This window comes from Lissotriton helveticus, chromosome 7, assembly GCF_964261635.1.
Source record: "Lissotriton helveticus chromosome 7, aLisHel1.1, whole genome shotgun sequence".
Taxonomy (NCBI): domain Eukaryota; kingdom Metazoa; phylum Chordata; class Amphibia; order Caudata; family Salamandridae; genus Lissotriton; species Lissotriton helveticus.
The window spans coordinates 633,390,323-633,462,411 of NC_136068.1; the positions used below are offsets into that span (position 1 = coordinate 633,390,323).

Below are 72,089 nucleotides of genomic sequence, written 5' to 3' on the forward strand. Positions count from 1 at the left end.
GGAGGGTGTCTCACTGCGCACCTAGCGAAAGCAGGCAGGAATGGTCACGTGGAAGTGTGGGGAGTAGGGGGGCGTCCCACCACACCTCTGGCGACAGTAGACAGGAGTGGGACCAAGAAGGCTGGGACAGCAGAAGGGTTCCCCCTAACACACCCGAAGAAAATAGAAGAGAGAGTCAGGACTGTGGCGGGAAGGACTTTAATGGGACTTCTAGCCAAGGTACATTGAGGGCTGCAATTAAGGCAAGAAGGATAGATGTGCTGAGACTAAAACCAGAGGTGGAGGAAATAGTGGCAGGTACATTGCCACTAGAAAGGATTGAACTCTATGAACCAGACGAGCTGTTGTTTGTGGCGAAGGATGTTACACGGAGGGCTAGGACAGCTCATGAGAAACTCTCTGAATTGGCGAATAAGTATACTGTAGATGTGACGAAAACGAAAGCACTGCAGGGTGGCCACCGGTTACAGTACTCGGATCAAGATCTAGAAGAAAAGAGGGTGATCGGATTAAAAACCCATATCAGGGAACTGATTGTGGGAATCCGAACCTGGTCCCAGTTGGAGAAATGGGAGGAAAGGTGGTCAAAGAAAAAAAGAGTGTTAGACGGAGTACTATTGAGACATCCCCGGGAGGAGGGTTGATGCATACAGAAGCGTACCCCTTGCGGGAGGTGGCTCATGGGGGTTATGTACACGTGCCCTGGAGTAGGGGAGATTTGGCCGCCTTTACGAACACATTTCCAAAGTTGCGTGAGAGTCCAGTGGAATGGTACAAACAGGTAGAGAGGTTCGTTAAAATCTCAAAGGTGCTGTGGATTGATTTAAACACGCTGTTTGACATTGTGGTTCCAGGTGATTTGTGGATAGCATGTAAGGTCAGTGTCGAATGGCCCACAGCGGAGCCAGAGCGAGATACTGCCACAAATGGACCGTCGCCTAGGGTGATGGCAAAGTATGAGCAGGCGATCACGTGGTTAAAGACTAAGGTACCCCCACAGGACATTGACTGGGTGAAAATAGACCGGACTAGGCAGGAACCAAAGGAGACAGTGCATGAATATTATGAGAGGCTATTGCAGATTTTCAAACAGTATAGTGGGTTAGATGTGATGGAACCAAAGGACATGGGACAGTTTGTGTCCAAGTTTGTTCTGGGACTGAGGCCCGATATCTGTCTCATGATACAGCAACATTTAATTTGTTGGCAAAACAAGCCTCTGGATGAGATCTTGAGGTATGCGAGGTATTGCAGTGACGAGATAGACTCGTAGACAAGAAAACTTAAGGATAAATTGATGTTAGTACAGATGCAATCAGGAGGACAGGGTCAGTCAGGTCAAGGCACGTTGGGGAGGAAATCAGGGGGACAGAAAAGGGACAACGAGGAAGGTCCGAGACCAAGGATAGATATAGCGACCCTGAAAAAGACGACCAAGTGTCATCAATGTCAGGAGGTCGGGCATTGGAGACGCGAGTGTCCCCATAACCCTGACAATCAGGTACAGGAAGAAGAGGAGGAGGAGGTTCAAGCCCCTCTGGTACGGAAAGTAACAGTGACAAAGTTCCAGACGACAAAAGGGGGGACTTCAGCCCCTAGGGCTCCGGTTCCCCAGCCGCTGAAGATTTCAGCAGGGAACAAGGTATACAAGCAGATGCCTTTCATAGTCGAAGGGGACGAGTGCTATTACTTTGACCCAGAGACAGAACGGTACCTGGATGGGGAGGAGGGCTGTACTCTTGGAGCAGTGCTGGAGGTAGATCAGAGGGGACCATTTGTGGAGGCAGATGTGGATGGACATCCCACCACCTTTTTGGTTGATACCGGTGCTTCTCGCATTACTGTGCGGTCTGCGGTAGTCCCCAACTTACCCCTTTCAGGACAGACCATACAAGTTGTAGGAGTCGCAAACAGAAGAATGACAAACCCCCTGACTGAGCCAGTCCCGGTGAAGATCGGAAGTTTCAGGGACAGACATCAGTTTGTAGTGTGTGATTCCAGTCCCGTGTGCCTGTTAGGAAGAGATCTTTTGTGTAAACTCAATTGCACCATCTATTGTACCCCCAAGGGAGTAGAGTTACAGACAAACGATGACAATGCTGACTTTAAGGTTGCAAATACGCATGTGTGCATTGAATTGTACCCTGCTTTAACTGTGGAGGAACTCCCTTGGGATTTGAGGGACTCGGTCTCACCGCAGGTGTGGGACTTTACAGGGGAGGAGATCGGATTGATCAAAGGAGTAGAGCCCGTCAGAATTCAAGTAAGACCGAATGCTGAATTCCCGAGAACACCTCAGTACAAGTTGACCCCAGAAACTCATGCAGGCATAAAGCCTGTGATTGAGTCCATGATTAGACAGGGAATTCTGAAGGAAGTAATGGGCAGTCCCCGTAACTCTCCGATCATGGGTTTGCAGAAGCCAAGTGGGAAGTTTAGGATTGTGCAGGATTTGCGAAAAGTGAACAACATAGTTGTTCCATGCTGTCCAGTGGTACCGAATCCATCAGTGATACTGTTTCAGATACCGTTCCGAGCTGAATGGTTTTCTGTGATTGATTTGTGTCAGGCTTGCTTTTTCATCCCATTGCACGAGGAGAGCCAATTTCTTTTTGCGTTCAAAATAGAGAACCGCATCCTAACATGGTGTCGTATCCCTCAAGGGTATACGGAGAGCCCATCGATCTTTAATCAGCTGCTGAAAAGGAATCTTGAGAGTCTGATACTGCCGCAGAACTCCGTTCTCGTGCAGTAGATAGACGACCTCCTTGTTGCGTCAGACACCGAAGATGCTTGTAGGATTGACACCATTGCCTTGCTGAACCATTTGGCAGAAAATGGACACAAGGTATCCCCCAACAAGTTACAGTACTGCCTATCTGAAGTGCAGTATCTGGGTCACAGAATAGAGAAGGGAAAGAGAAAAGTGTCGCCTGACAGGATTGAGGCGATCATGAGAATGACGGTGCCCTCGACTCAAAGAGAGGTTAGGATGTTCCTAGGCATGGTTGGCTATTGCCGACAGTGGATTGCTAACTTTTCTCTGAAGGCGAAACCATTGCAGAAACTGACGCACAAGGACGTGAGTGATCCGGTACCATGGGACACAGATTGTATGATGGCTTTTCTCGAGCTGAGAGAGGACTTGTGTCGCGCTCCGGCTCTGGGAATGCCCGATTACACCAAATCATTTGCATTGTTCTGCTGTGAGAGAGAGGGGTGTGCTTTGGCAGTCCTAGTGCAGGATCATTGAGGAGTCCGTAGACCAGTTGCCTACTTCTCGGCTACCTTAGACCCAGTAGCCGCAGCGTTGCCCGGATGTCTTAAATCCGTTGCTGCAACAGGTGTCAGCATTGAAAGATGTGAAAGTATTGTAATGGGATATCCACTGACAGTGCATGTACCTCACTCTGTGGAATTGTTGATGACCAGGACCAAGACGCAGCACTTGACTAACAACAGGCTCACACGCTACAAGCAGGTTATACTTGCCGCGGAGAATGTGACTCTCAGGAGGTGCTCTGTCTTGAATCCTGCTACCTTGTTGCCATTACCAAATGATTTAGAAGATGATTGGGAAGACCATGATTGCCTTGATGTGACTGAACTATGTACCAAACCTAGACCGGATATTGTTGATGAGCCATTGGCGGACCCTGATGAAATCTACTTTGTGGATGGCTCATGTGTAAGAGACAATACTGGTCAGTTGAGAGCAGCGTTTGCTGTCTGTACTATTTCTGGAATAATTGAAGCAGCCTGCCTGGAAGGAGTACACTCCGCGCAGGTGGCTGAGATAATTGCGTTGACGCGTGCTTGTTTGGCAGCCAACGGGATTCGGATCACCATATTCACTGACAGTCAATATGGATTTGGGGTGGTTCACGACTTCGGGCAATTGTGGTCTCAAAGGGGTTACATGACATCATCGGGTTCCCCAATCAGGAATGGAGAATTTATCAGGTTACTGCTGGAGGCTTTGCAAGGTCCAGCAGAGATAGCCGTGGTAAAATGCACGGCCCACACCAAAGGTACTGATTTTGTGTCCATAGGGAATCGTTATGCTGATGAAGTCGCACGTTACTGTGCAGAGCAGGGATACTCCTTTACCGAGCAAACAATTGAAGGGCCAAAGGAAAGAACCGAATTAAGCATGATGCTTGAGGTGGCTGAAACATGAGAAGAGTTGAAGGACTTGCAGGGACAGGCGTCAGATTATGAGAAAAGGGTGTGGGAATTGGCTGGTTGTGTCAAAGGAGACTTGGACATGTGGGTTTCTGCAGATGGAAGAGCTGTGTTGCCGAATGAGCTGGTGAGTTCGATGGCACGACAGATACATGGTCCTGTTCATCTGGGAAGAGATGCGATGATGCGTGTGTTCAGACAAACATGGTACAATCCGAAATTTAGACAGGCTGCAGAAGCAGTATGTCAGAGATGTGTAACATGTCAACAGATGAATGTTGGGAAAAGAACACCAGTTACATTGAGTCACATTGGGAGGTCCGGTGGACCTTTCTATAGGATGCAGCAGGATTTCATCGAGATGCCGAGGTGCAATCGCCTCAGGTATGTCTTGGTGATTGTGTGTGTGTTCTCTAGATGGGTTGAGGCATATCCCACTCGTAGGTGTGATACACTCACAGTAGCAAAACTATTGTTGAGGGAATTGGTGCCACGATTCGGGGTTCCGACCTCTTTGGAATCATACAGAGGGAAGCATTTCAACAGCGAAGTTGTGAAGATGCTCTGCTCTGCCCTGAACATTGACCAGAGACTGCATTGTAGCTACCGTCCAGAGGCTTCTGGCATAGTGGAGCAAATAAACGGAACTCTCAAGGCCCGAATGGCAAAAGTGTGCTCATCCACATCCCTGAAGTGGCCTGATGCATTGCCGTTGGTACTGATGAGTATGCGTAGTACACCAGACAGGAGGACAGGACTCTCACCTCATGAAGTACTGATGGGGAAGCTATGAGGCTGCCATCTATCCCTACAACTGCCTTGCTAAATATCACAGTTGATCTGATTCTTGATTATTGCAGGGGACTTTCTGATATCATCCGTTCTGTGTCTCTTCAGGTGCAGGCTGCTGAAATCCCAGCTTCTAGCGACCTTTGTCACGACCTATGCCTGGGTGACTGGGTCCTGGTGCGAAAGCACGTCCGAAAAAGCTGACTGGATGTGCGCTGGAGAGGACCTTTTCAAGTTATATTGGTGACAACCACTGCTGTGAAGTGTGATGGATTGCCAAACTGGGTCCATGCTTCTCATACCCGACGAGTCCCAGCACCCTTGGAAGGAACAACTCCTCTGGTAGAGAGAAATCCTGACGAGGAAGAAGATCCAAGAGGGGAGACGAGTCAAGCTGAGGGGGTGCCGGTGGAAGTTGGTGACTCTCCGGATCGAGCTGAAAGTAACCACGACAACAGTGACACTGAGTCTGCCTCAGAAAGGGGAAGTGGCGAAGAAGGTGATCTGAGCGCAGAAGAGGCTGACAGTGGGGACGAACAGGGTGTGCAAACGAGAAGCAGAAGAGCAAGAAGTGCGGAGGCTCATTTGCCCAAGAGACGGAGGCGAATGAATGTGAGATTGGCTTCCGAAAGAGATCTTGCCCCTGTGTCCGAAGAATCAGATCCAGAAGAGGGAGAACAAGAATCAGAGCAAAGGGGTCCGAGAAGATCAAGGAGGGTGAGAGTACCTTGTCGAAGATACGCCACTCCTGAGTGGACCTACCCTTTTACAAATGCCAGCTGTACTGAGGACCGGGAGGGTGAGGTCAGTGGCTGTGACCAGTACGATCCCAAACGTTAAGTTGGAAGTGATACTGTTGGTACCTGGACTAGAAATCGAAGGCGTACTGACACTCACGATTCCTAATCCCCCTCTCCTAAGCAAGATACGTGATTTACTCCTGGATAGACTGATTTTTCCTACATTTGGTCCAATATACCATCCTATGACGCGGTTGTGCTCCGCATGGAACTTTTAGACTATGTGTTGCAGGCAATCGGAGCAAGTGTGATCATAGATTATTAAAGACTTGTAAAGACTTTGAAAAGACTTTGTAAATAGCTGTTAAACTAACCTAGAGCCGCGTGGAAGAAGAAGAAATTTAGGGACTTTCCACAGAGGACGGAGAAGGGTTAGGGTTGTCTGTTGTTGAAGCAAAAGAAGAACTGAAACGGATTTCTGCTTCCCGATGTGATTCGAGAGACTCAAATAACACAGAAAGAGACTTTGGGGGATTTCCGAGACGAGCTACTTTGAGCCGAGACCATGGCGGCTGGAGACCCGAATCGTAGAGCTAAGTGCATAGTAGGCACCCTTTTAGGAGGAGTGATACTCCTTATAGTTGTAGTAGTTCTAGTTTCCTACTTTGCACCACACGAGCAGGTCATGAAAGCTGAGGGGACATCGACACCTAACACCCCTAGCCAGAAAGAAGACAGAGCAAGAGCAGAAAAGGCTTTGCTGGCTGCCGAAAGTCGAAGGTTACATACAGATTTGTCTAAAGGAAATTTTGGACAGAATGCGTATGCAAAGTTGTTATATGAGTACATTGATGCAATGGATGCGAAAGACTGTTATGTGTGCATGCAATTGCCAGCTTCAGTAGATGAAGGTATCAGATACCATCACCTTCCATTGACATATGGAATTTCATGTAGTTTGCTGCTTAGCATCTTTTATGGGCGTAACCATTTTGAAAATTCCTTTTCGAATTATGATGCTGTGTTACCAGAAGTCCCTGCTTATAAGCACTTGAACAAGTGGGATTATTATAAATCAGAGGACAGACTTGGATATTTTTTCATCCCCACACAAGAGTTAGACACCCCGTATGCACACCGACACAATTTGACATGCTTATTATCTGAGACAGAAAAGAAGTTCATTGAGCAGGTGGAAGATAGGTACACGAAGCAAAAACGGTTGCGAGATTCAGGGCAAGGCAAGGTAGACTGGACCGAGGAAGAGAAGCAGCACAGGTCAAGAGGGAGTTATGGTCCAATAGCTCTAGATGAAGTGCAGAAGGGGAAGTTGTGCATTCACCGACCACAGACGTATTATGAAAATGTGTATGTGGGTCATACTACATGTGAACACACCTTCACATTGGAATATTACACGAAAGATTTCTTGAAGAGCGTGGTACAGGTGATCCCTACTGTGTATTTTGTCTGCGGAAAGAATGCGTATGTGAGACTGCCAGAGAAGTGGTATGGAACATGCTATCTAGCAATTATTTTTCCCAAGATTTATCATACTGAGGATTTTGCTCTTTTGGAGGGAGGGCAGCCGAAGAAGGTAAAGAGAGGGGACAGTGCTGGAGCAATTGTTGGAGATGTGTTTGGAGCAGCGATACCTATGCTGGGACACATTTTGAATGATGTGAAAATACGGCGGTTGGCAACAGTGGTGGACGAATTGTCAATGAATACGGCTAAGTCATTAGTGTTAGTTGAGGGGGAGATGTTGTCGATCAGGACAATGGTTTTACAGAACCGTCTTGCGCTAGACATCATCCTAGCGAAAGAGGGAGGAGTCTGTAAACGTTTGAAGGTTCAAGAATGCTGTACTTACATTCCAGACAACTCTAAGGATCTGGAGAAATATATAAGCAACATTACTGCAATCCATTATGAAATGGAGGATTTGACTCAAGAGAATGTGTGGGAGACGGTTGGCAAGGGATTTGGAAAAGTTGGAAACTGGTTTGCAAACTTAGGGAAGAGTTTCCCAAAAAATTAAATTCCACACAACATAATTACACTCCACATACCACTCAACATTACATAATTCACCCCTCATAGTTACACTCCACTCAATAAAACATTCCATCTCCACATAATTCCACTTCATGCCACATAGCAACACTCCACATAAATACACTCCACACCATGCTACATAATTCCACTCAACTCCACACATGTTCATTCCACACCACATAATTCCACACCAAACCATTCAACTTCACAAGACAAAATTCCACTACACACCACACACATCCAATCCACACCACAGAATTCCACACCCTGCCACATAATCCAACACCGTACCACATAATTCCACTCCAGTTCATGCCACTCCATGTCACGCAATGCCACTTCACATAATTACACCCAATGACACACAATCCCACACCACATAGTTCTGTGACACTCAATACCAAATAATTACTATCCACATAATTGTCTAGGCACCATGCTACATACTTTCACTACACATAATTCTTCTCAACGCCACACAATTCCATACGTTTATTTTTATAGCTCTGTTGGCTGGGTTGTTTGCTCAACATACTTGCTTGTTGATTGAATTATAATTTAACCCCTACCGGGGAGGGGGGCCGCGCGCCGCCATGCTTGTGACGGAACCACTCCGTCACGAGACACGGGTGCGTTGTGCTTGTGACGGAGTGGTTCCGTCACGGCCCCGCTTGCTCAATAAAATGGCCACGCAGGCGCAGAATTTATGCTGCGTAGGCGGGGCGTCCGTGCTGTGGTGAAGGAACCACTCCTTCACCTGCACAAGCAATATAGTGCTTTGCAATCTTCCCTTTGCCTTTTTCTCTGGCAATAGAACCGCTAGTGCTTGTCTAACACTCGCAGGGAGAGGTCTGAGGGAATACCATTGGGGACACTGAGGGATGAACTTCACACAATCTCCCTATACGCTGATGACGTACTACTGTATTTCAAGGATGTAACCACAAGCCACACATCAGTGGCCCTAACACTTAATAGGTGCACTGACCTCTCAGGCCTTAAGTTGAACTGGATGAAGACTTGTCTTTTTCTGTTCAGTTTCATGACAAAGGACTCTACTCTCAACCTTAACGGAGTCAGGCTAACCTGGCACCCTCCTATGTGCCAGTACTTAGGCATTCGATTATATAATTCAGCTGGAGACCTGTTTGATGTCAACCTCTCTCGTGCAGTGACATTGCTAAGATCAGAAGTAACCTTTTGAAAAAGACTGCCATTATCAGTCGCTGCCCATGTAGCTCTCCTCAAAATAGTCATGCTCCCTCGCCTCACATTATTTCGCCAACCTTCCCCTCTAAATCCCATGGCCATTTTCCGTTCTCTTGAATCATTGACGAGGGAGGGGCCTAGTGATTCCGGACTTTGAACATTACTATCAGACATACCTGCTCCAATGGATGGCCAGATGGCTGGTGGGCCTGGTCCCTAACCACCATCCTTCACCTGTTTTATCCTTGCTCTAAAGTACCAATGCCTGCACCCACACTCCTACGGGTCACATAACAATATCGACAAAGCATTTTTATCATGAGGTCAATCACTCTATATGGTCCAATGATGACCTTGTTGGGCACTCCCAGGGGAAATCAGCTTAACTCAGCAGCAGAGTTGGCCTCCTGGAATAAGGTGGGTCTTCACACCCTGGGGGAGTTGTACCGTGACAGGACTCTTATCCCATTTAACTCTCTGATTGAGGTGTATGGACTCCCCTCTGGTCATTTCCTTCGATATAACTCATTAATTGGTAGACTGGGAAGTAAGTGGGGCACTTGACACAGGAACAACAAATGCACCTAACACTGCAATATCTACATGTGATGAGGATGGGCAGACACCTAATCTGCTGGCTTGCTGACTCACTGCACATGCATGTGTTGCTACAACTCACACCCTGGCGCCGACGCTGGGAAAAAGAGGACTTTTCCTTGCACGGACAAGAAGAGTCTGCCATACTAGAAAACCCTGTTCGTGTCCCACAGAAGGCTCGTTTCCGGCTTATCCAATTCTGCATTATCCACAGAGCCTACCTTACCCTCGATAAGACGCCACCTGTCCCCATTGTAACTTAGTGGATGCAATCTACTACACACGTTATTGGACTATTTGTCTCTACACCAGAATTGGCTAGGGGACACCACACATCTATCCACCTGCAAGGGATGCCCCTCGTTGCACACTTGGGAAGCATGCCTCCTGGGCCAACAACACAGGGACAAAAAGTATAGGGCTACCGCCTACTTCATAGATCTGGGGTTGTTACTGGCCAAACACTAATCACCAGGAAATGGAAATCACCTACACCCCAGGTACCTACAGCCTGGGTTCCATCCACTACCACATGAATGCAAGCGGAGCGTATAACACTGCACGAAGAAGAAACAAAGTGCCTACATAATTATTCCATCGCCACCAATTGGGACACCATATTTATGGGCTTTAAGTCTGCCACACAGCCCACCCATGACGCCCCGGGCCACTCACCTGATCCTATTGCAGTGGAAAAGGACACAGAGGAGGCAGCCCTGCATTTTCACTCCAGCTTGGTGGACAGACCACCCCCGCCCCCCTCAACCAGCCCCACGAACGAACCATTGCCCCACTTTAATTGAACAGTAGTCATACACATCAGCATGTGTCTGGGCTGATGGGTAGCGGATAGGGGCTTCACAAGTTAAGGTTAAAATTGTTAATGACTGAACTCTTTTCTCTTAATTAAGTACTGTTTGAATCCTACCTCTGTGATGTGCACTGCATCCAAACCTAGGTTCAAATATTTTGTTTATGGCATGGAGAGAAGCGACGGAGTACGTGTTCTACTGTACGTTTTTTGTTGCTCCAACCCGTTTATTCAACACGGATAATCATATTCGACAGACAACACTGTCAATATCATACGATATGTAAATATCAAATGTGCTGTCAATCATACAACCTGCGATGTATTGCCACACTTGATACTGTATTAACAAAAAGAAAACCACAATAAAGAGATTTTTTTTTTTAATTGGAATGCTTTGCAAATTAGCATAACTATTGGTAAAGAAAACCATTAGAAGTCTTAGGTAAAGGAAAAGAATATAGAGTTCTAAGTCTCAAAGTTTCTTTGGAATAGGAAGATTTAATTTTTTCTTTTAGAAGTTGCAAGCTAGGGAGTGGAACACTGGGTTGGTGGTAGTGAATTGCAGATTTTTCTTGCACTCCTGTGGGAAGGATTGTTTCATTATTCGCTCTCGTTTCAATGTGGGTGGTTTGACATAAGAGGGATTTAGTATTTCTTAAACTCAGTTACCCTCTAGAAATATTTACTTTGTAGGCCAAGCACGATGGAGTGGGCATGTGTAGGGCTTTGTGGGTGATGCCGGCCGCCTTGAATCGTTCAATTTAACTGGCATTCGACTAAGACGCATTTCAAGTATTTAAGCCAGTCTAAAGGCCTGGCTCCCATTTCACTTCTGTCCTTGATATAGTGTAGTACTCACTAGCATATAGTCTCAGAGTACTGGATTCACAAAGGTCCTCCGCACTCGCGGATGAGGCCATGCACTCATGGAGGAAGCCCTGCACTTGTGGAAGAGGCCCGCACTCGTGGAGGAGGCCCTGCACTCATGGAGGAGGCCTTGCACTCGTGGAGGAGGCCCTGCACTCGCAGAGGAGGCCTCCCACTCGTGGAGGAGGCCCCGCACTCGTGGAGGAGGCCCAGCACTCGTGGAGGAGGCCCAGCACTCGTGGAGGAGGCCCAGCACTCGTGGAGGAGGCCCCGTACTCATGGAGGAGGCCCCGCACTCGTGGAGGAGGCCCAGCACACGTGGAGGAGGCCCAGCACTCGTGGAGAAGGCACAGCACTCGTGGAGGAGGCCCAGCACTCGTGGAGGAGGCCCAGCACTCGTGGAGGAGGTCCAGCACTCGTGGAGGAGGTCCAGCACTCGTGGAGGAGGCCCTGCACTCGTGGAGGAGGCCCTGAACTCGTGGAGGAGGCCCTGAACTCGTGGAGGAGGCCCAGCACTCGTGGAGGAGGCCCAGCACTCGTGGAGGAGGCCCCGCACTCGTGGAGGAGGCCCCGCACTCGTGGAGGAGGCCCCGCACTCCTGGAGGAGGCCCCGCACTCGTGGAGGAGGCCCTGCACTCGTGAAGGAGTCCCAGCGCTCGTGGAGGAGGCCCAGCGCTCGTTGAGGAGGCCCCACACACGTGGAGGAGGCCCCGCACTCCTGGAGGAGGCCCCGCACTCCTGGGGGAGGCCCCGCACTCGTGGAGGAGGCCCGCACTCGCGGAGGAGGCCCTGCACTCGTGAAGGAGTCCCCACACTCGTGGAGGAGGCCCCGCACTCGTGGAGGAGGCCCCGCACTTGCGGAGGAGGCCCCGCACTCGTGGAGGAGGACCTGCACTCGTGGAGGAGGCCCTAAACTCGTGGAGGAGGCCCAGCACTCGTGGAGGAGGCCCAGCACTCGTGGAGGAGGCCTCGCACTCGTGGAGGAGGCCCCGGAGTTGTGGGGGAGTCTCCCTACTTAGGCCGGAATCTCCGCCATGATCTAATTACGGAGATGTCGGCCGAGATCTGATTCTGAGACTCCCCGATGACTACCGGACCGCCGCTACGAGTGCAGAGACCCTTTGTGAATCAGTCCCAATGTGCTTCCTTTTACACTACTTATGGCACTGACGGGTTCTAACAGAAGACAATGTCTTCCTCTCTTGTTTTCATAAGACATATCACATGGGAATGTTTTACAATACAAATGAAAGCAAGGGAATTACTTAACAAAAAACAACTCAGCCGCTCTTTCAGAATACGATCAATAGTCCGGTTAGTGCATCCACTCTATCAAGTTAATAGTAGCTACAGATATTTAACAGATGGCGATATAACCAACAGCCTTTTAATGACACGTCCATAGACAGTTATAAGACAATCTTTCATTTCAAGTTTTTAGTGTGTAACATTCTATTTAATCTATAACTAGAAGAATGCACACATAAACGGCTCTTGTGTAGTAGAGATTTCTCCCAAAATCTAATATGTGAGTACAATCCTAGACTGGAGTCTTTCACAAAAAAAAGTATTTCATAAATGTCATTCAGTTTCTTACTCATTACATTACAGTAGTAACTGGGGAGATTAGTAACAGTGGCATTTGTATTCATTTCTGCAGAAATGGCGTCTCACTTATAAAGTTAAACGTACCAGTCTACAGTGTAGGGTTTAATGTAGATTGAATATACATTCAGTCCTTCTGACACGTCACATCTGAACCCCCCTAATAAACCTAATTCATGTCCTTAGTTTTTGTCAAAACATGCCCACACCTTTAAATGAAATCATAAATCAGGTTGGACACAGCCAATTACCTATTTCCCAATACATAGTTCCCCAATAGCAGCCTGTATGGCTTTCTTGTTCTTACGTAATAAAAAGAAATAAACAATCCAGGACTATACTTGCTTCTATCAAAAGTAACATACATTTCAGTTCACCAGGACTACATGCTCAATGTCTCTAATGTATTAGAACTCAACTTTTCCCTGTGGACAGCAAAACACTTCAGGAGACTTGGATGAAAAGCGCTCGCCCAGTCTTGAGCTAGATCCCACTGTCTATAACGTTTAAAATAGCTTTCAGTCAGTGCCAGCCTCAACATTCCATGATGTCATCACACACTCTCCGCAGCTAACAGCGGCTACTAGAATGTTCCCCTGAGGAAAAGCAGACATATGTTCCCATAGACAGGCCCAAATTCACACCTAAGCATAACATTGAGGAACCTATAACAGAAAACATATTCAGACAAAAGCAAAAAAAAATCATGAAACTGACCAATGTGTCACGGGCTCCCTACTACCAAAGAGAACCCAACACACAAAGAGGTCTATTCATAGATTTAACTTACATGTGGATAAATCTACCTATGTAAGTTTACTCTTACACTTTTAAGCAACTACTACTTTGGGCTATTCGCCATTTACGAATTATGAGGGTCAACGAAATTGTAAACGTGCATGTTCCCATGGGCTGAAATAGGATATGGAGTCAGTAGAAACATCAAACACAACTGCAAAGTTACTACTAGTGTCAATGTTAATTGATTGTATGTATTAATTTTAAATATAGAATAATGCAATAACATTTTACAACATTACTAACTAAATTTCAAATTAAAAACGTAATTATTTTAAATACATTAAGTTTAAAACGAAATTATTTCTATTAAGTTTAAATTTAATTTTAAAAAGTGTTCACCCACAGATAAAAACATATATTTAGTATAATCTTTTAAAAATTATTAAATGTGGTATATGGAATGAATTAAGCAGTAATGTGAATATTTTAATAATTATTAATGTTGCAATAAGTTTTACATTTAAAAAGTTATTAAAATATTTTAAAATAAAATAAGAAGTATGTTTTGTTTTTTAACATTTTTTGGGGACAAGCACTTCAGAGATACAGGCACAGATGCAAACATAGTTGCTGCACAATCAACGCATGGCGACAAGTAGTCCCTGCAGCGATAAAATCAGTCACTCCAGAAATACAGACACAATAACTGAACATGGACAATCACTATAGAGAGTGAGGCATTGAGATATTCTTTGGTACATAAAAATATTTATTCAACTATCTATAAAACAAAAATGTTTAGCAGGCCACAGAGACAGGGCCTTCCCAGGGCCTGATGTTCCGATGCTCTTCATCCCAGTACCGCAGCAGCCCTTCTCCCGCTCTTCCTAGCACTGTCCGAGAAGCTATAGATTCTCATTGCAGTAATCAGTGTCGCAGCAGAAGCTCCTTTCTTCATATTTAATTCTGATGACCTTGCATTTACCTCGTGTCGCACAGCCTCCATGCAGCTTCCCTGCACATGGGGGGGAAAAACAAAGAAAAAAGATGGAAAAGAAAATATAAATGTCAAGTATATTGTTTATCAGATGGCCAAATTGAGATACCCTTTCTAATTCTTCCACCTCTCCCCTGTCCAATCTGTTTGCGACCAACCCTAATCACAACAGCAAAAGCCAAGTAAACCCACAGGAGGTTGGGTAACTAATGAAAACAAAAAACTGTATTCCTAGAGGAGTCTATACTATGTTCAATGAGCCATGCAAGTTAACATAAATATTAGAATCTTGATTTGCATGGTTCATTGAGCATAGAATAGACTCCTCTAGGAATACAGTTTTTGTACAAATATATATATATGTATATAGTTTTTCTTGAAACAATAATCATATTTAGTATATCATATGCATATGCAGTCTGGAATAGGAAACCAAGTAAACCATAATATGGATTCTCTCAACCACGTTTATGTTTGAAAAATCATGAGTTCGGGACTACCTTCAGCACCAACAAAGTTGGGTCACTTGATTAAAACATTAGGCCTCATTTTAGCGCTTGCATACATGACAGAAATGATGAAGGGCTTAACTGTATGCTCTATATATGATTTACTGTTGTATAACACTCATTATGTAAGACATTTATATGCTCACTAACTGCATATGCATCTTATTGTATCTAGCAAATAACTTTCAAAAAAGTTAATGAGCACTCTTCCATATTAGTTTTTAGCCAGTTCTGTATCAGGCTTGAGAAAGGCTTTTTCAATGTTGCAAACAGGCACATGGCATGGACCTTCAAGTCACATGTGCCTATACATAAAACACAGGAAATATGTGACTAAAATGGATTTCATGATCTTCGTGCAGACTAGCAGTTGAAACTATAAAAGGTGTGTTATTATCTAGGGCCAAAATACATACAATGTCTTACACATATGCAAAGGCAAGTCAGTATTTGCCTTGGATCCCAGACTTCTGTTTGTAGGACCATTGTATACCACGTGAAACACTGTCTGCCTGACAATATTAGCCCTTGGCACTGGCAGGCCAGCTGCTCTTCTCACTAGAACTTGGTCACACAACACCCTGAAAAACATAGAAACAATTTCCTAAACTCCAATAGCTCCCTCTCAGAGGATGAAATCTGCAGCACGGACTTCACAGTCATTTGAGATTCAAATTTCCACTTGGAGTCTCACACAGATAGAGACACCAAGGCTATGCTTGAAATCATGAATGTTTTCAGTCTCCCCCAGCTGGTACAAAATGCCACCCACACTGCTGGCCACACATTGGATGCCATTTTTCCAATAATAAAACCACCTCTAACTTCAATCTCCTACCACTCTCTTGGTCGGATCATTCAGCCATTTTTCTTTAGCTAAGAGGTACAGAGGCATCGTAAGCTCCTAATAATAGGCGTAGTACAACCCGCTGTAAGACATGGGCCAATCTGGATAACAAACAACTTCAGCTCCAACTCATGGAATCCTTCCCTCCACCTGTGGAAACCCCTGAGCTAGCCAACTAGAACTACTTAGATTGGCTCTCCCTAACCGTTCCTAAGGCCAAAGAAGGCCAAAAAAAAGCTGTCTACACTTTGGCTAGAAAATCAAAGCTGTAGGCGAAAAGAAAGGAAATGGAGGTCTCAGTATGAACCTCATGAAAAAGAAGTGTATAAATTGTCCTTATTCAAATATAAAACCCTCCTGGTTAGGGGAAAAAACAGCATTTTTTACCTTCTTAAATCGAATCCTCTAAAAACTCTGCCAGGGAACTCTTTCAGGTAATAATTAAAATAGCAAAACGACTAGAGATTAAAGGAGATTGGTACAGTCAACCCTTCTGTGACACCACTGCTCAATATTTTAAGAGCAAAGTCGATCAAATCTATAACCTATTGAATCACCCCAACAATGCTGATTCACAATTGACTAACAGCACGAGTGATTGCTTGATGGATAATGATATCCTACTGGCCTTGTTAAATACCTTTACCCTAGTCTCGGTACTGCAGATTGATAATCTCATTCAGACCACCAAATCTGGATCCCCAGATGATCTTTGCCCCCCCCGCCCCTCAGTGCTCAAGTCTATTGTGAAGCCTGTAGCCACAATACTGACAAACATCTTCAAGTCCATGTTTAAGACAGGAATCTTACCTACTCTGGAAGAGGACTTCCATTCTTCCGATCTTAAAAAAAAGTTAGCCGAGATCCGGAGGACTTTTCTAATTACCGACCCATTTCTAGACCTCCCTTTCCATCGAAAATAATAGAAAAATTATGAACAGCCAACTGAATCAATTTATCCAAGAGAACAATCTGTTGGACCCAACACAATTCGGGTTCAGATCGAAAAACAGTACAGAGACAGCCCTACTTAAGGCCACTGATGAACTCAAGATCATCCTAGACGGAGGAGGAACGGCTTCTCTGATCCTGTTGGATCTGTAGGCCGCTTTCGACACTGTGGACCACCCTACTCTGATTTCTCACTTGGAAGCCGTTAGTATAAAAAAAAATTAAATATGGCCTTGAAACTACTCAAATCTTTCCTTAACAACTGGGAGAACACAGTCAAATTAGATACTTTCTGTCTAACACCTTCTCATTGCCCTGTGGAGTTCCACAGGGATCGTCGCTGAGCCCAACCCTTTTTAAGCTTTATGTTATGGAACTCACCCCTCTTATTCAATCCTTCGTTTTCTCCCTCACGTCTTATGCAGACGAAACGCAGATTGAGATATCTGCCTCCAATTATACCAATTACACCAGCCTCCGAAATCATAATTGTATGAGAGAAATCAGTATATGGATGAGTAAGCACTGTCTTAAATTAAACTCAAGAAAGGCAGACGTGATTCTATTGGGAAACAATCCCAGATTCTGATCCACAGCCAGCCTGCCGTCAGAAATGGACATGCTCCCGACGCCCAAAGCCAAGAGTCTTGGGATAATTCTAGATGATAAGCTGAATCTTGGCAAGCAACTTAATGCTGTCTTATAGTCCGCTTATAATACCCTCAGAATTGTAAACAAAATATTAAACTTTCTTCTAATTAACTCTAGAAAGACAGTGATTTCCACATTAATTCTCTCAAAATGTGGATTATTGTAATGGTTTATACATCAGTCTTCAGTCACAATATATTGACAAACTTCAGGTTCTGCAGAACTCAGCCGCTAGGCTACTTCTTGGCTTTCCCAAACATCAGTCAGTTTCCCAAGCCATCAAAGATCTTCACTGGTTGACTGTTACAAATAGGATAACATTTAAAGTACTTTAGCTTCATACAGGGCCCTGAACGAATCGGGACCAGCTTTTCTGAAACAAGCTATATCTTGGTATGTTTCAATAAAAATCTTAAATCAATGGGAACCTACATAAGAAACACCTTCAGATACAAAACATATAAATGGGGTGGAAGCAGTTTTCTTGCTGGAGCAACCAAACAGTGGAATTTCCTGCCTATACACATTAGATCGGCTTCCTAGCTTCAGACGTTTAGAAAGCTCCTTAAAACCCGGCTCTTTAACCAATAATTTCTACCTTTCTCACATCTGCTCAGCATTTAGACTAGCGCCAAGACACCCTCGGGTACACGCTGCACTCTACAAATTTCGTTAACTTAACATAACATGTTGGTCTTAGAGTGCGTCTAGAAGTAAGGGCCAGCGGTAGGCATGGGCAGTGTGGGCAGCTGCCCAGGATCCCCTGGCTGCTCATAGCATGCAAAAGAGAGGGGTGTATGAGGGGCGGAATCTGCTAAAAATGTATGTGAATTGGGGAGTGCAGAAGGGGAGAGGTGGATATAAAGGAGGAGAACAGATGAAGTGAGTTAAGAAGATGGGGGAGAAAAGTGTTGAAGAACAAGATATGGATGGGGAGAAGTGGATGTTATAGGGTCAGAACCAGCGAAAGGTTGGTACGATGAGGGGAGATGAATTATGAAGAGCATGTAGGGGAAATGTGCATGTTAGAAAGACAGAACGAGTAAGAGGAGAGTAGAGGCAGGGAGAGATCAAACATAAAGAGTAGAACATGAGGGAAGATGTGATGTAAAGGGGGCAGAGCCAGCTAATAATGCTGAGGCTGGAGGGAAAGATACAAACTGAAAGGTAGAGCATGGATTGGAGAGGAGGAATCATAAGCGAACTTAAATCGTGGGGAGAGGAAATGGTGAGAGGTAGATACAGGGCCGGCTTTAGGGCGGTGTGAAAGGTGCAGACTTTGCTGACTTTGATGGGCCGCTGTGTTTAAAAATAACTTATGGGTTTAAAAGCATGTGCTGCAGAGTTCCTTATCTGTCCAAGAGTTTTCAGGCAATGATGAAAATGTCAAGATAGCTCAGGTGATCAATGTTCCTTTAGCTCATCCTAAAGTAATAGGCCTGCTTCAAAAATCAGGTACCATGCGGATCACAGAACTGCGTGTGAGTGAACTAGGAGTAGTGCTATAGTCAGAGAAGGGCTATGGAGAGATGAGGGGCACTGTTGGAGAGTGGTAGTGAGATAATTTGTGGAGAAGGAGGTAACGGGGGCACCAAGAAAGACTGTTGCACCGGGCGCCACCAGTGCTAAAGCTGGCCCTGAGTAGATGTAAGAGGACAGGACCACATTAATACATACCACAGAGATTCGGAATTTGAAACGGACGACTTAATAATGCCCCTTCCAAATTCTGAATTAGTATTGGGTCGCAAACCCACTTTGCTATTCGGTAATGTTTACTGAATCACAATTTGTGGTTTGTACATACCGAAAAGTATTTTGTGAACACAAATAACTCAATTCTGCAACTCAGACCGTTTGAGATCTCAAGAAGCCTTGATACATCTGTCCCACACTGTATTTACTCCCAGATGTAAAAACGATTTTATTAATTCACGGACAAATTGAGAAATGAAAACTAAAAAGTGGTTCAGAGATTTGTGTGGCATTGAAAGCGTGTAATTGTAACTTGTGATTTGCAACTGTATTTTTGTGAGCGAAAACACTAGCCGGTACAGAAATTAATTTTTAGGCCTGGCGTTTGTCAAGACCTTTTGCTTTTAAAAAAAATATTGAAATAAAATAAAAATATATATGAAATAAATAATTCAATACAGCGGCTTTCAGTATACTTTCTTCATCCCTTGATCTTCAAAAGTATCATTCACATTTTGCTTCTGCCCACCAAATCACTGTACAATGGGTCAGTCCACTTTGGTCATGGACTTACCAGACTGTGAGTGATGCTATTGTGTTCCTGAACAATGCGCACAGCGGCAAAATAAGACCATTTCGGTGTCAGGAACTACTAGGGCAATGTGTGCTTCTCCATTTTTATAAACTGGCTGCTTGGGAGTCTTCATACAGAAACCATTTACAAACAAACAAGCATTGGCAAAGATAAGCAGCAAATGGCAGGCCTCCGGTATCTCATTGTGCTGGGACATTCGCAGACTGGGTTCGGGATCTGTTTTTCTTTTGCCTAACGTAAAATGATTTGATGTAGGAAAGTACGTTTGAAGGACGTGAAATGAATTATACTGTGTAGTTTTGGGAAATGCGTGCTCTGTTCCAGCCAGGTCTATGTTTCTTTGATTTTTCACATATTGCTTCTCGGATAATACTGTTATTGATACTGTAAGTTACTCTTTACGCAATCTTGTGTTGTTTTATGGTTTTGGTTAATAATGTGTCACCTGGAACCCTCAAGCGAAAAGTAAAAAAGGAAGGCCAAGAAACACCTGGCATCGAGGTTGACTGCAAAGAGTTGGTTACACCTGGATTCAGATTGAAAGAAAAACCCACGACAGATATGGCTGGACAGTCCTGGTTGTTGGCCTATACCGCAGGAAGGGTAGCAGGCGTAAGTAAGTAAGTAATGTCTGTTTTAGTGCTGCAACATGGGAACATTGTACTCAATAATGTTGCTTTGGACTGTATGCGTTGGTTGTTTATATACGTGGGACTTTGGAGTTTTTCATTGCGAAAGAAAACAAAAGTCCATGCAGTTCATCCTTGTAGGTTTAAAGATTCATTGAGCTTTTTTTCCCCAATGATGTTGTGGTAAGAATAAGTGTTTAGATTGCAGCTGTTTAGGCGGGAAACAGCCTTTACAATGAGGTTTTTTACCACGTTGTGACTTTACCACGCATTTTCAGGCACGCATATTTTTACAACGTGTATGTTTTTACAACGGATGCCTTTACCACACATTTAAGGTAAGTTGGAGGGTGTAGGGGGTTTCCCGCCACAAATACATTGTTTTTAAATGAATAAATAATGTGTGATAATGGCATCCATTGTAAAAACATACATTGTAAAAAAGTGTGAGCCTAAAATGCGTGGTTAAGGCTTGCGACTTATTTCCCTGCATTGTTCCTCCATACAACCTGTTTATGCTCTTGTGTTTTCTTGACCCTGCCATGTTGAATTACAGAAGTGCATGTCTGTGATGGCAGCCGTGACGTATGAACTTCGGTAACAATACAGAAGGGAGCCGAGACTTACCTCTACCAGCCAAACCACAATTAAACTCCCTCGCAGACTGAGGGACTTAGGAAAGGGAAAGTGTCATTAAATATATTATTATAATGTATATGTTCCTGCCTCTTTCTGGCTAGCCTGTTTCTATCGCTTGACTTTCAGTCTTTCCGGATTTTTGATGGATTCCCAACAATGTATCTTCTTTGGGGCTTCACTGTGAATAATTGTTTAAGCCCCTAACATATTATTCCACATTTATTTGGTGCTTCTCCCATTCGCCCTAAATGTATTATTTCTTTTTCCATATTTCTGGAAATCTCCCGTGACCAAAAGATCCCTATTTTTATATCAATTTTTACAAGCACTTGTAAGTTGTTTTGGGGGTGGGGGGGAGTCATTGTATGTACTTGAAGGGCCACATTATATGAAGCCAAGTATAGGGGTCTTCTAAAACATGAGCAGGTTAAGGGGCGTGTGTGTGGCAGGTTCCACAGAGGATAGTGCTTGGGCCTACTGTTAAAAGCACTGCCTACTTGTTTTCATTAAAATGGCAGCCCAGGCATCTTTATAAGAGCTGCAGTGGGGATTCGTTTTGTTTGCTTCTTTATGTGAGCGTTGGTCACTGTTGAGCTTCTAAATGTAGTTTAACATGGGGTTTTATTCGCTTGCGCACCATATTACGTGACAAAAGGTTAGACATGGGGTGATTAAGTTATTTGCCCAGAATTACAGAAAGCTGAGTCAACGCCAGGAACTGGCTCCCAGTTCCAAAGTCTGCTGCTCTGGACGTTAGGCCACATCTCTTCCCTTACCCATCTAAGCCACTCAGGAGGATTGCAAGGTGACGATGAAGACTTATGTGTAAAAACTGTTTGCTGACTAAACAGTTTTATTGTTGCTATTCTTGCTATTTGCCTAGTAGAGTGGGGAGAGGAAGGAGAAGACACAAGGGACATGGGATTATCAGAGGGTGGGGAATTGAGGATTCAGAAATAGGGTTTGGGGGAAGCTGCATTGAGAGAAGCTGAAACCTACTGGGATGAAGTTTCCTTTTAAATGACGTTGCGCCTATGCCGTCGCTTTGCTAGTCTGGATTGCCCGTAACACGGGGACAGTGCTAGCTAGCCACAGTGAGCTCCCCACTGCAGCTCCAGAACCGGTTTCTTTCCAACAAACACCACACTGCTCCAAAGTTACTATATCCCCTCAAAGGGAAACAAAATGGCAGTTGTGTCTGTACCGGCGCTTTGTGAGCCTGGATTGCCAGAAACAAATATACAATAAATGTAAGATTAAAGTAAGGAGTGCTGAGGAGACACAACCCACTCACAGCGGCCTCTGACCTAGCTTCTTACCACCAAGTACCACATGACATTACTCTGCAATCCGCAAGCATCAGCTCATACGAGATTACTGGCATTCCCTCGGGGGGTAACCAAAATGGTGGTCACGCCTGTGCCGGCGCTTTGAGTCTCTGCATTGCCCAAGATAAATGTAAGAAAATTTAAGGAGCACTGATGGAGCACAAAGAACAAACACTCTCTCACTGCAGCCTCAGTGTCAGCTCTTTGCCGCCATGTACCACACAGCGCTACTCTGTAATCTGGAAGGATCATTATGATCACCCCTTGAGGGGAAACAAATTGGTGATCACTCCCATTGCAGCGCTCTGGTGCCGACCCAGGTGATTGCTCAATAAAATAAGATGCTAGATTACACACCAATGCCTGTGATTTCACTATGTGAACTTACCTGTAGTTCTACACCTACAATCTAGGAGGTCACTGGGATCTCGCTCCTCACATAACCGCAACCAGCATACTCTACCTTACTAGTTGCTCAATAAACTGCTTTCCGGCTTATGTTAGCTGCTGTAAACGTACTCTTCCAATACCAAGTGACCAGAATTGCCTCGGCAGACAGAGGTGGACAGGGGGTGCTGCGACGCTATCATAGAACAATCACACCTCATTATGTGAAGCCCTCAACAACTCACACAAAGGCAAACCATAGGGTAAAGACTTCAGAGACACTAAAGACAACTAATTCACACTAAAATGAACCAAGACAGATCCTTTGTTACCTGACTCCCCCATCAAACCCAAATTATACTCAGGCGCCTGCCTGAATATGGTCGTACAGCATTTCGGAGCATTGCACAACCTTGCGCAAGAAACAAAAGCAAACACAGATGCAATTATTATTATTATTATTATTTAGTAGTTTGTAGAGCGCGCAGCTACCTCCAACGGAGGTGTCCCGGCGCTAGATACCTTACCCCAGAGGGTTCAGGGGATGCAAGTGGGAAGGATGAATCAGATTAGGGAAAAGAGCAGGGTCTTGAGTTTTTTTCTAAATAAAGGTTCTGAAGTCAGGAATCTCAATTCCATGGGCAGGAGGTTCCACAGTCTAGAGGTGACTACTGTGAAAGCCCTTCCTCCCGTTCGTGCCAGGCGAAAACGGGGGCAATTCATAAGGCGAAGATGGTTGGATCTGAGGTTTCTTGACGCCAATGAGAACTTCATTCTTCGTCTCAGATAAGTTGGGCCCTGATCATTAAGCGCTCTGAAAGCTAGAATCAAAGACTTAAATTGGATGCGTAGTCTTACTGGGAGCCAATGAAGCTTGATCAAATGGGGTGAGATCGAGTGACGGTAAGGGATGTTATAAATCAGCCTGACCGCTGAGTTCTGAACAGTTTGAAGTTGTTTAATAAGATATGATGGGGCTCCGACATAAAGGCTATTTGCGTAGTCCAAGTGAGCGGTGATAAGGGCATGGACTACTGTCTTGCGTGAGTCAAGTGGGAGAAACGGGAGAATTTTTTTTATCATTCGGAGTTTTGTGAAACAGGATGTGGTGACTTTATTCATTTGAGTCTTACAGGATAGAGCGGTGTCAAATTGGAAGCCCAGGTTACGGGCAGCTTGGACTGGTGCCGGAGGAGGGTTTAACTCAGTCGGCCACCACAGACTGGGAGAGATGGGAAGTTTCTGGTTAAAAAAAAGGACTTCAGTCTTGTCTGTGTTGAGTTTTAAATTGTTGGACGACATCCAAGCGGCGATGTTCACCATGCAGAGTCTAAAGTTGTTAAATGACTTTTCGGAATGGTCTTTAAAGGAGAATACTAACTGAGTGTCGTCCGCGTAAAAATTTACTCTGACGCCCCAGGATTCTACCACTTTTGCCAGTGGTTTTAGATATACATTGAATAAAAGTGGACTGAGGGCCGATCCTTGTGGAACTCCCCAAATCAAAGGTTTCTTGGTGGAGATGAAGGGTCCCAGCATCACCTGTTGAAATCTATCCGTGAGGAAAGATTTGACCCAAGCGAGGGGAGTTCCGCCCACTCCTACTTCTTGTAGGCGAGTGAGTAATACGTCGTGGGAGATGGTGTCGAATGCAGCGGATAGGTCGAGGAGAACCAACATGGCCTCCTCTCCCCTATCCGTGCACTCTCTGATAGACTCAGATACCTCAAGTAGGGCTGACTCAGTGCTAAAGTTTGGTCTAAATCCTGACTGAGTATCGTGGAGCAGCGAGTTTGACTCAAGGTAGTAGGATAGCTGCTCTTGTACCGCCTTCTCAAGCACTTTAGCTGGCTTGGGTAGTAGTGAGATAGGTCGGTAGTTGGTGAGGCAGGAGGGGTCGACGCCTGATTTTTTTATTTATGGGAATTAGCATGGCTTGTTTCCACACGGACGGGACAGTGCCTGAAGATAAGGAGTAGTTCCAAATATCAAGTAGGGGGTTGATAGCTAACGGGGCGATTGCATTCATGACCAGGGCCGGGGCAGGGTCAAGTGGTGAACCTGATTTACATTTGCAATGCGCCATGACCTTCAAGGCTTAAGGAATGGCTTTAAGAATGTGCTAGGCAGACTCATAGAAGCAGACACAAGGACTAGTACATTGGAGGACTCTGCATCATTCGAGAAAACAAGAATAGATGCAGCTACCAACAAGATCAAAACCTGATGAAAGACATCTCCGAGTTAGAAGACTTGAACCGCAGAGGTAATCTGCACCTCTTTGGACTGCCAGAAAGGGTAGAGGATGATGCAAACTAATGTGTTGAATTTTGGAGAATTAGCTACCGAGCACCCTGAGAATAAAATTTGACAGAGACTTTAAGATAGAGCAGGCTCATCGAGTCCCAATTTGGCAAGCCACACTCTAATCCTTCTAACCTGCGTCCTAGAGCCATGATTTTCAGACTATTAAAATATCACCACCCAGAAATTACACTCGCTCATATGAGGAAAGCTCAACATGTTTTCTCGAACAGTTGCAAAATCACCATTGCGCAGGACTATTTAAAACACACAGTGACAACTAGAAAAGGCTTCTTAAGGAACGCAGTATCCCGTATGGATTTGCAAGCCCTTTGACATTCCAGATCGTCATCCATGGAAAGACCCTGCTCTTCACAGACCCAACTGAACTACAAAATGTCTTGGACTCCTCCATGTCATCAGCATTGAGCAGCTAGTGTCCACCAACATTGGTTTGTCTCTTTGCTCTTCCACTTTTATGACTAGTTCCTTGCAGAAATATCAAGAACAAACTGTCAAGATCATAGTTCCTCACCAACATTTCCTACAATGCCAAACGACTGCCAACCCTGTGGGCCACCGTCAAGCTACACTGATCTCTTAACTGTCCCACAGTCCCCACTGATGACACCACCTTGCTTTAGTGGTTGTTATTTGAGCACAAATCCTCTGTCTGATATCTGTGGCCTCAATCTGATCCTGCTCGGGTGGAGTTACGGTTGTGTTCTTGTATACTGTTCCGCCGCAGCAGATACGTAAGATTTATGCATGTTTAACAGCATGATCGCTATTCCTCCAGTTAAAGGAAATGTTTAGACCATATCAGTAAATTGCTGGATGTTTCTAGCTTAAATTGTTGTGCGATACTCGCACACTATACTTCCTGCTACAGGAAATGTTTGTTGATAGGAGTATAATGGTGCGTGAAACTGCGATTCTGGACGACTACTTTTAGCAGCATATACTATAGGCTCTAAACATAACTATAGTGTGATATAAGTATAATGCAGTGTAATGTTGTGTGATACTGTGATACTGTACTTCGTCTGTACCATTAATGTATTACTGTGATGTTGTATCACTCTATCACTGCAATACTGCTACCCTGGGATATTAGCACAGTATACTTCCCGTTAAAGGAAATGTTTGTTGATATAAGTATAATGTTTGATACCCCCTGTTTAATCTGATAAGATTATGGGCTGAAAGACGGCTTGACTATGCCTATATAGGCTTTTAACTAATAACACCCACAAACCCAGTTGAACTGTCAAGAATGTCGTTGGCCCATAGAGCCCCTACCACATCGGTGTCCCTAGTGAGCCTTTCACTGACTTTCTGATCTCTTAACTTCACAATGTACAGTCCACTATGCCTAGCTCAATTTGGGACATAGATCCCCACCAATCCCTCACTGCATCTAGTACCCTCAACTTATTTCAGGGCTCTGTAGGCCACCACCATTCCCTCCCGCCTTAGGGTATTACCTCTAATCATCACATTAAGAAGGTATCCTTGTAAAGCCTGGTTCTCATTTCATCAGACTCCCGTTTATCTAAGACTTCTGACGTCCCAATAAAACCTCAACATGATTCACTACACATACCACCCATGCCCGTTAACACCCCCTGGACCCACTATTAACTGCCCCTTTCTCTCCGATTGTTATCAGCCAGATATCCTGCAGGGCTGGGTAGCTCCCCAGCTGGTTTGGAAAAGGCTGACTCGTAACTCAGGGTGTCCCGTGCAGAATATGGGTGGGGGAATGCGTCCTATATGCATTCTGTGGGTGGGTGGAGGGTGGGTAGGGATTGGGGTAGTTCATGTTATTAAAGTGTTAATTGTAAATTTTGTTTGTCTGGCTCCTCTTCTTCCTGTTATAAACCTCAAATATTCTAGGCTTTACTTGTCTCCACAGCCTCCCTGTCCTCTCTAGCATCTACCTGGGCGGTACTCTGACATACACTACCTCCTCGCACAAGCTATCATAGTCCAGGACACCAGACATACCTATGATGAAAGCCCACTGCTGATGGCGACACAGACCAAGCAAACTCACAACACTTCGTCCTTATTCTCTTGCAGGCTTCCCCCACCCAGACAATCATCTGCTGCTCTAAGAGACCTTGTCAACTCTCAATGGCGCACCCCTTGAACATACTCTCACTAAACACAAAGGGGCTTAACCAACAAGTTAAAAGTAGAGTAGTGGCTGATTACTGTAACAAGTTGAAGGGGGACATCATCCTCTTACAAGAGACCCACCTGAAAACTATTCACGACGCAAAATTCTACAGCCCATGGATTGCAGATATTGGCCTCTCCCCAGCCCTACAAAAAAAGAACAGAGTGGTAACACTAATATTTAAAAAATCGGATATATCAGTCAATTCACACACTCACGATCAAGCACGCAGGTGTCTCATCTCTAGGATGAAAAGAAAGATATGGAGTTCTTCATTGTAAACATTAACGCACCAAATGACAAACCTACTGATTTTTTGAGAGATCTAGACAAACAACTATCGGACCTTCCGGACAACTTAGGTTTAATCTTGAGCGGTGAATTTAACCTACCTATAGACAGCAACCGAGACAGAATATCAAATTACAAATTTATAGCCTATAAAGCTCACAAACAAATAAGAATCTGCTGTGATTATAATAGTCTAGTAGACGTCTGGCGTCTTCATAACCCCACCGGGAGCACCTACACCTTTTACTCCATGACACACCACTAATTCTCACAAATAGAATACATTATAGTGAACGGCCCTCTACTCCACCTCTACCAAACTCCAAAAATCTAACAAATGGGGATTTTCGATCACACATGTGTATCAAGCCAAATAACACTCAATGTCCCAACCCCACCTCCTCGGCAATGGGGCTTGAATGACGATCTGCTAGTCGACCCCAACAATAAGGAGATCGAGACGGCCATTGAAAACTTTCTCAAAGAAAATATCCCGAATGACACCTCCTCTACAATCCGCTGGGACCCCATCAAAGCCACGTTAAGGGGGACACTGATTCATACTGCGTCCCTCACTAATAAAGCCATTTCCAGTTTCTCAAAGAATTTGACCTGTCGATCCAAATGCTTAGTACCCAACTTCTACAATCCAACAGCTCATTACTCCTATCCAAACTGTGTGCAGTACCTTATGAATATAGTCAAATCCTTAGACAGAGAGCCCAGAAATGGATCGATGTGGCCAAGGCAGGCAGGCTTTCTAATAACAACAAAGCTGGAAAATCACTAGCAAACTATCTAAAATATACAAAGAACAAATTCCTTAAATTGGCCATAAAAAACCCGGAAGGATGGTCCAATGTCCACAACAGGCATACTCGACTCATGTAAAAGATTCTACACTGAACTCTATAACCACAATGCTCCCACCTCGCTTACCTAAATCATTGATTACCTTGGTTCCTGTAACCTCCCCAAAATATCACAGTAAGAATCACTTACTATTAATAATTCCATCACAGATGAGAAAATCATCTTGGCTATATGTTCCTTCAAAACTGGGGAGGCCCTAGTCTCACATGGCTAGTCAGCAAAATTCTATAAAACATTTGTCAACATAGTGTCGGGTCCCTACATGCAGATTTCCACCAGTATGCCTCAACGGGCATTATCACCAGATCGCCCACTGAAGCTACTATCGTTGTGATACCTAAGAAGGGGAAAGACCATTTAAACATCAAAAATTACAGCCCGAACTCCCTTATTAACATCAAATGGAAGATCTACACAAAGATTGCTGCCCGCAGACTTGAATAGGTCATCCAACAGCTGATCCCAAATTCAACAAACAGGTTTCCTTAGGGGCAGACTCGCAGCAGACAACATCAGGGCATTCTGTCATGCCTTAGAAAGACTTAAATAGAGTCCTTGAGACCAAGAACTATGCAACGCACAGCTTTCTGGCAATCCTGCCTCAAGAGTTATAAATAAATCATTTTAACCAACATTTCCTGATGTTTAAACACAAAACATTTTGCACATTTATTTGCAATTTATCACATAAATTCTTTGGAGCATAATAACTCAGTATTCTGAATGAAACATACGTTAAATGTGAAATCAAAAAATCGAAATCAATGAGTCACAAGTAGAAAAACATTAATCAAATCAAAACAACCCAATGCATTTCGGGTTCAACAGAACCCTTCTTCAGGGGTTATAATAAGGCTTCTATGTTCAAGTTTTCCGGGCGGGTTCAGGTAACGTATCTACAACAAAAGTATAATATCCACACGTATGTAAGTATTGATACATGTCACATACTAATAACTTCCTACGGTTTGCATTCTCCCATAATACCAAAGTTTCTGTGTAAAATCTAGAAGGGCCAAAAGAGTCCAAGAACCAAAAAGAAAACGAAAGCTGAATTACAACCATGCCGTGATTCACACATCTAATAAGAAAATCGAGTGAAAAGGGTCCTAACCATTGTGAATCATATATGTAGATGGTGTTCTTAAAGATTAGAAATTAAAGATTAAAAGGCAACTAAAATAAGCGTGCTCTAAAAACTATATCTTAACAAGTTATGTCCACAAATACCTTAATTCCTACACTGTTTTAAAGTAGTGAAGAGAAGTCATCCGGTCAAAGGTAAAATAATTCTGTAAGAAACAAACCTAATTATAGATCTGCATAGTAATGGACCACAGTCTCTGAATAAAGGTAAAGTAATATGCCTACCGTGTCTAGTATATTCAAATGAAATCTGCTAGATTGTGTGGTACTCCGAATGTAAACATCCTGCATCCGTCTCTCTATGAAAATTACAAAATATCCGGTGTAACGAATGTCAATTAAATGAGCTAGCAAAATCTTAACATCGGGAATACATTCCCTTCTTACCGGTGTCGGCACGATAAGTAAACCATCCACGTTGTCAATTACAAATTGAAAGAGCTCGCTCCCGGCGAAAAACCTGAATAAGACGAAGACGCTGTTAAAAGTGAATTCGTTTTAGGCATCTACTTGTAACTATGAGACACATGGTATTTTGAAGGTCCCATACCTTCGAACGAATCCTGCCTCCAGCAATGCAGTCTCTAACTGCGCAGTTAGTTCACAGTTAGAAGACTCGGTCAAAATGCGCGAGTCTTCCCGGTGCTTAACGTGATGTGTTCCGTGTGTAGACATGAAAAAAGGACTTCACTTAAAAACAACCTGCTCCAATATGTCGGTTCCACTACTCTCATCAGTGCAGGGTTCTAGACTACCCTCGCATGCTGTAAACACTCGAGAAGAGTGAAATAAATGAAATGAATAAAAATAGAATAAGATAAATGAAATAAATGTGATAGTTCAAAAATATGCATGCATTAATGAATAATACATGAAGAAATAACACTTCAACTTGATGAAATGAGGAAATGCAATATTACCCTGTACAATCTCAAATCCATATGGAAATTACAAAAAACATAAAAGTTCATAGTGGTCATTTAGACCCCCCAGGATTATGGTCCCCAATTTCTTTATCCATTCTGTCTCTTTGCGCGCTAATGTGGTGTTGATGTCCATACCTGAGTGTGGTGTGATATGTTCTAAGATGGTAAAACTTAGTTGAGGAATGGTATGTGTGGTATTAACTCAATGCGCAGATAATAATGAGTTCATGTTTTTGTTCCTGATCCGACTTTTGTGCTCTATGATCCTTGTTTTAATCTTTCTGCTGGTCCTGCCAATGTAAACTAGGCCACACGGGCATTTGATAGCATAAATTACATTTTCTGTTGTGCAGTCAGATGTATGTTTTAAGGATATAGATTTTCTCTGTGCGTTGCACAGTTCTTGGTCTCAAGGACTCTATTTAAGCATTTTATCTAGGGATTGTGGTACCCTTTCCCCATGCTTCGCACGCACACATTTTGATAACTTTAGTTACATTCCGAGTACATTGGTTACTTTCAGGTGTGCAGACCCACCCACATTTACATGCCTTAGAAAGAGCCAGGCTACCCCACTCACCAACAACCTTGGCCCTTAATGCAGAAAATGCCTTTGGCAAGGTCTTCGGGCCTTTTCTACATGCCACATTACACAAATACCACCTTGGCGGGCAATTTATACACATGATAGTGGCCCTTCATTCAGGTCCAACAGCAGTGGTTAGAGTTAAAGGTCATTTGACCCAACCCTTCATTCTCTCAATAGTACTCATCACAGGTATCCACTCTCCCCCTGCTCTTCCTACTGGTCATTGAACCATTAATCTCTACCTTTAGAAATAACCCAGGGATCACAGGTATCAACTTCACTTCAGGCAGACATGCGGTAGCTGCCCTTGCAGACAATATATTGCTAGTCACTGAGGACACACCATACCAATCATAAAGAAAGAACTAGACAAAGACTCACAAAATGCGGGCTACTCCTTAAATAAAGATAAACGGAGGTATTTCCTCTAAAGGTACACTGTACATCTGGTGTAATCGGTGACCTTGGCCTAAAGTGGCAACCGCCAGCCATCAGGTATCTGGACATTTGGTTCCCTTTGACAAATGGTGGAACTTACTATGCTCAACTAGAAGCACTGATAACACTTTATACTCTACAGTTCATGGCTCCTCGGGCCCCCAGCGGCTTTGGGATGCATTCGATAAATACTTACAGGAGAACTAACCACCATAAAGCTCTCTTTTGGTTCTGCTCCTGTTCGGGGTAATGCCCTGGATTTATCTTACAGCTAGCTCACCACTGCCCAATGTAGCCGTCCTCTCCCTGGATCCTTTCTCTACTCCTTTCCTATTCCTCTCGCCCCACACCCTTTCTTCTTATGAGCCAGCGGACTCTCTCTACAGAACTCTCTGATCAGACAAACCGAATTGGTATCAATTAGAGCTCCCATTCGTTGGACATAACTACTGCAATGTGTGTACTGTAATGAGACGTCCGCACCCACTCGCTAGGCTGTGACATGCTGTTGATTACGTGTATTCTAACTCCAGCTAGATCATCCAGTTGGTGTCATTGTCTTTATCTTCTCTCTGACAACTGGGGTGTACTGCTTATCATTGTACTGTTTCTTTACCAATTTTTTAATAAACTAAAAAATATCTGAAAAAACAAAGACCAGTGGGTTTTTAGGCAGAATCAGTGAAATGTCAGGCTCATCCTGCTAGGAAGTAGCCTTGCTCATGACTTACTTTGTGTCAGACCTAAAGGCCTGTAGGTAAAAATGTGCATTTAGGGAAATCACTTTATACAGGTTTATGAAAGCTGGTCTATCTCTGCTTGATTGATTGGGGATAGTCGGATGAAGGCAGCTGAGAGCCCTGCTGGAACCTAGGAATGGGTGGACCCTGTAAACTCCCTCCTCACATGCCTAAGCATTTGCCGGTGTCTAGAACCAGCCAGATTCCCTCAAGCTGCACCATGCAAGTCCTTCTTTTGTTCAGAAGGAATTAAAGATCAGAGAAAGGGAGAGGCACAAACGACTGTCTTTCTAGAGACAAAGTAACACATCTATATTTGGCAGGCTGCCTCTGCATTACTGCTGTCAGGGAGCTGAAGCGTTAGAATCAGATAGAACCGTGTGTATGCTTGTAAATGGTATTTCTATAGCGTGAACCTAGCCAAAAGGCAGCTTAGCTGTATTGTACATGTGTCAGGGTACCCAATCCGTAATCTTCAATGTCATCGCCAAGCCTTGACCTGATCATACATATGGAAAGAGCACTGAGCATAAATTGTGACAAGATATAAACAATTTTAAGGACTCCTAGCACTTCTTTTTTTTAGATTACACAAGATGAATTCTAGTGAAGATGCCTTCGATGCAAAGCACCCTAAACTGTCACAGAACAGTCGACCATTAGGTCATTGGGCCGGCCTTCCCAGTCGAGGCATGCCTGTACAAAGGGAGAGAGAGGGTGCTGAAGTGGTGGTCTAAAAAACATACATCCTATTATAGCCCAATGAGTTTATTCAACGGTCAACTACCAAGCAAGTCACATAAATTATGTCTGGGTGTAATTTTAATTACGGTGGAGTAATTGGAATAATTTCTGTAATTTTGCATTACGCTTTTGATGCAAAATTACCCAGCATTATGCAATCACAGCCATTTGAGTAATTAAGTAATTTGGCCCAAAAATCCTACTGCAGGAGCACAGGAACAATGAATTTAGAGAGCGAGAGGGGCTGCTGTTGTCCATGGTCTGTTGCATTTAGGACTATTTTCTAAGAGTTTCTAAGGCCTTCTGTTGCCTCCGACCACTCAGTTGTTTTTTCCATCTTCTGCGCCTTGATGCCTCTGGGTTAAGTTGCGCTCCTACAAATCGCAAATTCATTCATTCATTCATTCAAGAGGAAAATGCATCCTTGGGTCCATTTAAGACGCAGGGTTCATTTAGCGCTATGAAAATCACTAAATGCTGGGTTATGCTTGTCATCTAATTCCACGTAATCTTACATTTTCTGCATTTTCACGTAATTACGCTACTGCAAATTACGCAAGTTATTTCAGCCCCCTAATTAAAATAAGTCTACACGTCTTTTGTTTCAATGGAGTCAACATCTTTCGTTGCATTCTGGTGGTCTTGAAACCTAAAAATTCCTACCACTTTTTGGACACAGAATATTAGCAAGTACGCAGACAAGCAGACTACCATCACTTTGCAAAGGGGATGAATGCCAACCCTCTCCCTTCCGTATCACACACCCTCTTCTACCAGTCCACACTATGGATAGACGTTTCATATAAGTGCAGGCCATTATGGTGTCCTCCATCTTACCTTTTCTATGGAACAAAGCACCAGCCAGTCACAATTCACCATCTGCCTTTGCGACTAGCATTACGAAATGACAAAACCAGAATTAAATTACATAATCTATAGCAACAGACTTATTATTAGTTGGTGCAGAGAGTAAACGTCAGTATCATTCAGAAGAAATGAGTATCCTCACAGATGCTAAAGACAGTGGGAGTCTAGTGTAACAATGTCAACATAAAAAGGCCTTACTTCGAGAACAGCAGAGGAATATACTCCCCCAATAAGATTGTGTTGCCCCTTAGCAGACGATTATGCGTTACCACTCTTCTCTAAGTCAGACCCTTGAGTGTCATCACAGATGATGGATGTGGAAAGAGAATGCTGGGGCAGTTCTACTGGTAATTCATAGCTATCTCCACGGAGGTTTGACATGAAATTGTAAGACTGTAATAACATTGTCAACGTTTAGAAATCCATACAGAAATCATTTTCACAGTAAAGGCTGCTGTAGTTACACTTGGTTGTAAGGCATAGGTTTAGAACTTGGTGAAGTAAGGCAGCTGCCTCCCGCCACCAAGGCCCTGCCATTTACCTGAGACACCGAGACGACTCAATACCTGCCTCGGCCAGTGGCACTTTAAACTCCCACCTTGTTGGAACAGGGTGGCGGTATTCACCGCCTGGTTCCAACATGGCGACGGAGGATAACCATGGAGCTAACTAGCCACTACTCGACAATGTATCCATAATCACACAAGGGGCCGGGCACGGCTCCTCTGCTATAAATAAAAGGTGCGGGTCGCTTGGGACTCCAGGACCCTGAGTACTCGCGACGTGGTGGTTGTGTCCGGAGAAAACAAAAGTTAGAGGCCTAGGCACATAGTGTTTTCCCCAAACCCCCACTTTGCATTGGTGATGAGGGGGTACTTACCCCATGAGCAGAAGCACAGGCTGCGGACAAAATAACGATGGATTAAACCCAGATCTGTGACTGGGGGTGAATGTTTTGCCATTGTGCAACATTCCGTCCATCATCTTGTGTGTTTTGCTGTTCACCCTATGTGGGAAGGGTATGCCCAGACGTGGGTCCCATGCTCACTAAGCCACTGGAGTCAAGATATCCTGGCTGGAGACGGCTGATAGCCAGAAACCGGTCCTAGGATGCTTGATTCCGGTCCAGGGAAGACATGGCTTGGCAGTTCGGGCTGGACTGTTCCCATGAGGAACAAGGTCAAGACTGATTTGCATATGGCCATGTCTCAACTGGGGCGGCTTGGTGAGCAAAATAACGATGGATTAAATCCAGATCTGTGACTGGGGGTGAATGTTTTGCCATTGTGCAACATTACGTCCATCATCTTGTGTGGGTTTTTTTTGTGTGGTGGTGGAAGCGCAGTACTCGGTGGCCAGAGTGAGTGGCCATGCTGCCTCATAACAGAACTGCGATGGTGTACAACACCGTAGGTGTGGCGGAGACCTGAAGCGGCCCAGGAGGCTGGAGGAGCCTGGTGAAGCAGAGCGCTGACCAAGATAAGCAGTGCAGCTGCACGTGGAGTGGCAACAGGTGCCAGCGGGTGGGGAGCGAGATAAGCCGCAGGCGTACGCAGGGGTTGGAGGCCTCAGTGTGCTGACCGCGAGAGCCCAGGCGGCAGAGCGCGCCATGTCGAGGCTTCAGTGTATGCTGCGAGGAGGGGGTGTGGCCCACGGTGAAGCGGACATGCTGAGGGAGAGAAGAGGACACGTGAAGGGAGCCGCCTGGCTGGAACGTCAAGGGGCACAGCCGTGGGGAGGCAGCAAGGTGCGCAACAGCGACACAGAGGAAATAGAAGCTCTGCAAGTGACGGAAATACAAAACTTTAGAAAAATAAAAGAGAAAGAGGCAACTACAAGTGGAACCGAACAAAATGTCATAAAGGCACACAGAAACATTGTCAACAAGCATTTGCCCTAGACAAAAAAAAAAGACAATACAGGGGACAGAGAAGGAAAAGAAGGGAGAGAGCCCTTGAGCACAACACAGCAAATAGAGGATGGAGAGGTCCTACGCACGGCAGCAGCAAACTCCTGAGAATAAATAAATAAATAAATAATAAGAAAAAATGTCAGGGCAAGAGAATGAGGATCAGGAGTGACATTATGAAAGATGTTCACAGTCCATTCTAGCGGCATTACCACCATTTAGTCAGCCAGATGTCCCGGCCACAGCAGTGCCAAGGTGGAGGAAGTGGATAGGAAGAATAGGAAGATTGGAGAACTATTTTCTCGTGGCGCGCGAAATGGTGGGGCTGTGAAAAGGTCAACCATACTACACATGGGGGGGGGGGTGAACTGTACATACTTTTCCAGGCTTTAACAAACACGGGGAACCATGATAATTATAATGCAACAGTAGCAGCTCTTGACAGATACTTCGATCCTCAACTAAACACGGATTATGAACATTTTAAGTTGAGACAGGCTCGGCAGCATGAAGGGGAATTGGTTGATATGCTCTTTGCGTGCCTACAAAAGTTAGCTATCACGTGCACGGGCGCGGCAAAGCTATGGAAGTTAATCCTCCGCCAGCCAGGAATATCGCTGCATGAGATCTTGATTCTAGGGAGGGGGCGTGGCTAGCAGCCGATGAAGACGGTCGCAGCCTAGCGAGGCTCCCGACCCTCCGCCCAGCGATCCGCTAGTAATCCTGTCCAAGATCCGGGATCCCCGCAAAAATCGTGTAGATCCCGCGTACAACACCCGGGCCTGCTCCGGTTCGAGTAACGAGCCGGCGAATCCCCTGCAGCGGGCGTAACTAACTGTGAGGGGCCCGGGACGCCGGAGCACAAGATGGCGGCATCCACGGAAGCGGACGCCGAGGTATAGCAGCGGCTCCGTCCCCGGTGCCCGGCTGAGCTGAAGTGGCAGAACGGTGGGTTGCCGAGGTAGAGGCCGGAATCGTCTGACACGCTGCTGGCCCCTGCCCGCAGTGCGACCGGCGGAGAGCGCAGACCGCGAGCAGTCCCAGCGAGGCTCCGCCCCACCCAGGAGATCGAAAATCTATGCCCCGGCTCTGGGGCCTGCTGTCCCAATGGGCGCGACTCCGGCCCCGAAGCCCGGCTGGACGCAGGAAGCAGGTCCATAGGAGGCCCAACGACAAGCGGTGGCCGACTAACAACCCACCGGCCCTGACTACTGGGTGGGCGACGAGGGACGCTGGGGGCGGGCGGCTGCTGAAAGACTCCGCCTCACCTAAGAAGCTGTAACCTATGCCCCGGCTTAGGGGCCTACCTTATCGGTGAGTGCAGCTCCGACCCCGTCATTGGGCTGACCGGTTGAGACGGAACCGAAAGGAGCTGGGTTAAGAACTGAGGCCGACTAGCGAGCCGCCGGCCCCCCAAATCCGGAGCGACCAACGCGGCGCCCTGCGCGCGGGCAACCCTGTGGAGGCCCTCCTCCACCAGTGAGCTGCAATTTACACCCCGGCTTTGGGGCCTAGCGCCCCTACGTGCATCGGGAGGCGACTGGAGGCCCCGCCTACCTGCCTACGCAGCGAGAACCCACAATATCTGGCCCCTGAGGAGAAGTGAAGATTACCACGAGCAATCCCAGAGGTCAGGTGACCTGTGCCTGCCGCGAGGAACAACCCAAGGGTGGCTGGGACTGTGCTGCAGCTGGAGTGGGGCCCGAGGGAGAGGATCTTCTAGTGAAGATCGGCGGCCTCCACGAGGGCGGCCAAGGACCAACCTTGCCCGGCGGACTGAGCGAGCACCCCAGGGGGAGAGGCCCGGGGGGGGCCCGCTTGAGGAGGGTTTACACCTGCCCACCCATGGACAGCTCTTAGCGGGGGGCCCCGATTGGACTCACTGCAGCTGTCCCAGGATTGAAACTGGGACCCGAGAAGCGGACATTTAGCACTAGATCGACCAAATACCGTTGGTGGGGCACCATAAGCAGACAGCCCCCGATTAGCGGGCGCCGCCGGAGGACAAGGAGAAGGGGGCCGTGCAACGGGCAATAATCCACTCAGGCTGTGAACCCCTGAGTGGTCGTACCTGACGACGCGACCCCCCAGCTGGGCCAGAAGAGATCCCATAATCGGTGCACTCCTAGGACACCCCCATTACACCGCCGAGGAGCCGAAGGGCCATCACGGCGAAGGTGCGCCCTGCCGGACCAGATTGCGATAACAACATCGCGTAGCCGACCTGAATGAAGCCAAGTTCTGTAGCAGAGAGCTGATTGACCCCGCAGAGAGAAAGGCCTAGCAGAAGAACCCGAACTCACCCCCCCGGTTGGTGCTCAGCGGACAGCCCACTGCGGGAGACGCCGATAACCCTTGAATATCCCTAGGAGCCCAGCTCGACAACACAGGAGCAGGATGGGAAAGACCAGAGGCACTAAGGGAGACGGGAGCCCTGCCACGGAGACGCCCGAAGACACTACACAGTCCACAACGGAACTACAACAGATGCAGGACCGGATACTGGAGGCTATAGTTGCCACGAGAGATGCATTGCACCACGACATTGTGCAGGTGTCGACGGGGCTGGGGCTCCTGCGGGCTGACCACGCGAAATTAACAGATAGAGTAAAGGAAGCGGAAACCACCTTAAAAGACATCGTGCCAGCGCAGAAGTCGATGGACGGGAAGCTCACGGAGGCGCTGGACCGCATTCAAACCCTGGAGAGGCGAGCAGAGGACGCTGAAAATCGCAGCCGGCGGAACGAGCTACTTGCACGAATGGCTGACGTCTGTGGTAGCCCCGGAGGGCCTTTCTCCCTTCTTCACTCTGGAGCGGGCGCACCGAGTACCGTCAAGGCCCCTGAAACCGGGTCTCCCGCCTCGCCCAGTGGTCATCAAACTGCTTCACTACAAAGACAGGGACTGGCTGTTGCAGCGGGCCAGGGATTCAGGTCCCTTCCAAGTGGACAACAGCAAAGTCACGCTGTTCCCGGACTACACATTCGAGACCCAAAAATTGCGTGCCTCCTTCCTCTCTATCAAAAAAGAACTGCGCACAGAAGGCATACAATACTCGCTGCTGTTCCCGGCCAGACTCCGTGTAGTGGTAGACGAGAAAGCCCTGTTCTTCCCGACAGCGACAGAGGCATGTACCTGGTGGGACACCTACAAAGCAGGCACGGATGGAGCTCGGTTCAGGGCTGAGGAGGTGCGCCAGGAACAAACAGTCAGGCGGTCAAAATGGCACCGAGGGCGCGGACAGGGATCCAGAAGGCCGTCGAACTCCCAAACAGCGGACGAACGTAGAGCAGCGCTGCAGGCAGTAAAAGACGTGTCGGGATCTGCGCTGGACCAGCTGGAGAGAGAGTCGGGATCGGGTGGTCAGGGAACGGGCTCGGACACTGAGTTATCGGAGCTGGGTGGGGCCAGGGGCCCGAAGGTCACACCACAGACATCAGGAGAAATCATCGGGAGCTGAATCCTGGACATGGTACCTGGCTGGGGTGACAACGACTAGAGCGGCTTCCACGAACTCTGGAGCAGGCCGCTGTAAGACTGGAATGTCGTGAGTCATAATGCATATTGCGGGGCGGAGGTATGGGGGCAGCATTTGAAAGTTCCAGAGGTTAGCTCACGCACCCCAGGGCCCATAAGGCCTCCGTAGTATTGACTACGAATTAGAAGATTTGAGAGCACGGTTGCTCGATAGTTTGGATGGGAGCGACTCTTCTGCAGTTAGGCCCTATTCTGGGGAGGGGGGGCCTGGAGTAGTTGGGGTGACTCAGGGCATGGTTTGGGGTGGGGGAGATGGGAGAATGTTGGGGATGGGTGGGGACGGGGTCAAGTCTGCGGTCCGGTTGCAACTTATTGGGGGTCTACACTGAACACAATGGGACAATGGCTAATGCGGGATCAATAAAATGTGTGTCCTGGAATGTACGGGGCTTGAATACGATGGCGAGGAGACACAAAATTCACTCTTACTTAGTCCGCAGAGGGGTGCACATAGCATTCCTGCAAGAGACCCATTTAACCAGGAAAGAAGGAATAGCGCTCCAGCGCAGATGGAGGGGCCACCTGTTTTACACCACGTACTCAGCTTTTGCTAGAGGAGTGTTAATTTGGATGAGAGCGGGTGTCCCACTCCAGGTAACTAGGCACATAGTAGACCCGGATGGGAGATATGTAGCGGTTGAGGGTCTGCTTAGAGGCCGACACATAGTGCTCAGTAGCATCTACGTGCCGAATGTGGATCAGGCAACATATTTCGCAAGGCTTTCCAGGGTACTAGCCAACTACTTCACTGGTCCTGTACTGATGGGGGGAGACTTCAACTCCATAGAAGATACTACACTAGATAGGTCACACCCACCACTACACGCTTCCCGAGTACACCGGTTAGCGAAGTGCAGAACAGAATGGCAGGGAAAATGGGACCTAATAGACAGCTGGCGCACACAACACCCAACAGAGCGGGATTACTCATTCTACTCTAGCCTACATGACCTCCACGTTCGCCTTGATACCTTCTTCTGCTCTCCAACAGTACTTACAGCGGTGGCCCGGACTGAATACTTAGCACGCACGATATCAGACCATAACCCTTTACTCCTGACGCTAGATTGGATGACTGAGCCCACAAAAATCCCGACATGGCGGCTACGGCCGGACACGCTGGATGACCCGCCCTTCCGCGTCGAACTGGAGGATCGGATCACTCAATATTTTGCGGAGAACGAGGGTAACGCCTCATCCAAAGCTATAGAATGGGACGCATTCAAAATAGTAGTTAGAGGACACTGCATAAGGAAATTTGCTGGAGTCCGCAGGTCATTGGTGGAAGACTTAGATAAGGCTGAGCGTAAATTGAGAGAGGCGGAACTGGAACGCCCTGACCGCCCTGAATTACAGGGGAGAATGAGTGAGGCGCGGGAGGCAGTGGCAGTAGAGGTGGAGCGCCTTCGTAGCTTCGACTATAAGACATACTTAACGAAGACTCTTGGTGAGGGGGACAAAACTGGAACACTCTTGGCCTGGTTAGCAAACCCCAATAGGAGTAGTCAACCGATATTGGCCCTACAGGGGAATGGAGGTACCACCCATAACACACAATCAGAAATATTGGACTGTTTCAGATCATATTACGAAAAGTTATATAGAACTGAACTAGGGAACGAGACTGAGGCAATAGACGCTTTCTTGAGCGATTTGCAGCTCCCGCAACTAGAGCAAGAACAGGCTGACACCCTAGGTGGCCCAATAGACTTAGCAGAAATAAGAGGCGCAATAAAGCGAATGGCGCGTAACAAAACACCAGGGATGGATGGGCTGCCCATTGAATTCTACGGGAGATACCTAGACCAACTGGCCCGAGACTTCAAGTGATCTATAATGAAGCCAGGGAAGAGGGCAGACTTCCCCGGTCGATGCGCGAAGCCATAATGATCCCTTTATTAAAACCGCGAAGGGAAAGTACAGACCCTGCATCCTATAGGCCGTTATCCATGTTAACGACAGACTACAAAATCTTAAGCACGGTGCTGGCCGCCAGACTGTTAACCCATATGCAAGACCTGGTCCATAAGGATCAATCAGGTTTTATACCCACTAGGAACACGACACACAACATCCGTAGGCTACTCAGGCTAGTAGATGACCCACTGCCGGATGCGAGGGCCCCCCTAGTATTGGCGGTCGATATAGAGAAGGCCTTCGACAGCCTGGAATGGAACTACCTATACAGGGTGATGCAGAGATTTGGCCTGGGTGAGGGATATATAAGATGGACGAAAGTGCTCTACTCTTCAGCGAAAGCTAGAGTAAGGGTCGGACCCTTGGTATCAGACCAATACGAGGTGACTCGGGGAACCAGACAGGGGTGTGCACTTTATCACCTGCTGTTTGCACTTGCGGTGGAACCTCTTGCAGCGATGGCTAGACGGGGTGAGCATTACGACGGGTTAGTCTTCAGAGGGGCCCACCACTACATTTCCTTATATGCGGACGACCTCCTCCTCTTCTTAGACAATGCGGAGGAAGCTGTGGAGGGCGCAGAGAGACTGCTAGCGCGCTTCGGAGATATATCAGGACTACCTGCCTCTTCCCTCTACGGAGGGGGGAGGAGCGCCCCCCACTCCACCCGAACCTTAGATGGGAACCCCACTGTCTGAGCTAACTGGGGGTGCACATATACCATGAACCAGCGGACCTCCTAGACGGTAATGTAGGACGCTGCATCCGCGCATTGCGGGGTAGTATGTCTTTCTGGGCCACCCTGCCCCTCTCAATGGCGGGCCGGGTTGCACTTCTAAAAATGGTAGCCCTGCCGCGACTATTATATTTCTTTCGGACCCTCCCCATATGGATACCTGGAGCGCTCTTCAAACAATTGAGATCAATGTTGGTGTCCTTTTTATGGGGAACGGGCAGACGCAGGATTGCACTGACGACGCTGACCCGCCCTAGGGATGAGGGAGGCCTAGCTGTCCCAGATTTTGAGCTCTATTACTTGGCAGCTCAATTACAATTCTTCACACAAGAGATAGCGAGAGTGTACCGCGGCCCGGAGCGGGAGAGGGAGAATGGCACCCCCCGCCATGTCCTGGCGTACATAACCCTGCAACAAAGATTACTGCTAAGTGGGCTGTCCCAAGAGGAGCGGACCCTTCGATTGTGTTGGAATCGCTCGCAAAAGCGAGCTGGACCCGGTCACCCGTATGCACCCGAAATCCCGCTGGGCATGGTGACGGCACTCCCACATGGTGGGGACTGGTCGAGACTACGACTCTGGGAAGAGGCAGGGTTACAGATGATAGGGGATCTATATGAGGACGGAGTATTAACCCCATACCAGGCTTTACAGGAACGGTACGACCTTCCGAGGGGAGACTACTTACTACACGCAGCGGTGGTGAGAGCCATACAAGCGCACTGGGGGGAGGGCCTGATAGAACCCGCGACGACACTGGCGTGCCAATACACAATGATGGCTGCAGGAACATTTAAAGCAGTTACATGCCTCTATCGCAGAATGCACACAGAAACCCTACAACCACTTACACCATTAAAGAATAAGTGGGAGGCAGACCTACAGTTAGAAATACCAGACACGACGTGGTCCCAGCTGGTGCGGAGGGCCAGGAAGAGCACCAGAAACGCGCGTTTCCAACTAATACACCTCTATATCCCCACAGGGCTTACCTCACCCCGAGTAAAATAGCAGCGTACTTTAGCGCAGATGATGCAGCATGCCCCAGATGTGACCTGATAAGAGCAGACCTAGTACACATGCTAAGGAGCTGCCCCTGCTTACAAGAGTATTGGAGGGAAATAGGGGACACCCTGAATGCGGTGGCGGATAGGGAACTACAGTACGACAGCGCGGTCACCATTTTACATTGGTTCCCTTATACACGCAAGAACAAATTATCAAGTAAATTCATTGACATGGGCCTACTTATAGCGAAGAGAGAGCTGACCAAGGGGTGGAAGTCGAGGGTGGGGCCGACACATATAATTAATTTAATTTAATTTAATTTAATTGCGGGTTTATATAGCGCTAGGAATCGACTCCCGGAGGAGTATCTCCACGCTTCGATCGCTGGGGAACCCGTCCTGGCTCACCCTGAGAGATGGTCCCTGATGGGTATCTCTAAGGTGCGACCAAGCATCCCCGGCGGTCTGGGGGGGCCGTTGTGAAGATGAGGCAAGCTGATGCCCAGAGTTGCCGAGTGTGGTTTCTGACTAGAGTAGGCACCGAGGCGAGAATTATCGAGTCCGCTGACCCTTGTCCACGACCCTGCCGCGTCGGGAATCGAACCCTGGTCCCGGGCCGTTCTCTGCTTACGGGTCTGCCGCCTCTAACCAGTGAGCCACACTTCTCCATAGGAGATGGATAAATGAATTTATGAAATGGGCAACTGCGGAGAGTACGATAAGATACCAACTGGCCCGCCGTAGCTCAGATGAGAAGGCGCAGGATGCAGCAATGGCATGGGAACTGCTAGTACAGGCACTAAGAGATAGCGCAGTGGAGGAGGAGGGGGAGGAGGAGACGGAGGACCTGGCGACTCCAGTAGCCAAGGTCACGTCCCCGGCACCTACGAAGGACACACACGCACAGTAAAATACAAAAGCTCCGAAGTCCCGCAGTATAGGCACACATACTTGCACCGGGCGCAGACGCAGACACCGGGGGGGGGAGGGGGAGGGGAGGGAAGCACATAGGGATCTTGCAGTGGAACATGTACGAACTTTATTGAATGGCAGCGAGATACGGGGCGAAAAAGTAAAAGCAGAGGGCGGAGGGTCCTGTATTTTGACTACTGCAGACAGCCCAGCCAAGAGAACAACGTATAACAGAGTTACGCCGCCCTGCCTCCGGGATGTGGGCTGAATGGCTGTGTACGAAACATCTGGAATGTGATGGGAGAACAGCGACTCTGTACCATGAGATCCTAACCATGGCACTGTTTATTATACATAACCCTGCAATAAAAATTTTTAACAAAAAAAATGAGATCTTGATTCTGGGCAGATCTCATGAATTAGCCGATGTGAGAGCCGGTGAAATGGAATCAGCCCTGGTCTGCAGGACACCTACGGCCACACACTTGACAGTGGGAAACATAAAGGAAGAGCGGGGGGCACGCCATCTGAAAAGGAGCTGGGTGAGGTAATTTCCCAGCTGGGACGACACCGAAAGTGTGTGGAAACTGAAGATTCGCCAGCCATTCTATGAGGAACTGTCCGGCAAAAGGAAAATCGTGTTTGCAATGTGGCAAAACCGATCACTTTGCAAGGATGTGATGGGGAGAAGGGAGGCCTAATAGTTATGGAGAAAGGCAAAGAAATTCAGAAAAATGAGGGCGGTGTCGGACAGGGACGAAGAGCAAGGCACAACAGCTACGGTGAGCCAACAAATGAAAAACCAAGAGGAGGACGACCACGGCGTGTTCACAGTGTTGTTTGCCGGACGACCAAATCAGAGAATGCGACCTCCACCCATGTGCATCGTTGGAGTGAACGGTGTAACGATAACGGCGCTTATTGACACAGGCGTTTTCAGTGAACATCCTACATGCGGAGCAGCATCAGTAACTGAAACCTCGCCCGCCGCTGGAAAAGACCAAGGCCAAAATATATAACTATGGAGGGGCCAGTCCCATACCTCTAAAAGGACTCATAGAGGTGGAAGTGCGAAATGGATCCACGGAGCTACGGACCAAATTCTGTGTCACGAAGGAAAGCGCAGGCATGCTGCTACGCTGTCAAAAGGTTGAAGATCTGGGGCTAGTACTATTCGCAAGGTAAGTACATCAGTATCACGCAGAATAGATCATGGGGGAGTTTCCATACTTGTTTGAGGGCCTGGGATGCCTGAAGGGGGTCAAAGTCAAGTTGCACATCAACAAAACAGTGAGACCGGTGGCACTGAGACACCAAAGAGTGCCATTTCACCTACGACCTCTCGTCGAAGCAGAGTTGGACCGACTAGAGAAGGAAGGTGTCATTGAGAAGGTGTCAGGGTCGACACCGTGGGTATCTCCTCTCATCATAGCTCCCACACTTAAGCAGCCCGAGGCCATAAGGTTGTGTGTGGACATGCACCTGCCAAATAAGGCGATAAAAAGGGAAAGGCACATCACCCTGAAAATCGAAGAGATTGTGACAGACATCAATGAAGCCAAGTGGTTTTCTAAGGTGGTCCTGAACTCTGGTTATCATCAGCTGCTGATTGATGAGGGCAGTACAAAAGGGGGTGGTGATGGACGGAGCATCTGAATCAATCAAACACTCACACCCAGTCAAAAGATCTGGGTTTAATCCATCACCGTTCTTTAGCCCACTCTGCCACCCCAGTTCAGACATGGCTATATGCAAATCAGTCTGACCATGTGCCTCATGGGAACAGTCCAGCCCGAACTGCCAAGCCATGTCTTCCCTGGACCGGAAACAAGCTTCCGAGGTTCGGTTTCTGGCATTCCAGCCGTCTTTAGCCCGGCTTGCTTGAATCCAGTGGCAAAGTGAGCAAGGGACTCACGTCTGAGCAAACCCTGCCACACTCATGGCGGCCAAAAGCGGTACAAAAGGGGGTGGTGATGGACGGAGCATCTGAATCAATCAAACACTCACACCCAGTCAAAAGATCTGGGTTTAATCCATCACCGTTATTTAGCCCACTCTGCCACCCCAGTTCAGACATGGCTATATGCAAATCAGTCTGACCCTGTGCCTCATGGGAACAGTCCAGCCCGAACTGCCAAGCCATGTCTTCCCTGGACCGGAAACAAGCTTCCGGGGACCGGTTTCTGGCATTCCAGCCGTCTTCAGCCCGGCTTGCTTGAATCCAGTGGCAAAGTGAGCAAGGGACTCATGTCTGAGCATACCCTGCCACACTTATGGCGGCCAAAAGCGGTACAAAAGGGGGTGGTGATGGACGGAGCATCTGAATCAATCAAACACTCACACCCAGTCAAAAGATCTGGGTTTAATCCATCACCGTTCTTTAGCCCACTCTGCCACCCCAGTTCAGACATGGCTATATGGAAATCAGTCTGACCCTGTGCCTCATGGGAACAGTCCAGCCCGAACTGCCAAGCCATGTCTTCCCTGGACCGGAAACAAGCTTCCGAGGACCGGTTTCTGGCATTCCAGCCGTCTTCAGCCCGGCTTGCTTGAATCCAGTGGCAAAGTGAGCAAGGGACTCACGTCTGAGCATACCCTGCCACACTTATGGCGGCCAAAAGCGGTACAAAAGGGGGTGGTGATGGACGGAGCATCTGAATCAATCAAACACTCACACCCAGTCAAAAGATCTGGGTTTAATCCATCACCGTTCTTTAGCCCACTCTGCCACCCCAGTTCAGATATGGCTATATGCAAATCAGTCTGACCCTGTGCCTCATGGGAACAGTCCAGCCCGAACTGCCAAGCCATGTCTTCCCTGGACCGGAAACAAGCTTCCGAGGACCGGTTTCTGGCATTCCAGCCGTCTTCAGCCCGGCTTGCTTGAATCCAGTGGCAAAGTGAGCAAGGGACTCACGTCTGAGCATACCCTGCCACACTTATGGCGGCCAAAAGCGGTACAAAAGGGGGTGGTGATGGACGGAGCATCTGAATCAATCAAACACTCACACCCAGTCAAAAGATCTGGGTTTAATCCATCACCGTTCTTTAGCCCACTCTGCCACCCCAGTTCAGACATGGCTATATGCAAATCAGTCTGACCCTGTGCCTCATGGGAACAATCCAGCCCGAACTGCCAAGCCATGTCTTCCCTGGACCGGAAACAAGCTTCCGAGGACCGGTTTCTGGCATTCCAGCCGTCTTCAGCCCGGCTTGCTTGAATCCAGTGGCAAAGTGAGCAAGGGACTCACGTCTGAGCATACCCTGCCACACTTATGGCGGACAAAAGCGGTACAAAAGGGGGTGGTGATGGACGGAGCATCTGAATCAATCAAACACTCACACCCAGTCAAAAGATCTGGGTTTAATCCATCACCGTTCTTTAGCCCACTCTGCCACCCCAGTTCAGACATGGCTATATGCAAATCAGTCTGACCCTGTGCCTCATGGGAACAGTCCAGCCCGAACTGCCAAGCCATGTCTTCCCTGGACCGGAAACAAGCTTCCGAGGACCGGTTTCTGGCATTCCAGCCGTCTTCAGCCCGGCTTGCTTGAATCCAGTGGCAAAGTGAGCAAGGGACTCACGTCTGAGCATACCCTGCCACACTTATGGTGGCCAAAAGTGGTACAAAAGGGGGTGGTGATGGACGGAGCATCTGAATCAATCAAACACTCACACCCAGTCAAAAGATCTGGGTTTAATCCATCACCGTTCTTTAGCCCACTCTGCCACCCCAGTTCAGACATGGCTATATGCAAATCAGTCTGACCCTGTGCCTCATGGGAACAGTCCAGCCCGAACTGCCAAGCCATGTCTTCCCTGGACCGGAAACAAGCTACCAATGAGTGAGCCACGAAAAATAGAAGAATGCCCAAGAGTTGAGCTTGAGACTAGGAGATGCTGTAGTAGTCAAGGACAGACATCTGGGGTGGAAGAACAGGACACCTTTTGAAAGAGAGACATGGAAAATAGTTGGTAATTAAAGGAATTATAGTCACGGCAAAAAAGGGTAACGTCATGGTGTCACGAAATGCATCCTGGTTCAAGAAGATGAAGAGCCCGCAAGAGTTGAGGGAAAGGGCAGGAGAAGAGACAAGAGCAGAAAGCCCCCGGGCGTGGTCAGTGAGCAGGATGCCAATGAAGGAGATGAATATGAACTGGGGGAAGAAGATTAACCGGCACTGGGCAGGCCAGGACTGGAGACTTTGGGAGGGGGGCTTGTGCCGAGAAATAATCCGAAACGGCGAGAGGACACCCGTATCAGCTGAGACCTCATCTACGACTGAACCAACGCTTAAAGGACTTTGTCTACTAAGGATATAGGGGGGGGGGATATTACCGATCACGTACCACCATCCCACACGGGCGAACTTTTGCATTTGTGTATCGTGTATTACTGCTATGTTTACTTGTGTTGAATTGTGCTGTTATGCGTTCTCTCGTGGTTAGAAGGGATGCAGTGAGCAAACCGGCCACTACTCGACAATGTATCCACCATAACCACAGGGGCCGGGCGGGCCCTTCGGCTATAAATAAAGGGTGCAGGGTCACTCAGAACTCCAGCACAGACCCTGAGTATGCGTGGCGTGGGTGTGTTTGGAGAACACAAAAGTTAGAGGCCTACACACATAGTGTCATACCCCAAACCCCCACATTACAGGCTGGTGGTAGCCAACAATGTCTGCCTATTTGCACAGCCCATTAAGTTTTCCCCTTCGCTTAGGACATCTCCAGATTTCTGTACGGCCCCAATTCATGAACTGAAAATGAGCTGAGAAGTAGGTGAGTGCCCGTCCACTCACCGGCAAAGTCTCTAAAGGTCATGCAGTGAGTCTCTCTGGGTGCACACTTGTTCCGTATGCAGAAATCTCGCTCGCAGCCAAAACAAATAAGGGCACCACCTGTAGGAGGGAGGAAACATGCAGTGAGACATCAAGGAGACTGAAAAGGAGAGAGTGGAAGAGCTGAAGGAACAAAGCAAACTGCTGTAGATAACTGACATGAGGAGAGATGAAAGAAACATTTAAAGAATGAATGGTAGTCACCAATTTAAACCTTTGTCTCAAAATGGAGGGATCCCCCCCTGCTGAGGCAAGGAGCTGGTAGGTAAGTTCTCATTTTATTCATGTGCCATTTTGGGCACCGGCAAAACTCACAGGGGCAACTAGGAACTTTATAAACTGCAAATCACACATAAGACAGGAACTAATCCTTTTAAAGGATAAATGTATGGTTAGTCTATCGCTTCTAGATACAGACTTTTTGAAAATGGCAAAGTAATACACTGAGTTTTCCTACTAGAATTGGACCCTCTGGCATGTAAAATATGCACAAATATCCGCAGCAGACATATTTGCCCACTAAGCTAGCTTACTAGATGTGGAACCTGTTAGTTCTATCTTACAGAGAACTCTTCAGTTATAACAAGTTTGAACAAGAACCGGCAGAGCCAATAGTTTTAACTTGTGCATATTATCTGCATACATGCATACAGACACACAATACCTATCAATCAATCAATCAATCAATCATGCCATTTGTATAGCGCACTACTCACCCGGGAGGGTCTCAAGGCGCTTGGGGGGAGTGGTATGCTACTGCTCGAACAGCCAGGTCTTGAGTTGTTTCCTGAAGGCGAGATGGTCCTGGGTCAGCCGAAGGTGGATGGGGAGGGAGTTCCAAGTCTTGGCAGCCAGCTAAGAGAAGGATCTTCCTCCGGCGGTGGCTCTTCGGATGCGTGGTACGGCTGCGAGGGCGAGGCTGGTGGACCGTAGCTGGCGGGTGGGCGTGTAGAAGGTCAGGCGGTCGTTGAGGTACTTGGGGCCCAGGTCGTGGAGAGACTTGTGTGCGTGGGTGAGGAGACGGAACGTGATCCTCTTGTCGACGGGGAGCCAGTGCAGGTTCCTCAGGTGGCTGGAGATGTGGCTGCGTCGGGGGACATCCAGGATGAGTCAGGCGGAGGCGTTCTGGATGCCCTGGAGTCTTTTCTGTAGCTTGGCTGTGGTTCCGGCGTAGAGGGCGTTTCCGTAGTCCAGTCAGCTGGTGACGAGTGCCTGGGTGACAGTCTTCCTGGGCTCGGTCGGGATCCAGCGGAAGATCTTGCGAAGCACACGCAGGGTGTTGAAGCACGATGAGGAGACGGCGTTGACTTGTCTGGTCATCGAGAGGGAGGGGTCCAGGATGAAGCCCAGGTTGCGTGCGTGGTCGGTTGGCTTGGGTGCGGTGCCCAGGGCTGGGGGCCACCAGGAGTCGTCCCAGGTGGAGGGCGAAGATCCCAGGATGAGGACTTCCGTCTTGTCCGAGTTCATTTTCAGGCGGCTGTCCTTCATCCACTCGGCGACGTCTTTCATCCCTTCGTGTAGGCAGGTTCTGGCGGTGTCGGGGTCTCTGGTGAGGGAGAGGATCAGCTGGGTGTCGTCGGCGTAAGAGATGATGTTGAGGTTGTGCTGGCGTGCGATGGCTGCGAGAGGTCTCATGTAGATGTTAAAGAGGGTGGGGCTGAGTGAAGATCCTTGCGGGACGCCGCAGATGACTGCGGTGGCCTCGGAGCGAAACGGGGGAGGCGGACTCTTTGTGTTCTTCCGGCGAGGAACGAGATGATCCACTCCAGTGCCTTCTCTTGGATACCGATGTTGCTGAGGCGCTGGACTAGGGTGCGGTGGCAGACCGTGTCGAACGCAGCGGAGAGGTCCAGGAGGATGAGGGCCACTGTTTCCCCCTTGTCGAGCAGGGTCCGGATGTCGTCGGTGGCTGCGATGAGGGTGGTCTCGGTGCTGTGGTTGGCTCTGAAGCCGGACTGCGAGGGGTCGAGGGATCCGTTTGTCTCGAGGAAGGCGGTCAGCTGTCTGTTGACGATCTTCTCGATGACTTTAGCAGGAAAAGGGAGGAGCAAGATGGGGCGGACGTTTTTGAGATCGGTGGGGTCCGCTGTAGGTTTCTTCAGGAGGGCGCTGATCTCGGCGTGCTTCCAGCTCTCCGGGAAGGTGGCGGTGTTGAAGGAGGCGTTGATGATGTTCCGGAGTTGGGGTGCGATGGTGGAGTCGGCCTTGTTGAAGACGTGGTGTGGGCAGGGGTCGGTCGGTGATCCGGAGTGGATGGTGTTCATCGTGCGGGCTGTGTCTTCGGTGGTCACCGTGGTCCAGGTGCGAAGGGTGGCGGTGGGGGGCGTTGGTTCGACGGTTGGGTGCGTGGGTGGGGCGCCGAAGCTGTTGTGGATGTCGGCGATCTTGCGGTGGAAGAACGAGGCGAGGGAGTCGGAGAGGTCTTGTGACGGAGTGATGTCGTTGGTGCCGGTGCTGGGGTTGGAGAACTCCTTGACGATAGTGAAGAGCTCTTTGCTGTCATGGGCGTTGTTGTCCAGTCGTTCCTTCAGGGATTTCTTCTTGGTGGTGCGGATGAGCTGGTGGTGCTTGCGGGTAGCGTGTTTGAGGGCGGTCATGTTGTCGGTGATCCGGTCGAGGAGCCAGGCTTTCTCGAGGGTGCGGCAGGTCTTCTTGGAGTCCTTGAGGTCGTCGGTCAACCAGGATGCCTTCTTGCTTCTGGGTCTGCTGGGAGGGTTCTTTAGTGGCGCGAGGTCGTCGGCGCAGGCGGTCAGCCACTGTGTGAAGTTGCGGGCTGCTTCGTTGGGGTCCGTTGTGGTGGCGGGTGGGCTCTGGCTGAGGGAGGTGGTGAGCTGGTCTGCAGTGATCTTGCTCCAATTCCTGTGAGGTACCTGTTGCGGGTGGTGGTGGGTTGTGGATCTTTTGAAGCTGAAGTGGACGCAGCTGTGGTCGGTCCAGTGGAGTCCGGTGGCGTGGCTAAAGGTGATGTACTTGCTGGAAGAGAAGACGGGATCAAGCGTGTGGCCGGCATAGTGGGTGGGGGTGTTGACCAGTTGCTTGAGTCCGAGGTTGGCGAGGTTTTCCAGCAGGGCGGTGGTGTTGCGGTCCTTGTTGTTCTCCAGGTGGAAGTTGAGGTCCCCGAGGAGGATGTAGTCAGTGGAGGGGAGGGCGTGCGGGCTGATGAAGTCTGTGATGTCTTCGCTGAATTGTGTGTGTGGTCCCGGGGGTCTGTAGACGAGGGTGCCTCTGAGGGTCGTCTTAGGGTCGGTGTGAATCTGGAAGTGGAGATGTTCGGCTGCGGCGAAGGAGTCGTTGGCGTCGGTCGTGATGCGGATGGTGTTCCTGTGGACGATGGCGATGCCACCTCCGGTCTGGTTGATGCGGTCCCTCCTGATGATATTGTACCCGTCAGGGATGGCGATGGCGATGGCGATGTTGGGTGCAGAGGAGGCGTTCATCCAGGTTTCCGTGAGGAAGGCGACGTCCGGTGATGTAGCGTCGAGGAGGTTCCAGAGTTCCACGGCGTGTCTGTGGACGGAGCGGGTGTTGATCAGGATGCACTTGAGGTGGTTGCTGCTGGTGTTTGTCTTGGCGGGTGCGGGGCAGGTTCGGAGGCAGGTGAACTTGCAGGTGCAGCAGGTGAAGGGTCCGTGGGTGCGTCTCGGGGTGGCTCGGCAGCAGGCGTGGGTCCGGCCGGCATTGAGTGCGTTGAGAGTGGCGGCGTCGTAGGTCAGTCGGGTCATCTTGCCTCGGCGGGGAGGGCCAGGGGTCCTGGCGCTGGGCGCGGGCCAGGCGCGGATGGGCGCAGACGGGCTTACCTTTGGCGCACCTTCGGCGCTCCCGCTGCACGCGTCCGCTGCGCGGTCGCTCTGGGGGCTTCATAAGTAAGGAGCCGGGAGGGAGGAGCAGCTGGGTGGTGAAATTCCAAGAAGCAGCGGGCAGCGGGAAATTCCCAGGAGCAGCGGGAAATTCCCAGGAGCAGCGGGCAGCGAGCGAAGGAATCTGCAGGCAGGAGGCGGCAAAGGCAGGCAGGAGCGGCAGCAGTGAGTGGGGCGAACAAGCCCTGTGGAGGGCTGAGCGGTACCTATGCACGCAGACATTGACATAGATCATATACTCATACACATATGTAGACAGAGCTATGTGTTCCAAAAAGTATCTAAATACACACAGACTATACCTCTAAAAACACCCAAATACACAGACCACACCTTCAAACAATACACCCAGGCCCACCAGCCTAAAGACACCCATGTACACGAACCACTTTCTGTCATGAGCTAAATGTCCTACCAATCATTTGTCTCAATGGCTCAGGAATTATCAAGCCTCAGTGATGCCAGCTAGCAATGCCCATGAATGACCTTAGTGAATAAGCCTCTTTGGCCCAGGTAGTATTGAACGGCAACAGCAAATAGTAATCATAGGTGGCCCCAGGAAGGAAGGAGCATCCATGATCACAAGCAGTAGTCAACATCAATTACCTCAGGAAGTACAAAGCATTAAAGCATCAAAGAGCGTCTTTATTAATGAGTTAATGAACAACGGTGGTTACCATGAAGTCATAAGCTTTCTTAGCACCATGCAGTAATCATCATCAAAGGATACAAGCTGTAATTAATTACAACAGTTTCCAGTAGTAAATATCATCAGTGACCCTAGGTAGTATTGAGCACCAAGGCATCCAGGGCAGGGAGCAGAGAGTATAAATGGCCTTTACAATTATGAGCATCAATAGCTCCAGGCAATAATGACCATCAAAGATCATTGATGGTCATTACTGCCTGGAGCTATTGTTGCTCTTATAGTTAATAATGAATATAAATGGATACAAGCAGTAACAATCACCGTTCACCTCAGAAACGAATGAATATCAGTGGCTCGAGGCAGTCATGTATCCCATTGGGCAATAGGAGAAAGCTCCAGCTGGTGAGTGCCTGCAAGCCAGTCAGTCAGTGTCCACTATGGAGATGTACACCACTCCCCTGCTGTGCAGGTGCCCCATTGTGCTAACGTGGCCCACTGCCTGGCTGTGCTCCCCAAAAGGGGAAAAGTAGAAGCATACTGCCTGTGGGCATGATGCCAGAGCTGTAGCCACTCACAGCGTCCATTTAGGTGTGCCATGGGTGTGGTCTCAGGCCAGTCAGGAAGTCTGGTGCCCATGTCCATCACCTGGGTATCCTTTAGCAGTGGCGGCCGCCACAAAACAAAAAGTGGTGAGTGGGTGGAGGGGGCGGGGGAGAAGCAAGGGGGGGGGGCTTCATAATAAAAAAAGGAAGACTTACCTGAAGTTGCCAGCCGCCTTCAGCGTCGCGCCTCAGTATTCTTCCTGGTCCCGGCAGACACTGGGACAGCATCACAGACTCCTGGTGCAATCCTGCGCTGCTCTCATGCTATGAAAGCAGCGCAGGGATTGGACTTAGGGGTCTGGTTTGCAGCTTCACTCAGGCACAGGGAGTTTGGGCTGTTTCTACAACCTGGCTGGTCAATACAGCTGTGTTGGAGAAACCTAAGTGTGCATGTGTGTTTGGCCGGCCTAATACACATGTGCACTTAGAAGTGCACCAACCAGTCCTCCTCCCCCCTCCCAAGGCTCAGCCCTGTCCCTCCCTACACATGCTGGCTCAGCCAGCAGGTGAAGAATAAAAAAAATATAGAATATTGTTTTATTTTTCAGAAGCTGGCTCTGAGCCAGTGGGGCGATGCTCCTCTGCCATAGTGGAGGAGCCGCCCCCGTCCTTGAGTGCTCCTATGTGGCCTAATTCATGAGAGGTTCTGTGATGGTGTCAAGCACCTGCAGGCAGCGTTGGCTCTGTATGAGAGGTAATCCATCAGGGCAACCTATGACCATCAATCAGAGACCCAGGGGTGGGGCAAAGCTGCGGTTGTATATATCAATGTATGATCTATGCCTGTCACTTTGGGGCCTGGTTCATGGTACTCTTGACTATGAACAATCTTCTGATTGTGTTCCTGTATCTGCAGTGGCTGGGACAATGTCTTAGGTAAGTAGAATGAAAAACAAGCTATCACCTTTTGCTAAGCTTATGCATGAGCAATCTGGGACTTTGCAGTGATTTGGGGAAAATACCAGGATACCTTAGTCTAACACAATGCTGCCACAAATAGAGTTTTAATTCCTCGATAACTGTGAGGATCAGGATAAAAATATTTTAGAGTAAACCTATGGGATTTTCCTTTATTGGTAGGTATGATAAAAAAAAATAAAGGGGGATGTTTTTGGCCACTATGACCCTCACATCTATTTTACTGTCAGTCATCCTGTTTTCAAGATCCTGGAAAAGCTCCATTCAAAGTGTGGCGAATTGCCCCACAATTCACTGAATCCAATGTAAACCAGCTACTGAAGAAAAGAAGGCATAGACACCACAGCCACCTTTCTTTCATCCTGGTCCTCGTCTACCCATAAGCCCCTTTATTTATTCCATAGACAATATTCTAGAGACAATGTCCATCTTTGGTAATACGGGAGAGGCTTCCTTCAAGATGTCTTACAAGTTAACTGACCAATTCTGATCAATGTACCAATGTCCCTCAAATCCAATGGCCAGTAGCCACCAGTAGACTCAAGCTTCTGTCCTTGGCCACATCATTTCTTTATGAGGCATCTGCTGTCTGGCTCACATTGGATTGGTTTAAAGGACCAGCTGCTGTGTAGAGCAAACCATTTAATTTCCCTGCTATTATTTATTATTATTATTTATTATTCAAGAAATATGACCCTGGCAGGTCTTGTGTTAACTCATCTGCTGTAATTGGTTACACTTACATTTTGCAGTGTTGGTGGGCAAGCCTTCTCTTCTCTGTGCTTGCTCCAGAGTTTTGGAGTTCACTTCCATTTTACTCCTCTATCTCTTCTCACATTCGTCTGACAAATAGTAGAAACCTGACCGCTTTCTCAACTGGGCTAAGAAGGAGATGTGCAACACCTTCAGTTTGAGATTGTTCTGTCCAGCACCATAAAGCCTTATTGGGGCACAGGTCCTTTAAAAGCCACCTATAACATAGCATAGGTATGGTCTCTTCAGCGGGGGGAGTTACACCAGAAATACTTACTTAAAGGAAAGAAGCATCATCCCTTTTGTGCAAGACCTCAATAAAGTCACTGGGATAGCTGAGACAAGAGTGAGAATGAGCCATGAAACGCCATCAAATGATGCTTTCAAAAAATGGTTAAGAGAGAAATTGTTTTCATGCATCTAGTTAGGCACAGCAGCTGGAGTGAGGACAAGGCACCAAGGAATGACACCCTAGTGAAGTCTATGGTGATAACGAGGTAAAAGTGAGACAGGAATCAGAGATGTCGTTGAAGTGTAATAGGCCTTGATAGGAGTGAGACTGAGCGCAACGTTGTTAGCATTTATCAATGGCTGGTCAGAAGTGAGACTATGTACCAAGAGAGAGACCTCTTCTAAAGGCTTAAGCAATGAAGAAAGTGCAGAAAAAAAAAAATTGTTAGGAGTCTGCTTTCCGTGCTGTCGAATGGCAGGGTTGACGAATCCCAGTGTTGCCTTATCTTGATTCTACTGCATGCTGCTATCTTCCATCACCCTACACTTCCTTTCTCACTCTATTTCTATCCTTCCTTTCTTCCATCTTTCTCCCTTTCCTGAATCGTCTCTCCCGCTTGCTCTGAGTCATATTATGATGCTGGAAAGTGAACCATGGTTCCCAAAAATAAGTGCCGGTGCTCACCACCTGCATCCCCCAATACAAATCAAGCACTATCTAAGGGGCCATTAAGGCAGTGCAGGAATAAGACTGCTTAAAATCAAGATGGCTGTTCAGGAGTGCAACTGTTCCCCGGCATGAGGCTCAATAAAGCTCAGTGGGATCACTGAAGAAGTGCTGAGATTGTGCTCCAAGTTCTGAATATCTAGTTAAGTTTACTGGTCTCTAGAATAACTCAAGGAGTGAGACTATTGCCAGGTGTGAGACTTCTTTAAGGTCTCTTCAGCAATAAAAGCTGAGCAGGAGTGAGATTACTCAAGGCTGTTAGAAAATTGATGCGATTGCTAAGATTTGCCAGATAGTGCTGCAAGGTATGGGACTCTGTTTGAGATCACTGACGTACTAGTGAGTTGGTGCTCCAAGGTGTGAGACTCTGTTAATGCGTATGAGATCACTTAAGTACTATGAGACAATGCTGCAAGGTGTGCGACTCTGTTCATGCTCATGAGATCAGTGACGTACTAGTGAGACAGTGCTCCAAGGTTTGAGACTCTATTAAAGTTTGGGGGTCACTGAAGATAACCTGGAATGATACTTTGCCTATAGGTGTGATGTTCCTTTAAGGCTATTGGGACAGCTAATTCTGGCCAAAAATCAACTATGGTCCCAAAAAAGTGAGACTCTTTTAAGAGAGATTGGGGTACTGAGGCTTGGCTGCTGTGGTGAGGTTCCACTGGAGGGAATGAGGTCTTTGAGAATAAAGCAATACTGTCCTCTGAATGAGATCATAAGTTTCACAGATGGGAGCATTGTCCCACTACAGCCTAAGCTGCGTTAGTAGATAGAGTGGAGGCCTCAAGAGCTCAAAACCCCCGAGCCTCCCTCTTCTGCAGCAGCATGGCACCTGCGAGAGGGTGGGACGATCGTACAGAGACTGGGTTCAGTCAGTGTCATGTACAGTCCTGACATCCCAGGATACCAATGGCCGCCCCAGAGTCTGCGGCTCCACCCAGAGAGGGGGAAACCAATGCGGACGTGAGTTAGAAAACTTACCCACGTGCAGGCAAAGCGCGAGAAACAGAAGAAGGGTCCATGTCCGCGGCCATTGTGGGAGGGCTGGGGAGCACCCAGGACTGGAGAGGCAGTAGAGAGGTGGCAGGGTGAAGAGCGAGGTCAGACAGAGGGATTTACAAGTCAAAGAAAGGACTGAGCCCGCCATTACGTGGCACACTGTGCATCCCGCTCAGGCAAAACCAAATGATCCCAGAGCGACATGCGTGACGTCACAAAGAGTCATTGTTAGAGAAGGGCAGTCTTTCCCGCCAAGGGATGACGTCATTGCATGGCTCGAGCAATGGAGGACAGGATTCAGCTAATCACAGCAGACCCAGACAGAAAGAGTAGCACTGCCGAGGCCCAAACACCATCATTGCAGACACACAATCACTGCAAAAATATTTTGTTAAAGGTCTGTGACTGTGAATGGCCATCAGGCGCGTCTGTTGATTGTAAAACAAAGTTTCCTTTAATAACTACGGCTCAAAATTTAAATGCCCAGTCCCATCACATATAGATCCTAATAATCGAGCTAATACATATTGTGGCACCTTCTGTAAGAAATCACCAACACAGGCACGTGTGCAAAGGTCTATCACACGTGCACAGCAAAGTCGCATGGCGCGAAAGGAGAATGCTGGAACTGGCAGTGACATATATCACTACTTAGAATGGTATCGGTGGATAAAAAGTTGTGTGCCAAATTGCTCCAAACATACAGACTGGCTCTGTTTGGTTTCTGGGCCCTGGAACCACGTTATATATGTAACTCTGAATAATATGTAAGGCCACTGGAATTATGAGGCAGGAGAAGGCCAAATTATGCAGTCGACGTTGCAGGGAAAGGCATCATTATTTTGTCATATTTTAACTTGATAACACTGTCTGGGCATTAGTTGCGCTTCTTTAGTACCAGATTAACAGCCAAATACAGCAATAAGCTACAGATAGGTTACTAGTCAAAGTTTGCAGATTTGATTCCATTGCGCGGCTACATGTGTCACAGAGTTTTTTTTGTATCTTTTGAACCTTTTGCGCTCTAAACAGATCTTTTTTTGTTAAAATCTGCTGATTATGCAGCAGATGATGGAATATGTGACAAATGTGACAAATTAATAATTATGCGAAAATCGAGGTGGCCGCACAATTGCATAACTCCAGTGGCCCTGATAATATGCCACTCAATACATTTCGTACAGGAAAACAGTGGTCCTAGACTAATGTAACTAACAATTCAGACAACTTTTTTGTCTTCGGCACATGGAATCAAAGTCACATTGAGAAACTAATTACTTCAGGGAGCAAAAGAGGTTGATAAACCAAGTTTAATTATTCAACCATTGGGTATTATTGTAGATATACATTATGATTCACTACTAAAATGCAATCATATGGTTACACGGTTATCACAACAGAAAAAGAGCGTGAAAAAGGTAGTGCTCAGGTGAAAGGATGAACCAGAAAAGGAAAAAATAGTGACAGCATAAAAAGTCCTTGTTCATATGTTTTACACAAAAAGGGAAGCCAAACATGAATTATATGGCGGTCTCCCTGGAAAAACACAGGCCTACCCACATATACACAATTGCATATAGAACGTTATTCAGACTGTTATTAGTCACAGTGTATCCATCATCTGTGCATCTTGTGTGGGGGGCAGATGTAAGGTGTAGGCCTATTCGGGGACATCGACGTTTCGACCCTGGTGCTTAAGGGTAATTGGGGTCCTCAGCGGCGGGTCTTCCTCAGGACGGGGGTGAGGGGTATCAGAACCAAAGTCAGATGAGTGCCAACCAAATTGGTCATTCAAATAAAACGACTCATTATTCCAACGCATATGTCATTGAAGGGGAAAAAGGCATTCCCAAACAGCCGCCGCTAACGAATACACGGTGCCGGCGTCTGGCAAAAGGGGGGACAGTATCAGGAATCCCTTCGTGTCTCTTATAAGTAGACTAGTGGTTCTGTGGACCTTCCGACAGGACGTGGCATAAATCGCGCTCGCTACAGCTACAGCGAGCGCAGTTTATGCCACGTCCTTTCACGCTCTTTTTCTGTTGTGATAACCGTGTAGCCATATGATTGCATTTAAGTAGTGAATCATAATGTATATCTACAATAATACCCAATGGTTAAATAATTAAACTTGGTTTATCAACCTCTTTTGCTCCCTGAAGTAATTCATTTCTCAATGTGCCTTTGATTCCATGTGCCGAAGACAAAAAAGTTGTCTGAATTGTTAGTTACATTAGTCTAGGACCACTGTTTTCCTGTACTACATGATACCCAGGTCCGTTTGACTATATAGGGTTACCCCATTTGAGATAATGACTCAATACATTTCAGCTCTGCCAACTAATGCAGTGTTGCCAAATGGCACAGTTTTTTCACTCATTACATGGCCACCCAGCGAAGAGCTTCTATCACAGTGAGCAGTGGGGTGAGTGTTATAAAGACGTCTGGAACAGGTAGGTGAAGTTCATGTCGCTCTTTATTACAGTCTCCACTCAAGAACCTCTAACATGTCGCGCTGCAGGTCCAGCGACTACCAACTCTGCCAGTCAGGCTGCCTTGTCAACATTTTAAGGCAGCCTCTGGCTCAACTGTAAGAACATTCTGAGGGGTGGAAAAGGGAGAGGGGGGTGGAAGGGAGAGAGGGAGTGACCACAGAAGGGAAGTGGAGTATAATAAAGCAGAACAAGAAAAGTAAGGGAATTATAACACATGTTCCCCCCATAAACAATGGAAGAGAGAAGTATAACATTATTGCATAATAAAGTCTCTATGCCATGTGGGTGAAACAGTAAGTCTTCTGGTACTGCTCCTGGGATGTGTGACAGAGTTTTCATGAGCGGTGTCCTCTGGGTTCAGGCATTTAGCCAACCGGTCCATGCTCCAGTTTTGCCCATTCTCAAGGACCACCATGTTGTTTTTGATGTCCAGTATTCTTCTGGGTTCAAAGAACTTAGATTTGTGATCCCTGCAAGTGTGGGTTTTTTCACAGCCACCCAATCGCCTACCGACCATTCTCGATTCTTTGTAGTTGACTTGATGGGAAGCTATTTTGGGTTTGGCCTTGTCATGAGAGTGTGCTGTTAGCTCTCCACCCCCGATCCAGTTGGGGAAGAACTTTGTACTGGGTTTTCTTCTCCTGAGCGATGAGAATGGGGTTCTGCCAGTGACCAGGTTGGGGGTGGTGTGATATGCCCAGAGCATATCTTGAATAGAGCGTTCAACATTTATTTGGTGCACCATTTGAATGACTACCCAGTGACAGTGAAAATCTGTCAGGACAAACGCAAATCTTTTATTGACACCTCTCTTATTGATCGGGCCGATGATGTCCAGAGCTAATTTTTCCAATGGTTTGTCCGGAATGGAAACAGGGGAAAGAGGTGACATCTGGGTGCGTTTAGTTTTGTCACTATTGGCGCATATGGTGCAGTTCTTGAATTTGGTCTCGACCATAGAGTCCATGTTGGGGAACCAATAGTGCTCTCTGAGTATATTTTTCGAAAGGCTCCTCCCTAGGTGGCCCTCATGAACCAAGTCTATTATTTTGACTTTCAAACCTTCTGGAGGGATGATTTTGGTCTTTTTTCATATGTAATCATAGTCAAGTTGATCTCATGTCTTATTTCCCAGAATTTGTCTAGTTCTTGGCTGACACTTTTACGTGAAGCTTGCCATCCTTGAAGGGTATACTCTTTAAGACAGGAAAGTGTGGCATCTTGGGTCATGCTCTCGATCCATTCATCTTGCTTTATTGTGGAGGAGTGGTCCTGTAAGATGGGAAATTCAGATGTTTCAAAGTTTTCAGATAGTTCTAATGGTGCTCTCAAAAGGAAGTCAGCTGCGGTTTTGAGATCACCCACAACATATTAAAGTTACTCTGGGTGTACTGTTAGCTGATCCTTTAGAACTGAACATGTAGGTGAGGGGCTTGTGATCGGTGCGAACAGTGAACTTTATCCCGCACAGGTAGAACTTGAAATGGTTAATCGCCCAAAAGCAGGTCAGGGCTTCCCTCTCTACGACATAATTATTTATTTCTGAGCTGTTAAGGGTGCTGGAAGCGAAAGCAACAATGCATTCTCTCGCACCGATAATTTGAGAGAGGGCTGCGCCTAGGCCTATGTTGCTGGCGTCGGTGGTTGGAATGGTCTTCCTGGAAGGGTCAAACTTGCATAGGTGAGGGGCATTTAAAATGCTTCTTTTAATGTTGTCAAAGGCTGCCTGGTGCACCTCTAGCCGTTTGAAGGGAGGATGGTTTTTAGTGAGTTCCCTAAGGTCGTTGGAAATATCAGAAAATGTCTTGACATATTTGGCCATGTATTCTGCAAGACTCAGGAAGGATAGTAGTTCTTGTTTGGTAGTGGGTGCATTGGCTTTTTTAACAGCATCAAGGAGGCTTAACTTGGGTTTAAATCCATCCCTTGATATGGTGTGCCCAAAGTATTCAACGGTTCCCACCCCAATTTGGCATTTTTCTTCTTTAATGGTAAGACCCGCCTCTTTGAATCTCCCGAGGACAGTCCTGAGAGTGGATTCATATTCATCCGGTTTTGCTTCATAGATCAAGACATCGTCTTGGAAGCATATGGTTTTGGGGACCCCTTCAAGTATGTGCTGCATTATCTTTTGAAATACAGCTGCTGCCGAAGCCAGTCCAAACAGCATTCTGAGGAACATGTATGACCACATAGGAGTGGTAAAAGCAGTTAACTCTCTGGAGTCGGGGTGCAACTCTACTTGATGGTAGGCATTGGAAAGGTCAAGTACACTAAAGCAAGTGGCTTCCCCCATGGTGTTTAAACCTTGCGGAAGTGGGTGCCTTTCAATGATAACGTTATCGTTTATGTCTCTGAGGTCGATGCACAATCTATCGTCTTTCCCCTGGCCTTCTTAGCGATAACCACAGGTGCAACCCATGCGGTGCAGTCCACAGGTTGTATTACCCGTAGGGACTGTAGTCTGGCCAGTTCAAATTTAAGGGCATCCCACATAAGGTGGGGTATGGGCCATGATGAAACACAAATTAACGAATGAAGAGTTTGCTTTAGTAAGCTACTCACTCTTAAAGTTGTTATCATTAATGTTTTAAACTCATCAACTACTTGGATGAAAGGAAAACCCCTAGGACATGGTTTAGGAGGCCTCTTGGGTGGCAGGGGTTGCTAGGCCCCATCCGTGGTGGATGAGGGTGGTGGGTAAGGTTATATACCACTAGTGTCCTGGAGTCCGTTCAACTATAACTTTGTAGACTGGGCAAAATACACCATTGACACACACAACTCTCAGTGTAACGAAAGTGAGCAGTCAAAGGCTTCTCAGGAAGATAGTGTAAGGACAAATGCCCAGAACTGAAAAGTAAACAAACATACACAATAATATACTGGCCAGACCTGTGATTGTCTTAGAGATAGAGAACAACTTTAATAGCACAGCAAACAAAAAAGTTATATTGCACACAGAAATAGTATTCAGGGGTCTCAAACGTTACAAGCTAGAATGAATTGATGTCACTCAAACACCTAACTCAGGATCATAAGTGGGGAACTGCAGCTCCTGCCGCGACAGTGGTCTAACTTTGTGGCTCCAGCTCACACCGTCTACAGGGACCTTTTACTGCAGGGATGCTTAGGGAGAGAATCAACTCAGGTGCAAGGACACTAATTAGGCTTTTGTAGGTGAATGCCCAATGGGGGAAGCATTAGACAATTTCAGTTAGTATCTTCTAACTCACAGTTCTACTGCAAGACACAGTCTGTCAGTCTCTCAAAGAGTGCCTCATGTTTTACCAGTCCATTCAGAACGTGACTTGGCACTACAGTAATGGTGAGGCGCCCTTCACGGTCACAGTGCAGTGTTTCTGGTAGCAGGAGCAGGATTGTTGCGGCCGTCCTACCTGAAAGGTCTTGTCCCTTCAGATACAGCACAACAAGCCAGGGTCAGCAGTTTTCCTTCTGCAGTTCTATCTCTAGGCCTTCAGTGAGTCCTCTAGCTATCATGGAATGTTATCCGGATGCGTAACTCATTGACAGCAGCAGCAGGCAGACCCCTCAGACCACGGCAGAGATGCTGGTCGGTAAGCTGGATCTTGGAATGTTTGTTGCTAAATGTAGTTTGCTAAATTAACTTAGCAGGGAGGCCATATGAGCCCTCTCAGCTTAAGCTGGTGCCAGATACACTTCTTCTGGCCATTTTCTGCACCAGATACTTGGCTGAACTTCGCCTCATTGATAATCTATCCTCATACAGGGCATGCTCCTTCCATCTCTGAGCAGCAAGGTGCGGTTATAGACACCAGGTAGACCTGAAGGAGCTGGGATTCTTATCTAGATTTCTACCTTATCAATTCTTCAAAATCCCAGGACAGGTCGACTGGACCTGTTTGCCTGCTAAGAAGTGTAGAGGGGAGGCTTCCAAACTCATAATTAAAACAGCTTTGTAAATCATCAATCAAATCCATTTAAAGAACCACTGACTACGAACCGAAGTTTAAGAATGTATTACAAAGCCAAAAATAAATGGACACACAGACACCTCAGCAAGAGATTCAAAAGGTAAACTGGCACTAATACAAACATAATCTTACGAAGGAGTCTCAGACGACTCCGAATAAAAAGCAACGTTAATTCGAGAAACATCAGGCATCCAATTACCTTCCCTACTTGAAGTCTGGACTGCATTTAAAAAAAGGAAAAGAAAAAGGTTAATCTGTCCCTTCTTTAACTCTAAGGTGACATCCCTACTTGACAGTTCCCTTCAGGCAAAAGTAAAGGTGTCAGCCATGAAGACTTCCTAAGAAATACATTCACGTTTTTAGGTAAGTAGCCTAAACTACTGAGCTCATTCTAAGATGCTCCTTCATACACCCCACTCTGCTCTAAGTTCCCTCAACACTATCTAGGATTGCCTACACCCTGCTCTGGCAACCTCCTAACAAAATCTGCTCTCCACCCTCGGGTACTGTCCCTAATACAAAACTCCCCAAATCGTAGGTACGCCCCAAGGGACACCCCTCTGGGCAGGTGTTGGTTTTCAGATTTTTACAGCATGGCACTCTTCCATCCAGTGTCCGTTGAAGTTTCCTTGGATCCCAGGCACCTTCCCCGCCAAATGTTGCAGATGGACATTCCTCTGGCAGTTACTAGTCCTCCCTCCTACCGGCATAACTTCCTAACAATGGATCTTTCTACCTAACGAGGTCCGCGGCCTTGCACCTGCAACTGAAATACGTGAGAAGCAATCTTGTGCACATTCAAAATTACAAGTCAATATTCTCTGGGAACAGCACTGTTACATCCTGCTTTTCTTTCTTCTCTGTCCTTCTTTAGTGTTTATTATAACTTGCTCAGCATACATCTATGATGTCACATAGAATGCTGGTTGTGTATGCTTGAGAGGAGAGTCAGTTACATCTGAGGCTGAGCAGCAGTCCAGCTGCTCCTGGTGGGATTATAATTGAATTTACTTAATACTTTATTATCATCTTGATCAAATACAAATCTTCAATAAATCAGATCTATTTCTATCAACTGGATTCAAGGTTCATCTTTTAAATGTTACAATGGCGACGAGGTACAGAACCTATGCATTAAAGAAAAGACTGAATTACTACAACTAAGGAATTTAAGGAATCTGCCACTGAGAAACTATTTGAAGCACAAGAAGAAAAGGTAAATTAAGAAAATCACCCTGGTTAATCCCACCAGTGTCCCTTATGATCTGGACAGCCTGTTTCCCCAGGGTGTTGGAATTTTACTGCATGATTTACGCTACATTGGCCTAAAATTTAATGTTTGAAGAGTGAACTTTTACATTTTGTCTTCGGTTTTTGAGAGTGAAAATTTTGCTTGGCACCCTTGGATTATGGAAACCTGCTTACAAATGTGTCATTGAACCTGTTTCAAACACATGACTTGGATGTGTGTCATGTTTGAGGAGAAACACGCACCTACCATCACCTGTGTGGGAGTGAATGTACATCATTTAATTATTATTCGACATTCCAGCAGTGTGAGTAGAAGAAAAGAAGCCCCTGCGGAAGAAACACTGACATTTATAAACAGAGCACATTAATCAGTTTGATGATAACAGCTGTGCTCAGTCTCTAAAAATAAAAAAAGGGGAATAAGTGAAAACTATGGATGTACGGAACAAAGATTAGTTGCCTGCTTTCACGGACTTGAACGCGTCAATTATCTCACAGTTTATTACCATTCTTAACCTTTCTATCTGACCTCTGAAGAAATCGGATTCATTGAAAGCTGTGTGCAGGGAAAAGACATTTATTTCAATTTTGTTTTCAGTTGTTGACAATTTACCAACAACAGCGCACACTTGATATAATCGGACTTTCTGTGTGCAAGTCAAGATTTAATGTGAGCCTCTTCCCAATTTTGTCATTTAATTTGTTTTTACTGTGCAAGAGTTGACAGTTTAACTCTCATAGATACCCTTAAGTTTACCTGCTGTCTTCCACGCGAAGAGCTTTCTGACGTCAGTGATCTGCTGCTTCATTTCTCTAATGTTTTTGCAAGCACAGGCGTGCTGTGAGTCACCCGGGGCTACGTTAGATGCGTGCCTCCATTTTGAGTTACACCCGAAATGTATTGAAAATTTGTCGGTGAGTTTCGTTTTGGAAATCACCTTGGAGACAGACATGCCGAGTCACTACCAGTCTTGTGGTATATGTGCTGTGTTTTGAACACAAATGCAGCGTAATGAAGAGTAATTTTGCCAGCAATTTCTTGTGTTCTGCAACAGGTGACATTTTATGAATTATTAATTTTCTTCTGCGCAGAACCCGGGTGAGAGATCGCTCACCGGAGTTTGTTTATTCATCGGATTACTTAAAGGAAATTAACAATTTATTGTATTTCATGTTCTGAGGGAGGTGGTATGCGTTTTAGAAGGAGTGCACATTTTATGTTAAAATGTTACGCTATTGGTAATTCTCACAAGTTTGTTACATGTGTGCTATAGTGCAAACAATTTCAAGTGTATAAAAGTGTGTTGGCTTACTTTAAGGTAGTGAGCCATTTATATACTCAATGAACATTGAAGTGCTCAGTTGTTTTGAATTTTGCTTATATATTGATGATAATACTACAGTGAGTTAGTATCTTTAATGGAGGGAGCCATTCTTATGCTCAACTTAGGTTGAGGTGCCCCGTTGTTTTTAATTCAATTTTCTGGTATGTAATTTCTTTTATGAAATCAGCCATAGTGCTTTCTTGTGCAGAACCACCATTTAGGTGCTCAATTTCTATTGGGGTGTTCAAATTTATTATTTCTTACTTTTAATGAAACACATTACTCAGTACCCTAAAATTTTAGAGGGGTTCATATATGTTACTGAGAGGAGTAATGCATTTTCTTTTATTGTTGTGAACCACAAATGTGCTCAAATTATTTTGAGGTGTTCTTTTCAGAGAATTAGTTGTCCTAATGTTAGATTTATTGGATGTGTATTATACGGAGCCACATTTTGTGCTCAATTTTGAGGTGCTCCATTTTTTCAAGTTAGTTTTAAGAGCAGTGCTGTGCTCTATTTTGCGGAAGATGTTCATTTATACAAGGAGTTATGCAGTGTTATACGAGGAATTATACTGCTTCTAGATTTTATGTATAAGGTTTGCATCCGAGGATGAACCATTTTTCAGAAATTTCATTGTGTAAGCGTTAGTGCTGTGCTGAACCACTTTATTTAGTGCTCTTATATTTTAGAGGCGTTCAGTTTGTTAAGTTTAAAGGAGCCGTTGGTTGCTCTATTTACAAATGTATTTATTTATCTAACCCATCCGTTTTCATTCTTGTGGATGTTATTATGTATCAAATCCATATTTTCCATTCTAGTAGATTTTATTAAGTTATGCATCAAATCCATATTTTCCATTCTAGTGGATTTTATTAAGTTATGCATCAAATCCATATTTTCCATTCTAGTGGATTTTGTTGTGGATGTTGTTATGTATCAAATCCATATTTTTCCATTCTAGTGGATTTTGTTATATTATGTATCAAATCCAAATGTTTCCATTCTAGTGGATTTTGTTATGTTATGGGTGATTGTACTTCTTTCACCAATTGAGGTTTTAACCTTTTTCTATTTACTTTATTTATAATATTCACTGTGTAGGTGTGGTATGTTCTATCTTCTCTACACTATTCATTCTTCCATTCTTGTGGATTTTGTGTTGTTGTGCATGATTGTATTTTCTTCCATGCTTTCACTATTTTAACTTCCTCCTTTGTATCTTTTCAATAATATTTGTCGTGTAGACATTGTATGTTCTTTCATCTACTTTTCTACTTTGTTTCTTATCTGTTTTTATTTCTATTAAAGGGGGAGATATGATACATCCTGCTTTTCTTTCTTCTCTGTCCTTCTTTAGTGTTTATTATAACTTGCTCAGCATACATCTATGATGTCACATAGAATGCTGGTTGTGTATGCTTGAGAGGAGAGTCAGTTACATCTGAGGCTGAGCAGCAGTCCAGCTGCACCTGGTGGGATTATATTTGAATTTACTTAATACTTTATTATCATCTTGATCAAATACAAATCTTCAATAAATCAGATCTATTTCTATCAACTGGATTCAAGGTTCATCTTTTAAATGTTACAAGCACCCTTCCCATCAAGAAATTATTTCACCAGAATAACCAAAGCTAAGTAAATAAATCACAGTTAAGCCTCTACTGGCTTTTCTATGTCCCAGGCCTTTACACGTTAAATGCGTTTCTAAATGATTCTACATTATGAATAAAGCACTCTATTCCATTACAAAACAACATTACAATTCAACACTAAACGTAAGCTCTTTTCCATGTTAAAGCGTCACATTCTGTCTCCTACTCGTGCAACTCTTAATATGGCACGTTTACTAATTGAACAATACAAACGTTTAATAGCAGTTCTAAGTTATATAAAGCATCACACTCCTGCTAAGGCTCTACATTAATCCGCAAACGTTATGAATACACTTTACATATTGCACTGATCCCCGGCCTACTGTTACATTTCTAAAAGCGTACATTAGTATGTCATCTAAATATGCGGGTGCTGACTACAAGCGATTATAATGCGCCCCTACAATTTTTTTAAGTAACGTGGCGCTCTCTCAGTTCCCCCCTTTGATGACTTGTGTCATCACACAATACACCACCCTTAAGTTAAGAACTGAGTTAAACAGAGCTCGTTGCCACTTTCCCTCTCTTGAGAAACTCCATGTTCTTAAGATTCCGATATTGACTGTTCTGCAGTCTCTCTATTCGTCTCTCTTGTACTCTCAATAATCTCTCCAGTCTGCTTGAGCTGTACCATTTGTAAGGTCGTACCAAACCCCACAATCCATTCACACATGCCACAAAAATAATAAGTGGTTTCAATACAAAACCAAGGAAACCCTTTCCAAGGTTTACAAACCAAGTCCCTATTTTTCCAAATCCCTTGCCAACCTTTTCCCATACAGTTTCCTCAGTCAGATCCTCAATCTCACTATGAATCGCAGTAATGTTGCTTATATATTACTCCAGATCTTTACTGTTGTCTGGTATATAAGTACAACATTCTTGGGCCTTCAAAAGTTTACAGACTCCTCCCTCTTTCGCTAGAAGGACACCTAAAGCAAGACGATTTTTGTAAAACCATAGTCCTTATTGATAACATCTTACCTTCATCCAACACCAATGACTTAGCTGTATTTATAGACATTCCACAACAGTCGTCAACCTTCTGATTTTCACATCATTCAAGATCACTTCCAAAGTTGGTATCATTGCTCCAAAAATGTCTCCAACTATGGCTCCTGCACTTTCACCTCGCATCACTCTCACATGTTGTCCGCCCTAAAAGTTCAAAATCTTCTGTATGATAGATCTTGGGAAAAATGATTGCTAGATAACATGTTCCATACCATTTCTAAGGCAGTCGCACATATGCATTCCTCCCGCAAGCAAAACACACAGTTGGAATAATCTGCACCAGACTTTGCAAAAAATCCTTTGAATGATACTCCCAAGTGAAAGTATGCTCACACGTGGTATGACCTACATACACATTCTGATAGTATGTCTGTGGTCTATTAATGCACAACTTCCCTTTCTGCACTTCATCTAGAGCTATTGGACCATAACTTCCCGTTGACTTGTGCAGCTTTTCTTCATCTGTCCAATCTATTTTACCCTGTCCTGAATCTCGCAACTGCTTTTGTTTCCGGTACCTATCTTCTACTTGTTCTATGAATTTCTTCTCTGTATCTGACAACAAACATGTCAGATTATGACGATGAGCATAAGAAGTATCCAACTCTTGAGTCGGAATGAAATAAGTTCCGAGCCTGTCTTCTGATTTGTAATAATCATACTTGTTCAAATGCTTGTAAGCAGGTACTTCAGGAAGTACAGCATCATATTTGAAAAGAAATGCTCAAAATGATTACGTCCATAGAAAATGCTAAGCAGCAAACTACATGAAATACCATAAGCCAATGGAAGGTGATGGTATCTAATACCCTCATCTACAGAAGCAGGCAATTGCATACACACATAACAATCTTTCACATCAATGGCCTCAATGTACTCATAGAACAACTTTGCATACGCATTAAGCTTGAAATTGCCTCTCGACAGATCTGTATGTAATTAATGACTCTCTTCTAGTAGCAAAGCTCTTTTGTCTCATATTTTGACCTCTTTTTCACTAGGAGTAGTAGGTGTAGGTGTTCTACCTCCACTGCCTGCTTATGTGGTACTAAATACAAAACTACAACTACTAGGATAATGAAGATTATCACTCCTCCTACAAGTGTACCTAGCTCTACGATTTGGGTTTTCAGCCTCCAAGGTCTCGGGACAATTTACAGCTTTCCTGTTCAACAACAATATTCACAGTCTCTTCTCTCCAACTTCAGTTGCTCGAACCAATTCGAACCACACATCAGAAAGCTGGAAGCCCCCTTTGAATTTCAGTTCCTTATTTACAGTTTTCAAAGACAACCCTAACCCTTCTCCGTCCTCTATGTGAAGCCCCTACATTTGTCCTTCTTCTTCCACTCGGACCTAGGTTGTCAACTCAATTCATTTACAAAAAGTCTTATTCATCCACAATAAGATTTGCTCCAACCGCCTCTAGCACATATTCCAAAAGTTCAAGACGAATAACAATAGATTTATGGGATGGTATTTCAGGACCAATCGTAGGAAAGATCAGTCTACTCAAAATCAGATGGCGAATTCTACTCAGTATAGGTGAATTTGGGACTGTGATGGTCAGTACACCTTCAATTTCAAGTCCTGGCACCAACAACAGTACATCCAACTTGACGTTAGGACTGGTACTGATCACTGTCACTTCCCTCACCCTCCCCGATCTCAGTACTCCTGGCATCAGTCACAAGGTAAGTCCACTCAGGAGTCGTGTACCTCCGGCAAGATACCCTTGTTCATCTTGATCTCCTTAGACCTCCACGAGCTTGCCCTTCTTCACCTTCTTCCGATTCAGATTCCTCAGACAGAGGAGTAAGGTCTCTTTCATAAACCAGTCTCAAGTTCAGTTACCTTTGTCTCTCCCGCCACTGTTCCTCTGCTCTGCTGGCTCTCGCACCTTCTGCCTGCTCACCCTGCTCCCTTTCGGAGTCAGTTTTGGAGTCGCTGCCATTGTGACCCTCCTCAGTTTGGTCTAGTGAGCAACCAGCTGCATCAGTCACCCTCACAGCTTGGCTTGTCCCTTCCTGTGGCCCTGCCACCTAAGCTGGATTTTCATTCGGAAGAGAAGCTGTTTCTTCCAAGGGTGCTGAAACTCGGCGGGTATGAGAAGCATGTATCCAGTTCGGCAGCCCCCCATACTTCACAGCAGTGTTCGTGACTAGGATGACTTGGTAAGGGCCTCTCCACCGAACATCCAAGAAGCTCTTTCTCACGTGCTTCTGAACCAACACCCAGTTCCCCGGACTCAGGTCGTGGCAGAGATCACTGGATGCCGGGACCACAGCAGCCTACACCTGATAAGACACAGAACGGACGACATCAGCAAGTCCCTTGCAATAATCGAGGATCAGATCATCTGTGAGCCGCTGCTGGCACCGCTGGCAACCTCATAACCCTTCCCATCAGCACTTCATGAGGAGAAAGACCTGTTCTCCTGTCTGGGGTACTGCGCATACTCATCAACACCAAGGGCAAAGCATCCGGCCACTTCAGGGACGTAGATGAACACACTTTCGCCATTCGAGCTTTCAGAGTCCCATTGATCTGCTACACTTTTCCAGAAGCCTCTGGACGATAACTATAATGGAGTCTCTGATCAATATTCAGTGCTGTGCAAAGCATCTTCATGATTTCACTATGAAAATGCATTCCTCTGTCCGATTCCAAAGAGGTCGGTATCCCAAATCGAGGGACAAGCTCCCTCAACAACCGCTTAGCTACTGTAAGTGTGTCGCACCTGCGGGTTGGGTATGCCTCCACCCACCTTGAAAACACACACACTACTACCAAGATGTACCTCAAGTGGTTGCACCTAGGCATCTCAATAAAGTACAATTGCATTCTGTTG

At 46.5% G+C, this 72,089-nt stretch overlaps 1 long non-coding RNA gene across 2 annotated transcripts; it reads right to left on the bottom strand.

Moving 5' to 3' along the window:
* Positions 1 to 14,180: 14,180 nt before the first annotated feature.
* Positions 14,181 to 57,710, bottom strand: LOC144766936 (uncharacterized). 2 transcript variants are annotated; one of them, XR_013597990.1, is made up of 4 exons: positions 57,521 to 57,710; positions 48,758 to 48,856; positions 27,403 to 27,468; positions 14,181 to 14,620 (listed from the first exon to the last, which is right to left on the bottom strand). It is a non-coding gene; the product is annotated as an uncharacterized LOC144766936 (long non-coding RNA). The 2 variants fall into 2 exon arrangements; XR_013597989.1 differs by lacking the exon at positions 27,403 to 27,468.
* Between the last annotated feature and the right edge of the window lie 14,379 nt (positions 57,711 to 72,089).